The sequence below is a fragment of the Cydia amplana genome, chromosome 19, assembly GCF_948474715.1.
Source record: "Cydia amplana chromosome 19, ilCydAmpl1.1, whole genome shotgun sequence".
NCBI lineage: Eukaryota > Metazoa > Arthropoda > Insecta > Lepidoptera > Tortricidae > Cydia > Cydia amplana.
In genome coordinates, this window is record NC_086087.1 from 11,991,352 (window position 1) to 12,063,440 (window position 72,089).

Here is a 72,089-nt window from a genome sequence, read left to right on the forward strand (position 1 = left end):
ACCAGATATCATGGCCGTAATTTGTTAACACGCACTTAACCTAAACTTTACAGCTATCCGTATTTATCTTACATAAAGATTTTCATTAAAAGCAGGCCAGTCTTATTTTTCCATTCCTTAAAAACAAAAACAACCTCCATCTTTACAATAACTTTGACAACTGACAATAGTGACAATCGTTCCAGAGGGCTTATTTTTACGTTCTAAGTATAATTTGTCAAGCCACGTTTGTCTGTAGCAATGGCGGCAAACTTAAAAATGTATGCGTAAAACCCGGTCTTTCAGAAGTAAAACTTGAATCCCGCGCGATCTGCTAAATTGTATTTTATTTTATTTATTTTTAGAAACTATCCCTTTTATATTTCTAGCAATCTAAACGGACAATATCAACTAATATACTTGTTTTGTTTGCACTTATTGTCAAGCGGCAACTCCATTACTGTTACTATATCTATGTTCGCCATAGATGGTAGAATCCTATAGACGCGCTATACGTGGACGTTCAAAAGAGACAAAACATTCGCAACGCGTCACTATGATTGGTCCTAACACACTACCGCACCGCACCGCGACCTCGGCTTCCGAACTATATTAATAATGTTAATGAATCTGTCAAAATTGAAACTAAATAAATCTAGGTTTTCGGAGAATTTCTAGACTACTAACGACATCTATATTACATAACTAAAAATATCAGAAAGAAGAAAGAAAGAAATCAAACTGTAATTTGACAACAGACGGAATTAGTACTTGATTTTATGACAACGGTTGGAATTTTCTGCTTAAAAATTAATCTGTATTTATCTATGTTCATAAAGTAATGACTGGCAATCTATTTATTTATTTATTCCTATGCTAAACGAAATTGATCGTGTAAACTCACTTTTACAATGGACCGCATACACAATGTGACGAAATGATAACACATGCTCTAACGCACCCGACAATACACCAAACCAACAACACAATATGGTCGTGTTCATTTGTTTACCTGTGATTGAATTTAAATAAATAAAAAACAGCAAAGATTTTGTTGTTTTAATACGTATTTTATATTAATAGACACATTTTACAACTAGAAAATCAGAATATTTGATGAAATCGGAATGATACGGAACGTTCGAAGACATTTGTCTATAGTAACTTTAGTGTCTGTCAATTTTCTAAGTTCCGTTGTATTTCGTACCTCTCTTTGTGTGTTTTCTCTTCAAAACCTTTAAAGAAGACGCTTTAGAAGTTTACGATGGCTAAATTAAATCGCTAAACTAATTTTAAGAACAAAACTATAACGCTAAGAATGTCTGCAAAAGTTTTATATGTTTTCACCTGTAGTGTCATGGCGGAATCCGACAAGCATACTACGAGTCAAATGAAATGGAAAAACAAAATTACCGAATGAACACGTGTTTTCTACTTGTCTCATCAGTTCGACGATGTTTCTTGTGTTAACAAGTGAATTTACAATCTAAAACAAAGGCGGTTTAATGTGTCTAACTACTACCAAAGTGAAAGAAATGTTGTTGAAAGTTTAAAGACCGTTCCTGCAAACAAGGTAAGATTACGTTCTGGTTTCTCCTTTTTTAGACGACTCACTCCTGTGGAGACCCTGTAAAATATACTTAAATATCAGTTAACGGAAAGTAATTTCGGTCGCAATTTGACCTAAGTTTCTATAAATAAACCTACTTTTCTGGCCGATCCTCTGTTCATTACAGACTAACTTTTTATATGGTTTCCATAGTTTGTTATGATTCTACTTATAATGCTTATGACTAATGTATCCTGTTGCCTTATTTTTACTCTTTGTACAGCAATTTAACCACATTTCTTCTTGAAAAACTGAAAGAGATCAAAGTAAAACCCGGTATTTAAAAAAAATGGACGTGTCGATTTTTGTTTATCGCTGTCTATCTAACATTAATAGTCCTTCTCTACACTTATTTATATTGCAATAATAATTACCAACTACGATTGCCTTTTCAGTAAGCTGACAACTACTGAAATGAATCCCGGTGTCCGATATGACATAACCTGTTACCGAAGAACAAGAAGTTGAAATTATGCTGTGGAACCTGCCTTTGCTGGTTTTGACGATTCTTTCCTGACCTTTTAACGTAAGTAAAACAACTCTGTTACCATACAAATACTCTTAGAGTTGTACTTACTGTATTTGGAATTTTCCAATGTCAACGCTCTAGAAAGATGATTTGGCTCAATTGTTTTTCTTAAATAAAAACTCGAACTTGTAAGCGCAATACAATAAAATTGACTAAATATATGAATGCCTCCGCTAAAAATAACCAAGTTTCTTTGCATGTTAATGGCAATTTGTAGTGAATATGTATTTTTCTTAAAAAGGAACCAGCGGTGGTCCGGCAACTTAAATAAAGTATGCCGACCCTACTATCTGCAGAAGACAATTTCCATTCAAAAAAGGCTTTTTATCGTTAATGTCCCTACACACTATATTAGTTACTTACTGACTGTGAACTTACAATGAATCATTTTTTTTTTTTTTTTATGGCTGAAAATATTGAAAACAATTTCCATAAACACATTCTTGACCCGTTCTATCTGTTGCTACAATTATCTGTTGCTACAATCTATTCTTAGTCAACTATGTACAAACTAACGGCTTAACTTTTGAAGTGGTCACAAAATATCATTTTAATGTTATCTATCTATCCAATTGTTTCACTAGTGAAAACTATTCATCTTTTTGCAATAAATTCACCAATATATGCCGAAATTTTCAGCAAACCAAATGGTCAGCTGCCGTCAATGGTACATCAAGTCGAACGGAGCAAACTTCCATCGCTGTCCTTGTGGTTCTTCAGAGTGATTCGACACTACTCTAGTAAGTATAACTACTATGCCACTAGAACGTAATTCTTAGACTAAATCCCACTTAGAAAATAAATAAATTTAATTTTTTTTCAATTGTTCTTCAAAAATCTCTGAATTATTTATTATTTTCCAATTTTTTTTTTACTGTGAAGACCCTACTTGCAGTAAATAATTAACACTTTTGATGAGGCTTATAAATACACCTTACTTTAGCTAACATTTTCACACTTTCAATTCCAGTGTTTTCCCGGAGAACTACCCGTGCCACAGTGTCAACACTGCCTTCACTGTACATCTACTGACTGCTCCCATTTATGAAAGGTATTTGATCTTATTATATAAATACAAAACTTACTATAAGCTAAATAACTCATGGCTTATGTCTGTCACTAATATTCATGGCTGTGCCTGTTGTCTACACAGAACACTACCGAAAAAATGAAACACCATGATTTTCCTTCATGTTAGGTACTAAGAATGCTAACTTAACCTACTGTACACTATTATTTGATAGTAATCAGAACATGATAGCAAAGTGCCGTCAGCAGAACAGTATACTGTAATCCTAAGCCAAGCTATGATAACATGGTACCACTTTGTACTACAAAAATGCTTATGTATGCACACTGTTCGCCCAGGTGCTTAACTCGTTACAAATTCTAATCGATTTTCATGAAATTGATTGAGTAGTTAGTCATTATCAAATGACTGAGGTACACAAGACAGCTCGCAGGAGCCCTTGTAGATAACGGTAAAACAATGAAACAGTAATTATACATATTTCAGTGCTATTCTTATTCCTGACAGACATTGTGACATTTTAGGGTCCCGTACCGTAGAGTATGTAGGTAAATGTTCAAATACAATGTATGTTCTACTAATCCTCTAGTAATAATTGCTGTTTGAGTTGAGGGCAGTGAATGAATGGTCGTGGAGATTCTTGGGGAAGGCCTTAGTCGAGTGGAAATCTTTCGGCTGAGATGAATAATGATACTATTACTGTTTTCTTAAACTAAATATCCTAACAGGTGTGATAGATAACTATTTGTCAGGCGTATCCACTGAAATCCTTGTTCGTACATACATACATGTTTGTGTGTACACAAATACTAACTAGGCTCAGTCCTAGCATGTGTGGTTGTCACTTAGACCCACGCTGTGAGTAGCTACTTATTGTTTATGATATAGAAGGCAAAAGAACAGGCAATTTACCCGGTAGTGAATGATTACTGTTTCAAAACCAGAGAGTTGTAAGTGCGTTGCTGGCTTTTAAGATGGGACGCCCCCTGTTCCTTAGTATTTCCAGAAATTCTACGTGAAATGAACCAATTTACGCCCCCATGATTTCTCAACTTAAGTATATCTTCTTACACAACTAGATATCTTATCTAACCACATCCTAGATTAACTTAGGTAGCCTTATGTCTAGATTATTGGCAACAGCCTCTTAGCCCAATCTATAGCAACCCTGCCTATGAATATTGCCAGACAAAGGCATCTACCCGCGCGTTATGGTTGACATACTTACTTATCCGTACAATGCAATATGCGGAGTATGCAATGCGCCGCCTAGTACCAACAATACAAGCCTTGCCTAGCCCGAGGCCAGGTCGATATGTGAAAGATTGTCCTGACCGATATATTTATTTATTTATTTCATTAATGATACTGGCGATAAAACTAATTTCTTAACGAATCTATGACGCAAGGGGAAATGTCTGATTGTATTCGCTTAAAATAACCGTTGTAAGAGCTAAAATTATACTACATGGCTTTAATTTTGTTACTTTATTTTTCAGATATCAATGACGCAAGAAGATGGACTTAAAATTGATTTTTTTCTGATGGTAATCATCCTAACTCATGAATATAAAAAGGAATCCCTACCAACAGCAAGAATGATGAATGAAAATAATAAAACTTTTTTTATTTTTATTAAACAGTAACTCTTAAGGATTTATTTATTTTATTTTTCAATGCGTAGTGACTATTATATAATAAAGATAATGCTTCATGACTTTTATTTCTACCACAATAAAAGCAGAGTCCAAACTAAGTGTACCCATTCCATAACACGGTCAGCAAAATGTGCCGTAAAGGCTACTTTCTATTATTTATTTTTAGAAACCTCGGTATCCAAAATGAACCTAAAAGGTAAATTTTAGATCCCTTGGTCACGGAACCAAAATGTCACCTCCCACTACCTACCTACTTACTTACTTAACTAACCATAATATAAACACCCTCTTTAGATTTACCCTTAGAATATGGCCATGTGATTTAGTCGTGATCGTCTAGTCTAGCGTTAGGACCCCTCGAAGTGAACCGCGGTACCCTAGGTTCTTTAATGAGTATCAGCTAAATTTTGGACTCTGATTTTATTTACAATTACCTGGACTTTGGGAAAAATATATTATGAAATTGGAAGCACATTTATTATGATGTTAACGAGTAACTTACTAGAATAATTTATTAAAATACAGAAATAGTACTGAAAGTTACCAGAATTTATTATTGTAATGTAAATGTTGTTATATTTTACTTCAAATAATGTTATTTAGGTAAATGCAGCATATATAATAATATGAATATAAAAGAAATATATTTGGTAAAATGAGTTTAAAAAGGGGGTTGGTAGAAGCCTGCCACAATCTATTAAGCCTCCGGGATAACATATGAGTAGCACTCCTGGGGTAAGCCCATTTACACCCTAGCATTTCAAGTTAATATTATTAACTACCAGCTTCTATACGAAATATGCTACCCATACGCTCGATGCAGGATTGGGGGCTCCTAGTCCAATCAGCAAGGTCAATTGGAACTCCTACCCTACTCTTTAGCCAGACGGGCTATGACCAACACTTCGGAACCTATGCGTGCCTAGATGACTATGAAGAGAAGTGTCAAAGTATCCATCAGTCATCAAAATTACTATTCTTTTTTATTTCAAAAACTAGGGATGCGAATCCCATTTCCATTCCCCAGAACTAAAATATAAACTGTATTTCTAGTCTTTTAGAAGTATAAACGAAGTACTAAGTTTATTTGTTAAAAATATACTATATTTTATGAGACTGAAATATCAAGATGAGCATTATTTCACTCAAAATATCCTTTGGATTACTCTTGCCTGCCAAAGGTTCCCTAAAACAGCTAGTCGTCAATTTTCTATCTCCGAATAGACTGTGTTCCTAATCCCAACTTGATATTTAAGATTTAATTGTGTAAATACCTTAGAAACATGATTGTAATACTCAGTACCTCGTCTTTACACCAGAAAACCAGAACTTCATAAATAAAAATAGAGATAAGATTTTACGTTAATTATTTTCCCCAAATAATTTAAATATTGGAAGATCTAAGCAATTCAAACCCTATACCTATTCACGCACAATTTTAGTATAGCGAGACCGTAGTTGAAGTCCCTTAAGAAGAAAATACATCAGTTTTACAGACCAAAACTAAAACGAACCCTAAATTCCGAATAATTAGTGTGTGAATTTACCCTAAACCTACCCTTGTCCCTACTCTAGTATAACCAAAGTACAGTTCGTACTTACCATCGACCTGGTACTTTGGAATATACGCAAGTGTATCCCTACTAAGAAGCTGTAGGAGTTCGGCGAGCGATTCCGAGAATGCAACCTAACAGCTCGTGGTCTTGTCTCCCCCCATGGCGGGTTGCACAAAGGCAGGGTGGCAACATGGGTAAGACAGGGCCCTATTATGTATATAAGTGGTATAAATAAATATATTTAATATACGAAGCCTCCAAATACTGTAGATTTCAAATGGGCCCAGATTACTCCGGATGATGCGCACGTGACATCCCCATTATTCATCTAACAGCTGGACATTGGAGAGCTAAGGAGGGAGACGTTTTTCACCTTCTATGTTGGTAAAGAGAAGGTGCCAAGATAACCCTCATCTTGGAGCAAAAAGACTCCTAGACAGCTCACATTTAACACCGCAAGGGGTGAGCGGTCCAGTCGGACAAACAGTCAGTCCAAACAATGATCTGGTTTTAAACTATATAGCAAAAGACCCCATAGTAAAACACTAAAAATAACTAGGTTCAATTTTTACGAACCAAACTACTCACAAAATCAAACTGACTAAACACAGAAGTGAAATTCCCTTAAACACCGATATCTAAGTTCAGTTTTATGACGATATTGTCCCCACAAAACCAAACACAGACACGCTCTCCAAGCCCCTGTTATGCAACGATATTGTCCCTGCATAACGTGACGGCACTTAGAAAACACAGTGTAGAAAACTTCACTATAACAACACACAGTAGCAAAGAATCCCCGCAATAGCCCAAGTTCAGTTTTACGACGATATTGTCCCCGTAAAACTAAACACAGACACCATTTCCACGTTTAAATTCACCAGGATAATTCCCGGCAAAAACAAACATAGTAACAGTAGTAGAGGAACTTTGCTCACCGAATACTTAAACGCCCGAGAACCAGAGTCACTGCTAGCCGATGGTTGAAGAATGAATGAATACCGGCGGTCCGCTCCTGCCTTTTATACTCTTTTACTGGCGACATAATGGCGACATACTGGCGACATAACGGCGACATACTGGCGACATACTGGCGACATAATGGCGACATAATGGCGACATAATGGCGACATAACGGCGACATAACGGCGACATACTGGCGACACAATGGCGACATACTGGCGACATACTGGCGACATAATGGCGACTGGCGACATACTGGCGACATAATGGCGACTGGCGACATACTGGCGACATACTGGCGACATAACGGCGACATACTGGCGACATAATGGCGACATAATGGCGACATAACGGCGACATAACGGCGACATAATGGCGACATAACGGCGACATAATGGCGACATACTGGCGACATAACGGCGACATACTGGCGACATAACGGCGACATACTGGCGACATAACGGCGACATACTGGCGACATAACGGCGACATAATGGCGACACAATGGCGACATACTGGCGACATAACGGCGACATACTGGCGACATAATGGCGACTGGCGACATACTGGCGACATAATGGCGACATAATGGCGACATAATGGCGACATAATGGCGACATAACGGCGACATAACGGCGACATAACGGCGACATACTGGCGACATAACGGCGACATAATGGCGACACAACGAGACAAACATTAATCAGAAAGTACCAGGATACCATGACTGAGGAAGAGGTCATTTGCCCCGTACCTATTAGCGATATGCAACCGACGACCAGTGATTTATCAAGACAAATGTTTACCAAAAGTACCAGGCTACTATAACCGAGGAAGAGGTCAAAAGTCGTAAAGTTCGATGCTACCAAGATCTATCCCTTTCACGCTTGCGTCTTAGAGAAAGACGGAGATATTCTCAATGACGTCTACGCACACATTCACAGGCAATAGTTGGGTAGCCAGTTTGAGTAGACTAAATTAGAATAAAAAGGAACGCTTTATGGCCCCTCTACACGCACGAACCTGCAAGCATTATTTTACTTTGAGATACTTTTAGTCTCTTTCCGAAAAACACTCCTGTGTGGAAGTATTTTACGTTCACCAGTAGCAAACATACTCAAAACATAGCGGGAAGTTTAAAATCTTAGGCGTTTTGGACTGTTTGTATTGACTCTGTACTAGGAGTTCAGACTCCAATACGACCGAACGTCACGCTGTCAATGTCACTGTCATTCTCAATGCCAAAGTTCACATATTTAGTTTAGTTTCAACTTGAGATGATTACTTTACGCAATTTATTGATTTAAATAGCGAAAATTTTATAGTGTGTTATATATTTAACGAGACCACAAGTGGCAAAATATGAAAAAGTGTGCTTCAAGTTGTAATTGTTACACTATCCATTGGAATCATGTATGAAATATGCGACTGAAAGAGATTTTAGTATACAAAGTATTTCTTTCTAGTTTGTGTGTTTTGTAATGAACACATTAGGTTAATACTAGGTATGTAATAGGCATACGACCAGTCACACAACCTTATTTTAAATGTCATCTCTGACCAATAAGTGAACCGTAGACATGTTTTTTTTTTAATTTCATTTATTCATTCTTTTCCCACCCGTACCTACCCTCCATTTTTGCTACTTCTTGAATTAAAATACTATAATACATGGGGGCCACTTTTCATAATCAGCCTTATTAGTTTCATATCGTCTCACACAGTTCATTAACCTTTTAGTAACAAATGAAATACCAATTGATTTGTAAACGTATATTTTGTTCCATCTTGATGCAATCATTCGCTCAGACAGTCAATCAGCCGCCATTTCATTGTTCTTCGTTTTTTTGTTTAGTACCTTATCTCATTGAGAGCGCTGATAGTCAACTCCAATATCTGAAAACAATATTATTCATTGATAAACTTTCTGGGTTCAGGCCATAGACATATTGAAGTAGACTGCGCTCTCGCTTCCAAAAACGTGTCGGGCGAGATAGCTCGAGGGAGATTTCTGTTATTTCTGTATCCATCAGCAGTATGGTTTCATTTTTATCATCTGTCACTTTCGCGCTTACATAGTTGTTAGGACGTGACAGGTATGTTGACAGGTGATAAAAATAGAGGAGACTAACGTACCTAAGATATGTGGGGTTGTCTTACATTGACGTTGGGAGGCGAAGACACAGCATAAATTAAGGCGTCGACGACGTCTTTTGTGCGCAGTTTGGGCGTGGCGGAGTACGCCTGGTCGGCTATGGGGTCGACGTCCTTTCTCACTAGGCGAGCCATTTCTGTGTCCACCAGGCCAGGGGAGAGACTCTGTAAAAGTATAGTGTTAATGCTGGCTTAATTGTAATACTGATGGATCGGCAAAGTAGAGCCTAGCCAATATGACAATCGCATATCGACAAACGCTAAAAGAACAGAAAAAAAAACGGCCAAGTGCGAGTCGGACTCGCCCATGAAGGGTTCCGTATTCAGGGGATTTACGACGTATTAAAAAAAACTACTTACTAGATCTCGTTCAAACCAATTTTCGGTGGAAGTTTGCATAGTAATGTACATCATATATTTTTTTTAGTTTTATCATTCTCTTATTATAGATGTTACAGGGGGGGGGGGGGGGGGGACATTTTACCACTTTGGAAGTGTCTCTCGCGCAAACTATTCAGTTTAGAAAAAAATGATATTAGAAACCTCAATATCATTTTTGAAGGCCTATCCATAGATACCCCACACGTATGGATTTGATGAAAAAAAATTTTTGAGTTTCAGTTCACAGTATGGGGAACCCCCAAAATTTATTGTTTTTTTTTCTATTTTTGTGTGAACATCTTAATGCGGTTCACAGAATACATGATGTATTATACATCTACTTACCAAGTTTCAACAGTATAGTTCTTATAGTTTCGGAAAAAAGTGGCTGTGACATACGGACGGACAGACAGACGGACAGACGGACAGACAGACAGACAGACAGACAGACAGACAGACAGACAGACATGACGAATCTATAAGGGATCCGTTTTTTGCCATTTGGCTACGGAACCCTAAAAAATGTATCGGGGTGACAGATGCTACGAAAAGTCACGTGACTGTATTTCCATACATTATAAGTTTCGATTGGCGTTTTATATCAGCGATTTTCATCTTGGCTAGGTCCCTTGGGGGCCTTTTAGTGACCTCAGCACAATATAATAATATTATCAATAGCTAGAGCTACACTACCCTACAATTACCCTACACTACAGTACAATTGCCATTGAATTTTATCAGGCGTTTCCGCAAGTACGGAAGCGAGACACAGAAGGATCAGAAGGATGTGACGGTGCCTGCGGGCACAGCATTCCATTTTTATCGTCTGTCACTATGCCCGTCACTTTCTCACTTACATACTTGAACGTGACAGTCATGGTGACAAGCGATAAAAATGCGACCGTGCCGCTGGTCATCTAGAGTATCCACGCCAAGTTTTTATGCCAAATTCTACTGTAAAGTTGAATTTGGCAGTGATTAGAGTGTAGACTCTTGTGTATTGACGATTTGTGTATAGAAACATAATAATATGTTTAGGGAATTACAGATGCCTTAATCTAAGTCTGTACGTGTGTCAGTTTGTCGGTTAACGCGGTGCAAAAGGCGGCAACAGGACTTGTTCGTCACCATCAGGTACAAGTAGGCCACTGTTATCAACCCGAACACATTATGCCGAAGCATTACGGGCGACTTTTCATCTTACCCCTCATAAAACCCCTTTTCAATCTTACCCCAACGCTTATTTGATAAATTAAGGACTTGCTGTGACCTTAATCCGAGTATGTGCGTGCGCCAGGGGCCCATTTCACAAAAGCTTGTAACTTGTAATAAAACTCCCTTTTCACCTCAGCAGCTCGAACAAGGGTACTTTGCTACTTAAAAACAGTGAACAAAATCGCATTTTGCTCACTGAGTGAGACAAATGAGCAAAATGCGATTTTGCTCACTCAGTGAGCAAAATTCGATTTTGCTCACTGTTTTTAAGTAGCAAAGTACCCTTGTTCGAGATGCTGAGGTGAAAATTTAATTGTTGGCATATCTTAAGAAAACATGAGTGAATAGAGGTAAGTGATGAAGAAGGAATACATTTTTTCGGGTTCTCTAATATGTTCTCACTGCTGAGGTGAAAAGTTTTGTGAACTACACGAGATCAAAGTTATTTACATCTCGTGCGCTTTTGAGTCCCTTACTACGCTCAAGATTCTAAATTAGATTCACTCGCTACGCTCGTGAATCTATTATAGAATCTTTCGCTTGCACGGGACTCAAAATAAGCACTCGAAGAAATATCAAACTTTGATCTCTTGTTGTACAAATAACTATTCTAACAAAAGCTGTCAAAAAGTGACATCCGCACATAACACAAATTATAAGTTACAGGCTTTTGAGAATTGGGCCCCAGTTCGTCGTTTAGCGCGGTGCAGAAGGTGGTGATAGCGTTCTTGTTCACGGGGTACAACTTGGCCACTTATCGATCACGTATTAATCGTATTTGATACTTTAAGGAGCACTGTATTTGGTTATCAGGTACCTACATGTTGGCTACTGTTATTGACCGTGTATTTGATACTTGAAAGACTTACTGTGGTCTTAATCCGGGTCTTTGCGTGAGCCAGTTCGTCGTTCAGCGCGGTGCTGAAGGCGGTGATAGCGTGCTTGGTCATGGGGTACAAGTTGGCTACGGCTATGGATGGTACATAGTGCCCTGCTACGCTGAAAAGTAAAGGTAACTTTATAAGTCTCCGCTTTGAGCATAATATCTACAGCCCATTCCCTCTTGTTTGCTAGGATAAAACTGATCTACTAATTAGTTACTGAATAACTATTATTAAAAAAAACCCCTATGCCCTACATCATATTTGAAACTACTGGATCGATTTTTACCAAACATAGCTAAGAACCACCGCAAGGAAACTCGCATTCACGTTTAAAAAATACATGCTTGAGGCCCTCAGAAATACAATGATGGCTGACATGTAGGTACAGATTCCTGCAGCCGATCTGTCTCCACACGTATTGGCTCGCCTTTCCTGTGGGTTAAGACAGTGAAGCCGAGATGGTAATGCAGGTGCTGGGCATTACCCTCTCCTCCTTAATTCCGTCCCAGGCGGTGTAATGTCCGTGGAGAGGTCATTGTCTCTTCGGTATTACACCATAAATCGTCTGCAATAGACGCAAAGGCCAATGATGAGGTAACTAATGCTACCAACCTGTTGATATGAATGATGTGACCTTCCACTCCCCGTTTCGTCATAGAGGCGACGGCGTGGCGTGAGCACAGTACGTAGCCGGTGATGTTCACGTCTATCATTTGCTGGACTTGTGCATTTTGTAGCGGGTTACTGTTTAGGGTGGCCTCTGCAAAATGGAGGGTTGATATTTTAAGACGAAAGTGGAGAACACGTGCGAAAACGCCTTTTCATACAAACGTAGTCCTCATTTTCCTCTCTGGATGGACATTTGATTTTTTTCGAATTTTTAATTAAGTTATGTATGTATTATGTTCATGTGAATCATTAATTCATTCCACTTTAGGTAACTGACCGGTCGACAGCTCTCCATTATATCACGATTGTATAAAATACTATTAAATACAGTGAAATACCCTACTGACCGGTGATATGCCCGCTGGGCAACATCGCCGCATTGTTGACGAGCAGGTCCACGCTCCCGCACTCGTTCTCCACCCGCTCGAACGCCGCCGCGATCTCCTCCTTAGTGATATAATCAAGCTTTTCAAACTCGTACCTTACTTAGGCATCTCAGCAAGCTTCGTGCCTAAACACGGTATTCGACTGAAAAACTCTCCATTGTATAAAATACTATTAAATACAGTGAAATACCCTACTGACCGGTAATATGCCCGCTGGGCAACAACGCCGCATTGTTGACCAGTAAGTCCACGCCCCCGCACTCGCTCTCCACCCGCTCGAACGCCGCCGCGATCTCCCCCGGCTTGCCCACGTCGCACCGCATGCCATAGATCTTGCCGGCGCCAGTCACCTCGGCCTGCAGTTTCTGCAGCATAGTTCCATTTTTAGGGTTCCGTAGCCAAATGGCAAAAAACGGAACCCTTATAGATTCGTCATGTCTGTCTGTCTGTCTGTCTGTCTGTCCGTCTGTCTGTCCGTCCGTATGTCACAGCCACTTTTCTCCGAAACTATAAGAACTATACTGTTGAAACTTGGTAAGTAGATGTATTCTGTGAACCGCATTAAGATTTTCACACAAAAATAGAAAAAAAACAATAAATTTTTGGGGTTCCCCATACTTCGACCTGAAACTCAAAAAATTTTTTTTCATCAAACCCATAAGTGTGGGGTATCTATGGATAGGTCTTCAAAAATGATATTGAGGTTTCTAATATCATTTTTTTCTAAACTGAATAGTTTGCGCGAGAGACACTTCCAAAGTGGTAAAATGTGTGTCCCCCCCCTGTAACTTCTAAAATAAGAGAATGATAAAACTAAAAAAAATATATGATGTACATTACCATGTAAACTTCCACCAAAAATTGGTTTGAATGAGATCTAGTAAGTAGTTTTTTTTTTATACGTCATAAATCGCCTAAATACGGAACCCTTCATGGGCGAGTCCGACTCGCACTTGGCCGCTTTTTATTGCCTGTCACTATGCCCGTCACCAGTGGAGAGACTCCCGACTTTGGGCAAACTCGGCTCCGTTCGGCTCAGCATTGCTCCGAGCGATTATTAGGGTTGACACAACCGTCCGTTTGCGTGCATGACCACAGAAAAGATAATGGCTTGAATTTTGATAACCCTAAATAGCCGAAAGGGATAGTGCTCTAAGTTAGAAAGGGATATCATAATTCGACCCTGAATCGCTGTCATACTTCGGTTTTGTAGTAAGTGTCCTTTCTGAACGGTAGTATCATTATATTACTTATTCTGTGCCGTCACTTTCGCACAGGCTAATTTATGTAAGGTTGTCCTATAACATTTATTAGAAAAAACCGGCCAAGTGCGAGTCGGACTCGCGCACGGAGGGTTCCGCACCATCAACAAAAAAATAGAGCAAAACAAGCAAAAAAACGGTCACCCATCCAAGTACTGACCACGCCCGACGTTGCTTAACTTCGGTCAAAAATCAAGTTTGTTGTATGGGAGCCCCACTTAAATCTTTATTTTATTCTGTTTTGAGTATTTGTTGTTATAGCGGCAACAGAAATACATCATCTGTGAAAATTTCAACTGTCTAGCTATCACGGTTCGTGAGATACAGCCTGGTGACAGACGGACGGACGGACGGACGGACGGACGGACGGACGGACGGACGGACGGACGGACGGACAGCGGAGTCTTAGTAATAGGGTCCCGTTTTTACCCTTTGGGTACGGAACCCTAAAAAGCATTGTGAACTGACCTGAACTAGTCGTTCCCTCCTGGCGAGCCCCACCACGCGCAGCCCTTCGTTGGCAAGCCGGAGGCAGACCGCAGCCCCGATGCCCGTGCTCGCGCCCGTCACCACCGCAGTCTTATATAACATAGTGAACTGACCTGAACTAGTCGTTCCCTCCTGGCGAGCCCCACCACGCGCAGCCCTTCCTTGGCAAGCCGGAGGCAGACCGCAGCCCCGATGCCCGCGCTCGCGCCCGTCACCACCGCAGTCTTATATAACATAGTGAACTGACCTGAACTAGTCGTTCCCTCCTGGCGAGCCCCACCACGCGCAGCCCTTCCTTGGCAAGCCGGAGGCAGACCGCAGCCCCGATGCCCGCGCTCGCGCCCGTCACCACCGCAGTCTTATATAACATAGTGAACTGACCTGAACTAGTCGTTCCCTCCTGGCGAGCCCCACCACGCGCAGACCTTCCTTGGCAAGCCGGAGGCAGACCGCAGCCCCGATGCCCGCGCTCGCGCCCGTCACCACCGCAGTCTTGCCGGCCCAACGCTCCATAATCTATACTTTATTGCCCTACGGTAAATAATTTTGCCAACTTTAATAACAAAATTTCCGTGAGACACCACGTATTTTAAGTCGAAAACGATGAGTCTGCGCGGACCGGCGCACCGTTAACGCAAGCTTCTGATGATGCTACTCGGTACGGAGTGCAACATGTCTAGTCATGTCGTTTTCGACTTAAAATACGTGAGTGACACGTTTTTATAATATATTTAATTTTGCCAACCTTCGGGCAAGGCCGGATTTAAGGGCACTTTTTGTTTGGTACACTGGTTGGTAAACTTTTTGGTACAATGAGCAATCAGTATAACAAAAAGTTTCATAAAATGTATACAATATTTTTTTTATTGGATTAATTCCGATATCGCATAAAGTAGACTTATATCGACCGCGGGATATGAACCGTGATTACCTTTTGTATTGTTTTCGAGCTCCCGATATTTCGATCTATATAGGTCTAGTGAAACTAACCGTGAATCATTCAAAACTGTTAATATCGCATTAAACTTAAAGTAATCATTTTATTGTTTGCACTGACAAATATCAACAATATTGCACTTTTTTTGTATAATTGGAACGTTGACTATCTTACTGATAAACTTTTGTTGATAGACGATGCACCACTCGTCGTTCGCGTGATTAGGTGTATGACCGGTTCGAATAAATACACATGTGTTGATAGTTCGAGTGATTTATTGATACTAACTTATAGATGTAGTGCATAATTATTTTCCATCGTAGGTAAATATTTTCACGGAAACGTACGAACGTGTCTTGCTATTTCAGTCAGTCTTGGTAAAAAAAAGTAGGTACTGAGGTTGACTGAAGTAGCATGAGTGAGTAAAGACGTACCTAATATATATATATATTTATTTATTTATATATTTCGGGGATCTCGGAAACGGCTCTAACAATTTCGATGAAATTTGCTATATGGGGGTTTTCGTGGACAAAAATTCGATCTAGCTAGGTCTTTCTCTGGGAAAACGCGCATTTTTGAGTTTTTATATGTTTTCCGAGCAAAGCTCGGTCTCCCAGATGTTTAATGTTATGTTGCGCCATATATAATTACCAAACATTTTACTAAATTGAAAATCTATTTTCAACTAAATATCCGATAGCTCTCCTTGATTGGCAGCAATTTTTTAATCAAGTTAATGTTTTCTAATGGCATTTTAATGGGATTTAAGAAAAGTGTCTGGCTCGGAGCGGTGTGGCAGGGATTCGTCGAATAGATAATCAATTATGTTAATTATTCGGTGCTGGTTTTAAGATAAACTAATAGAGATATACCATTGGCAAACAGATATGCCAATTATTGGTTTAAAATAGTACTTATTTCTTCATAAAACTAGTAAAAAAGAATTAATACAATTACCCTACGTTAGACAACTCAAAATAAAAAAATCTCCATTCAGTACTACTAGTAAGTGACTTTAAAGGATGCCTCATACTAGCCGGACCGGGGCCGGGCCGGAGCTTCCGGAGCTTCGTTTTCTATGGAAAGCACCACGTTTTTAGATTGCACGCACCCACTTTCGCGTGCGAAGATAAACGTCATATTTTAATTGGTGAAATTTCCACACTTCGCCATTATACATTTTAGGCCATTTGTTAGGCTTGTGCTACTTAGTCCAATGCCCCTTCGTTTGATTTTTTTGGACTTTTTAATTATTATTAGAATTAGGAGCGAAAAACTAATTCCACGCAAATTTTAAATGTTAAATATGAATTAATAGACCCTTCTCTTTCGGCACAGACTCTATTAATTCATATTTAACATTTAAAATTTGCGTGGAATTAGTTTTTCGCTCCTAATTCTAATAATAATTAAAAAGTCCAAAAAATCAAACGAAGGGGCACGATTTTTTTGGACTTTTTAATTATTATTAGAATTAGGAGCGAAAAACTAATTCCACGCAAATTTTAAATGTTAAATATGAATTAATAGAGTCTGTGCCGAAAGAAAAGAGTACTGAAATGTATTGGGCCCCATACATTTCACGACTCTTCTCTTTCCGCACATACTCTATGAGGATGTAATTAATTTATTGAAGCAAATCATAATTAAATTCTTCACCCCGTTTGTGTATATTGCGAAAAGAAAGCACATTTTCTGTACCGTCAACTTTACATGGAAACAATGCCTTTGCAAGAGTTTTATAAAAATAATATGGCTTACAAATTGCGTTTAGTTCAGTATTTTGTTTTGGCGCCCAACGTGGGGCCAAGCGAACGATTCGTTTCAAATCTTTGACATGATTATTAGGCGGGGGAAGAAAAAATTTTGCTTGCATTAATTCGTACAGTTTCGAAAGCTTTTTCTAATCAATATTTAGGGTTTACAGATGCCCACGATACGATTATCTCCAGTACCGTAATTGAGCTCTTCATGAAATTAATGACCCTAGGGTCAATATCTAGAACACTATACAGACTAAGTCATACAGTCGGGATAATGTATCAATTATATGTCTTAAGTTAGTTCATGATTAATAACAAAGAAATCCCGAGAGTTTCCTGTGAGCTGTGTACAGTAAGCTCAATCTATAGTTTTTTTTTAAATAATCGATATAAATGTAACTTAAAAATTCCTACACAATTCGAAAATTTGATGATTAGGTCATAATATTAATCTCAATTGATATGGAAATTTGCACCACTCGGATACCGTGAGATCTATTTATTATGATTTTTTATTTTTTATTTTATGCTTAAAAAATATGTTTATTCATCCTACACTCGAAAATTTTATATTTCTACAATTATCTGTTTATTTAACACGTGTTATCAAAAAAATATTGGAATAATAACAAGTGCTTTGCGAGAAATCAAAATAAATAACAAATAATTTGAGACCAATACTTTTAAAACTGCTACGCTCAAAATAGCTACGTTCAAAAAGCCTAATGACAATACTTTGAAAGTCAATATTAATAAAAAAAACGTCACCTTTCTCACTTGTTTGACCCTGACATATCCCATCCATACAAGTGTCAAGAGTGACGTTCCTTCAAAAACGTCACTTTTGTCACTTGTTTGACACTGCCATAGCCCATCCATACATGTTAAAAGTGACGTTTCTTCAAAAACGTCACTTTTGCCACTTGTTTGACACTGACATAGCCCATCCATACATGTCAAAAGTGACGTTTCTTTAAAAAAAAGTCACTTTTGTCACTTGTTTGACACCGATATATCCCATCCATGCAAGTGTCAATAGTGGCGTTTCATAAAAAACGTCACTTTTGTCACTTGTTTGACACTGACATATCCCATCCATACAAGTGTCAAGAGTGACGTTTCTTCAAAAACGCCACTTTTGTCACTTGTTTGACACTGACATAGCCCATGCATACATCAATAGTGACGTTTCATAAAAAACGTCACTCTTGACACTCTTGACATGTATGGATGGGCTATGGCAGTGTCAAACAAGTGACAAAAGTGACGTTTTTTAGAAACGTCACTCTTGACACTTGTATGGATGGGCTATGTCAGTGTCAAACAAGTGACAAAAGTGACGTTTTTGAAGAAACGTCACTTTTAACATGTATGGATGGGCTATGGCAGTGTCAAACAAGTGACAAAAGTGACGTTTTTGAAGGAACGTCACTCTTGACACTTGTATGGATGGGATATGTCAGGGTCAAACAAGTGAGAAAGGTGACGTTTTTTTTATTAATATTGACTTTCAAAGTATTGTCATTAGGTATACAAGTGTAAAAAACGTCACTCTTGTCACTTGTTTGACACTGACATAGCCCATCCATATATGTCAAAAGTGACGTTTCTTTAAAAAAAGTCACTTTTGAGAGGAACTTTCGGGGGAGGTGTAATGTGGTAAATGTCCACTTTTAGTGTTTAGCAGTAACGCTTTGGTTTACTGCGACATAAACGCATATTGCTTGTGTCAGCGCAACCTAACGTGTATAAAACAATAGGCATTTAGAGAATAAACGTTCAGAATGTTCTTATACTAGCACACATAAGGTGTTTCACTTCCACTAACTCCTCACCCGACTCTGCTCGTCAATATACTTACCATAGAAGAAACTTATAATATCTGATGGCGACCCAGACCAGTGAACCAACAAGGAACTAACACTCAAGAAAGAAGGAAAAATCAAGCAAGAAAAAAAAAAGAAGAACCACTTTTTCAACACCAATCCACGCAGTCAGAACCAACCAGCTTATCAAGAATCAAGAAACAACCTGAGAAGAACCAACCAACATCAAAAAGCGGAAACCGCGTTAAGAAAAGAAATTAAGAAGAGACGAAGAAGGAAGAGAGAAGAGCGTTGTCCAGGGTTATCCCGGCTCGCAAATCAAGAGGTGTCCAGGGTTATCCCGGCCCATTTCAAGAGGAGTCCAGGGTTATCCCGGCCCACTAACATCGTCGTAAGCAGAGCCAGCCATACGAAGCGTCAAGCTCGCCAGGCCACGCCAGCAGCAGCAAGAATGCCGGACGCGAACTCGCACCGGACCGAACGAAGACGAAGCCGAGGACGGCCAGCCACGCAGCAATAGGATGTAAATCCTACATGTAATTTATGATTTTAATTAATTTTCTCTAAAAGCCAGCATTTTTTTTCCAATTCAGTAGCAGTCATATTTAAATCATTCATAATTATTAAAGGTTGTCGCTAAACTCAATTTCGTTTCGAGCATAAATAATTTTCATAAGAAGTCATAATATAATATAAAAATTAAAAGTGTCGAATAGTGTCCTCAATCATGTATGTTGCAATTTGCAGCGCGTGCCATACATTGTGCGCACGTCGACAGAAAACTTAACTAGGCCGCGAGACTTTGCCGCGAGTTAGAATATTTTAATAAGCGATGAATGAAATTTGATACATCGCATAACGATTAAATAATTAACAACTCAATTCAATAAAATTATTTTATTGTTTCTTAGTAATGATTGATACTTTAGCTACGTGTCGGACTGATCACCTGATATACAGCGAAAGTTTGATTTATTACATCATTTTTTTTAATTTTGGAAGTTAAATACTAATGTTTATTTTATAGAAAGCTTACAGTACGGTACAAGTTTGAAAGATTTAAGGAGTTTAGACACATTTATTTATAAAATGTGACCTTATAGCTAGAGCACTAGTCCTTCGTACTTGATCATAGTGTGATATACAGTATCCTCCGTGAAAGTTGTAGGAGACTTATTGTCTTAATGTATTTGTGTCTCTAGGTACAGGCAGAGCCGTACAGCCTGGCCTGATATGCCATTTTATAGAGTTGATAAAGGGTGACCATGCCCTAGGTGTTTATTGAAGAATTGCTATGGATAGCATTGATAGGTGAAGGGTGCGCACAGAGGCGCAACCCAGTTATGTCCTTGATCATAGTCGACCTTATAGGTGTCCGTGAAAGGCTTAACATTTAATACGGCATTAGTTTATTTTATTATCAGAATTATGGGAGATACCGTAACTATAAACAGCGAGAGTGAATATTTTAAAGTTGAATACCAATTGTTTCTAAATGTTTTAAAGTTGAATAGTAAATGTTTTAAAGATGAAGAGTAGGTAAATGTTTTTAAAGAAGGAGATTTATATTTCATGAGAAAAGGAAGTAAATTAATATTTTAACGTTTGAGAGATGACAACATTTTAAGTGATGATATTTTCTTATTAGCACAACGATTTTTTTTCTTTTCCTTAATAGGACTACGACACTTACGACACATAAGAACCTAGCTAAATAAAGATTGCTTGCATTATACCTATATAATTTGTTAATATTTTTTTTTTATTAATTTCAGAAAAAATTGTAAGCAAGTAACATGCGTTTAAATTTTTTCTTCTGCCACCCCGGCGGTGAGAGGAACTTTCGGGGGAGGTGTAATGTGGTAAATGTCCACTTTTAGTGTTTAGCAGTAACGCTTTGGTTTACTGCGACATAAACGCATATTGCTTGTGTCAGCGCAACCTAACGTGTATAAAACAATAGGCATTTAGAGAATAAACGTTCAGAATGTTCTTATACTAGCACACATAAGGTGTTTAACTTCTACTCCCATCACCCGCTCGAAACTATATACATAACAATACTTATCCTGTTATCTGACTTTTGTCACTGACATATCCCATCCATACATGTTAAAAGTGACGTTTCTTCAAAAACGTCACTTTTGTCACTTGTTTGACACTGACATAGCCCATCCATACAAGTATCAAGAGTAACGTTTCTAAAAAAAACGTCACTTTAGTCACTTGTTTGACACTGACATATCCCATCCATACAAGTGTCAAAAGTGACGTTTCTTAAAAACAAACGTCACTTTTCTCACTTGTTTGACCCTGACATATCCCATCCATACAAGTGTCAAGAGTGACGTTTCTTCAAAAACGTCACTTTTGTCACTTGTTTGACACTGACATAGCCCATCCATACATGTCAAAAGTGACGTTTCTTTAAAAAAAGTCACTTTTGTCACTTGTTTGACACTGACATAGCCCATCCATACAAGTGTCAAGAGTGATGTTTCTTGAAAAAAAAAGTCACTTTTGTCACTTGTTTGACACCGATATATCCCATCCATACAAGTGTCAATAGTGGCGTTTCATAAAAAACGTCACTTTTGTCACTTATTTGACACTGACATATCCCATCCATACAAGTGTCAAGAGTGACGTTTCTTCAAAAACGCCACTTTTGTCACTTGTTTGACACTGACATAGCCCATCCATACATGTCAAAAGTGACGTTTCTTTAAAAAAAGTCACTTTTGTCACTTGTTTGACACTGACATATCCCATCCATACATGTAAAAGTGACGTTTCTTTAAAAAAAAAGTCACTTTTGTCACTTGTTTGACACCGATATATCCCATCCATGCAAGTGTCAATAGTGGCGTTTCATAAAAAACGTCACTTTTGTCACTTGTTTGACACTGACATATCCCATCCATACAAGTGTCAAGAGTGACGTTTCTTCAAAAACGCCACTTTTGTCACTTGTTTGACACTGACATAGCCCATCCATACTTGTCAAAAGTGACGTTTCTTTAAAAAAAGTCACTTTTGTCACTTGTTTGACACTGACATATCCCATCCATACAAGTGTCAAGAGTGACGTTTCTTAAAAACACGTCACCTTTCTCACTTGTTTGACCCTGACATATCCCATCCATACAAGTGTCAAGTGACGTTTCTAAAAAAAAACGTCACTTTAGTCACTTGTTTGACACTGACATATCCCATCCATACAAGTGTCAAAAGTGACGTTTTTATTTGAAGAAACGTCACTTTTGACAGTTCATGAACGACCAAAAATCGTGATGTTAAATAAAATTATCAGTTTCGTACGGTAGTCCCCACGCTAGCCCAATGCGGATTGGGGACTTCACATACACCTTTGAATTTCTTCGCGGTACGGTAGACTTTTTAAACTTAGGTCAGCTAAACGTGGGACACATGTCGTTACAAGTTTCGCAATTTATACATTTTAAACTTAGGTCAACTGGACGTAGGAAAAAAGGTCGTTAGTATTTTCGTGCACTAGCAGACATTTAATTGCTGGTGACTGTACGCGTACGCTCGTATAAAACGCTACTCTGTAACCGCCCTAAGATACCTTCATCCTATCCAATCCGTTGCTTTGCGGCCGTGCGGCCTTGAGGTATCGCCATCGCTTCCCCTCCCGCCCCGCGCCGATCATTTAAATAATTTAACGATAGCCATTTTTACAATTGTGACAAAAGCTCATTGTATTAATAGGAGATTCTTTGACGTTGTGATAACATTAATTACAGGCTGTATGGTGCATTAAAAAAATATACTGTAGAATTAATGCGCGTGGGGTAAAATACGTTATAATTGTTAAAAAAAATGGCAAAAATAAAATCCCCTGGTTTTTTATTTTATTAGATTGAGTAGAATAATTGGCGTAACAATATAGTGGAAAATCACCAAGTGTTTAATTAATGTTGTATTGTAATTATTTATTTCAAACATTTTTATTGCTCGTGACGTATGCACCACTAAAAAAGTGGTGCATATTTTACTTACAGTGTAAAATACTTAGTTATGCCTTTTGAACAAAAAATCGCTACTGTAGAATTTGATGTTTACATCTTTTTAAAAACTAAATTTTTTAAATTTTTTTTTCCAAAAATCTCAATATATTTTTTAGAGATTACTTTACACATACATTCACAAAATAGTGTTCTATTATATTCCAAACACAAATATACTGTAGGATATAATGTGATGCTCTCGAACAATTTAAAGTTTAGTAACCGGCCTATATACATTATACATTTTTTATTGTCAAAGCACGATTGTCATAATATTGGCTAATAGGCCAGTAAAGATGGTCGTTTCTGTTGTCAACTCCGAGGTGTTTGGTGTGACGTTGTTTCTGTTCTGGACCCTGGTTAACGTGGCCATCTTGATACTAACCATAGAGCCTTACCACTAGACGCATTGTACAATGAAGTAAGCACTGAATTTTCTATTATTAGGCCTGTATATTAAGGTCTTGAGCATTATAGTATGATTATATGTATGTCACAATTAAGAATTCAAATTCGACGACAAACAGTTCGACGTTCAAATCTCAGACGTAACGAAGATGGATAGGTGCAGTTTTGTACCCTATAATATAATTATTATACTTACTTTTTTTTGCACGAGGTTCACCCATTAGGTCTAATTAAGGACTACATGCGGTCTAGCATGAGTATGTACTTCTCGCGCTTGAAGTCGCGCTAGATGTGTGAAGTCGCACGCAAGTACGCAACTCATGCTAGCCGGTCATGTACGTCAAATATTAACGATAGAGCATTTCTGAGAAGCAACCCTTCGTGGGATTTCAGGGTTTGTCCAATGACTAGGGACACCCTGTGTGTAAAAAGAAATAAACAAGACTTTTTTATTTAAAGCCATTTATGTTATACTTAAGTTATAATTGATATTGTTTATTTTTATTAGCGGCAGAACACTGCGATTCTGCTGGGCCAGCTGACCGTCCACCTGGCCCCGAAGTGCGAGCGTCTGTCCAAGGAGCTGGACCAGTTTACCTAGCAACTCATGCTTGGAAATGCCAAATTCGCCAACCTGGGGGTTTACACCCTGGATCGACAGCTTATGGCGACGGTAATCTATTTAATCTTTTGCCCTTTTAATCTGTCCTGTCCCACGAGCATTGACATAAAATGAAAGTTGCTGTACGTATGGTCGTATCCTTTTTTGACCCAGATATGAGCCGTGAGAGAGGACAGGTTAAGGCGGGCTGTTTCCTTGTTTGCCACCGACGTGTTAAAAAACTGTGGTTTGAAGTTCAATAAATACAGATTGTATCCTGTAAACTGTGAAGCCAACCGGCCAATCAACGTTCGAATCCACCATCTAATCTGTTTGTATTTACCCTGTTTATGTGTGACAAGCGTTGGTAACGACTTTTATAATAAAAAAAGCATTAACTCAATAAAATACATTAGACAATTTTTACAATAATAACAAGTATAGGCTGTATGTACATAATTATTTTTCAAAAAAAATTTTTACCAAAAAAAAGAACTTGATACCACAGGACACTCCATAGCAGATGCTTATTCCCAAGAATCATACGACATCCGTTATCGGTTCAAACTTTCAACTAGCAAAACAACATAAAGGGGCCCACTGATTACCAGTCCGCCGGACGATATCGGCCTGTCAGTTGTTCGGAACTGTCAACTTTTTGTTCTAACTGACAGGCCGATATCGTCCGGCGAACTGTTAATCAGTGGGCCCCTTTATATTTGTAAAAGAAAACTGTCATAGAGACCATCATTCGACGTGACAGGTATTATGGTAATTGAAGTGCGTGACGTAGGTATGGGGGTTTCCAGAAAAAATGGTACCATTTACTTTTTTTCGAAAAACCATCAACTTCTGGGTTATTTAGACTCAGAGGGGCTTTTCGAATAAAAGTAAATGGTACACTTTTGAGTGAAAATGCCCTTGTACAACCAGTATTTTTGTATCGGACTGTACCTCAGCATTAGGTACTGTATACGCCCTACAAGCCCAGTGGACATTAAGTCGTCAGTCGATACAAGCTTCCGCGGTAAATCACTCGTCCGACTTCAGTCTAATCTACACTCAAACACGATACGACGCATCTTTATATGACACTCGTATCGACATAACACTTTTTGAAAACAAGTGTAAAGCCTCTCGTATAATAGGTATTATTATTATGACGTGTAAGAATGAGAAGGGAATTGAGAGTGTAAAAAATAAATGAACATTTGTTATGGTGCATCATGAAATCAACGGCATTTCAGGAGAATGAAAAACATTGTGGTATGGATTTTTTGGTTGATCTTAATGTTTTTAATATAATTAAATATTCACATTTTATTTTATGTGCCTTTGGAATCTTTGGATACGAAATATTGAATACAACCATTCCTAAGCACTCTGTTTCCCAGGTCCTCCTACAGAGTGCTTGGTGGGCGGCGCGCTAGCGCTAGTACTGCGGGTCTCGAGATGCGCAGGAGTGGCCCCGCTGAGCTTCACCGCCGCGGGCGCGGGCTGGCGCATGGCGATGTCACCGCCGCTCGACGTATTTCAGCGCGTATTCATGACTGCTCTTAGTGAGTAATGTTTGAGACTATTTTTGACAAACTGCACAAAATTTAAAGTAATGTTAAACGCCAAAGATTATACCTACTTAGGTCAATTCATTTATTTTAACTTTATTGAACAAAAGAAATACTTAATTAACGAGGTATCTGCGTCCGCGCTAGCTGGCGCGGGTGCACGGAGCGGGCGGACGCACGCGGGATGACTCATGTTAGATTGGTCCGTGTCCGGGCCGGAGCTTCCGGCGCTTACTTTTCTATGATAGGTGATAGGTGATGCTTTCCCTAGAAAACGAAGCGCCGGAAGCTCAGGCTCACATGGCCCGGTCTAACGTGAGTCATCCTTTATACTGCCATTGTAGGCAAAATCCGTCGCACGCGTCCGCGCCTGTTGTTCTACTTGCTCATACAATTTTTCGTTAACCGGCTTGCCCGCTCCGTGCCAGCGACAGCTAATGAACGCTGTTAGTACCTTGTTACTATAAACAGTGTTATTTTCAGATATCGTAGGCCTAGCAGCCCTAATTCTAGACTTCCAAGAAGATAAATTCAAGCGTATCCGCGTCGACGAGACCGCCGTAACGGCTTTTGTATTCGTCGCCGACCTCACCCTGGTGCTGTTCATAGCCAGCCTGGCTGTGTACCGCGGCTCCGCCCGGATGGAGAGGCTCATACGGTTGCTGACGGGGCTACAGAAGGTGCAGCCAGCATAAATATGGGGCATTATCTAAAAAGGGATCTTATTGTCGATGGCGCTTACGCCGCACATCGTCGCGCGGCATTGTATTCTTATCGGAGCATCGTTAACAACATCGACAATAAGGTCCCTTTTCATAGATAACGTCACATATAGCTAGTCAAGCAACTCCTGTCAGTAAAAAAGGCGCGAAATTCAAATTTTCTATGGGACGATATCCTATCGCGCCTACATTTTTCAAATTTGCCGCCTTTTCCTACTGACAAGATCTGCTTGACCAAGTATAGTAACGGGTTAAACTACACGCCAAGTATCTGCCACCCTGGGTCACTTTTCATTGTAGAAAAATGTGCAATACTTACAATAAATTATTCACGGCCGTAGACATTTTCAACACAAACAGAGCACGTTTCCAAAAACAAATCCTTGAAAGTTGCCTAGCTGAGACGACTTAATTTCTGTATAGCTTGTTTGATTGCTATCTAGTCGCTAGTTAAGTTTACTGTAGACTGTAGCATTACCTTACCTATAGGCCTAGGTATAATAATGTATAGTCTGACCAGTAATATATGATAATTGTCAAGAGGGCGCTGTTATTCTCATGTATAGGGTGACAATTCAGTGTAGTATGAAAAAATTAGTTCCAGTGAAATTCCGCAACATGGCGCACCCTCAATAGATCCTGGTTCACCTTTAATATAGTTCTTAGTGAGAGCGTTTTATTAGGATAGGTGCACACCGTGCACATCTTCTGAACTGTATATCGATCGAGTTACGCTAAATTTTCGGAGTTTTGCTTACTTATTTACTTTTTTCAGATCAATGCTGACCTAAATAATACCGGATGCGTAAAGATGGAAAAGATTAGCGTCATCGCAGTGACTAGTATTTTGCTGAGCACCTTAGTGGTCGAGGTGGTTGAGATCTACTTCTGGTTCAAGTTCTGTATTGAAGACGGATTAAACTGTAAGTGGAAACGGTCCTTAATGCAAAATTGATGGGTAACAATTGACTGCATGCCGTTTACGACACTATACTACAGAATACATAAGTAAATAATAGTGTTACGTTATGGTAATAGTTTATGGTTTTAGTCTATGGTTGGATCGGGTATTTGGACTAGAAAATAAATGATGGCTTCCAATAATGTTGTCTTGTAATTTACTAATCTCTAAATTAACAAATAAATAGTACTAGGTGTACAGAAGATTCACCATATGTCGCTCTCCGAAAAAAATGTACGATCGAGTTACTATAAAAAATACACTAATTTCGATTTCTCTTAGATCCCATCATAGATCCTGACCATGACAATGGGGCCAACTTTATTATATTATATAAAGGAGAGTAAACCATTTTGGCTAAATTGTATAAATTTTCACAGGGTCCATAATGATAATGTACATCTCGTACTATGTGGCCAACTATCTGGGTCTGCTGGCAATGCTGCAGTGGAGTTTCAGCGCCTTAGCTCTTTACGGCGCCGCGGCTGCGGTCAACCAGCGCCTACTGAGACTGCACCACGGTAACTAATAGTCTTCTATAGTCGGTAGTTGAGCTTCGTCGGTTTACCTGTTCACGGCGCCGCGGCTGCGGTCAACCAGCGCCTACTGTGACTGCACCACGGTGACTACTCTTCTATAGTCGGTAGTTGAGCTTCGTCGGTTTACCTGTGCACCGCGCCGCGGCTGTGGTCAACCAGCGCCTACTACGTCTGCATCATGGTGACTATACTCTTCTATAGTCGGTAGTTGAGCTTCGTCGGTTTACCTGTGCACCGCGCCGCGGCTGCGGTCAACCAGCGCCTACTGCGACTGCACCATGGTGACTACTCTTCTATAGTCGGTAGTAGAGCTTCGTCGCTTTAGCTCTTCATGGTGCCGCGGCTGCGATCAACCAGCGCCTACTGCGAGTGCACCACTGTGATTATATCTTCTATAGTAGGTAGTTGAGCGTCGTCGGTTTTGCTGTGCACGGCGCCGCGGCTGCGGTCAACCAGCGCCTACTGCAACTGAACCACGGTGACTATACTCTTCTATAGTCGGTAGTTGAGCTTCGTCGGTTTAGCTGTGCACGACACCGCGGCTACGGTCAACCAGCGCCTACTACGACTGCACCACGGTGACTGCTGTGATATTTGGTCGATCGACTCAAACCATTGTAGGTCTGTAGTTATCACCGTATCGAATATAGGGACCGTGCGCGTTGGAGCTGCCATCTTGTGTCCTGAATCCCAAAACATAAAGGTACGTTTTTTTATGCATTGCAGCGGCGGCAGCATGGTTCCATTTTTATCGCCTGTCACTATCCCCGTCACTTTCCCACTTACATACTTGTTAGAACGTGACAGGCATGGTGACAGGCGATAAAAATGCGACCGTGCTACAGGGCCAGGTTCTGTCATCTTGTGGGCTACATTGGAAGCTTAAACTTGACATTTACATTTCGCGCCAATAAACATTGCGCTCCTGTACCGCACCCAACAGTTCATGCACGTTCCCTATTGCATGCGTTCTCGCGCCGTCTAAAATAGTCTGTAATTGACTAACCAACTCTTGACTCCTGCGGGCTCAGCATGGTTCCATTTTTGTCGCCTGTCACTATGCCCGTCACTTTCACACTTACATACCTGTTAGAACGTGACAGGCATGGTGACAAGAATGGTGACATGGTAGAAGACAATGCCACCGTGCTACCGCCGCAGAAGGGCTAAGATGGCCGGCTCTTTATCGTTTGTCACCATGCCTGTCACGTTCTAGCAAGTATGTAAGTGGGAAAGTGACGCATGACATGACAGGTGATAAAAACGCGACCATGATACCGCTGCAGAAGGGCTAAGATGGCCGGCTCTTTATCGTTTGTCACCATGCCTGTCACGTTCTAACAAGTATTTAAATGGGAAAGGGACGTATTACATGACAGGTGATAAAAAGGAGACCATGATACCGCTACCATGATACTTAGTTTATTAATGTTTTTTTTCGTATGTGAAGTGAAGTTGAAGGCCGAAGGAACTGCGATGTTAGAAGTATACCTGAGTCCTCCGAAGCCCGTAGTGGACTGCTTCACAACGAAGCACTATGACATAACTCCTCCAGGTAGGTACAGATGTTTATAACATTATTATACCTGCATAATTAGCATATCCTTTTATCAGTGGTGTTGAAATGATGGCATTTAAAATGAGGATTAGCAATCTGTTTCCTTTTGCAATTTTATTACATAAAAAAAATCCTGTCGTACCAGTATAATTATTATACTTTTCAGAGTTCGCCGCATATCCATTCCAAGTGCAATCCATGGTTCGCCGTCTCGCTTCCTCGTACGGGCACATCGGCGAGCTGATGAGACAGACGAACGAGACCAATGGCATAATCATCATGACCATGCTTATGGCCGCGTTTCTGCATCTTGTGATCACTCCGTACTACTTGTTGCTGAATTTGAGTGAGTTTAGTTATTATAATAGTACCGTAAAACACCCTAATCTCGCCTGTCAAGCCAAACATCGCCTAAATTAAAAATATTAAATTTTCTACTAAAATTGGTATCAAACGTAGTATATTTAACTACCATATCTATTGGGAAATTTATTTGTGGCAACACTGCTGTTACTTTTTGGTGTCTACCTTCAGCTTGTTCACTTTTAGAGTGTCTTAAACAGTGTTAGCTGTGACAAAGATTTTTTTGCTCGTGAATACTTCTGTTTCCAGCGGCACATGTTTAACAGGTGAGTCAACAAAATACTTCAATCTATAATCGAAATTTAATGATCTTTCGCATGAAATAATTAGTTTTCACGTATCCCTCGTAATTAAAAAGTTATCTTGTAATATGTCACCTGAGAGGTCAAAACGCCATGTTCCTTCCAAATTTCGTAGCTGTTGTCCGCGACTTCGTACGCGTGGATTTGTATGTTGGTGGTTATATATTCTACATGAGCATAGAACATTATGCAGCAAAAGATAGCAGTAGGGATGGTTAATCCATCCATGTAATTGAACCTAGTATTTTAACTGGACCAGGCATGGGTTGGGGGAAATGACCGAACGGGATAGTCTTATGTCTTATCTTTCAGTAGGAGTAGCAGCGAAAGCGCTATTATTGTTTGTTCTTGTCACAGTCTCACTTTTTTTAATTCCCCACCATAAATTTGTATGGATTATGATGGGCAACAAATAAATTCGACCGATCATAGTGTCGCATTGCGTATGTTTTGTCCCTCACGGAGGCACGCGTATATCACATCTATAGGATCCTACCTTCTATGCGTTAGACGTTAGAGAAATTAGGGGTGATATTCAAGGAATCGATTAAAATTACTGTCTGTTTTAAGATTCGGACGCGAGTGTGCTGGTGGCGGTGCTGGTGCCTCTCTGTTGGAGCTTCCTGCACATAGCCATTCTTCTGATGACCGTCGAACCTTGCCACTGGGCGCAGGAACAGGTAGGTAATCTGGACGTTCACCTGCAAATAGGTACGTTACTTATTGTTGAGAATATAACAAATTCTATGTACTTTTACTACCTATCAAAAGTATCGCAAAATACACCCACAGGCTTATCCACATCTCATCCGCATCTCATCTCATCGTCTCATCATCATCTTCCTCACGTTGTCCCTGCTTTTTACCACGGCCGAAGGAGCCTGGGCGCTTTTACTGAACTAAGTATGAGTGACGCGCTTTTTGAAGAAAGTGTATTCTGTAACTACTTTTAAGTTATTTCGCTTTTAATGAACTGTGACGCGGTGCGCAAAGTTGTGTTAAAGGTCAAAGTTTTATACTTTTACGGTATTGTATATACAATATTTTGTTTCTTTTATCAGAGAGAAATCACCAAGTGCCTGCTAAGCCGAGTAGCCGTCCGCCTGGCGCCGAAGAGCAAGCTTCTGGCTCGGGAGTTGAATCAGTTCGCAAAACAGACTGTCCTGGCTAATGTCAAGTTTTCACCCCTCGGTGTGGTGACCCTCGGTCGGCCGCTCGTAGCGTCGGTAAGCTGTCCAAAAACATCGCTTTATGCATCTAGCGAGGTTATGATTGCCTAGTCCAGGGGTTCCCAAACTTTTTTAAGGCACGCCCCCCCTGCTGCCTAAAATGAAGTTACCACGCCCCCCTTTTCGCTTCGATGCAAGGAAACGGAGAACTATTAGGTAATCGTGTTAAAATTTCCTGAGGCCCCGCGCCCTCCTTAAAATGTGGCCGCGCCTCCCACTAGTCCTTGGAGCGCCGGTTGGATTTTTATCGCCTGTCACTTTCGTACTTAATTACTTGTTAGGACGTGACGGGCATGGTGACAGAGGCCCTACCGCGAACCACGTCCGACGTGTTTTCTCCCTGTCACACTTACGTACGAATTTACAAGTGCGACAGAGAGGCAACACGTCGAACGTGGTTCGCGGTAGGCACTCAGGCGATAAAAATGCGACCGTGCTACTGCCGCTGTAGGTACAGGTGTTCTATCAGGTGATTGAACTAATAAAATCATCTCACTAGTTTTGAGGAACAAGCAAGTTCCGAGCTTGATAAATTCGCCAAGCCAAATTGTGCTGGCTAACGTAGTTATAGGCTAATTTCCGCCATCCGAATACCTATTATACTCAGCACATTGCAAATAGAGCATAAGGACCTTTAGGCATGGAACGCCACAAATATTAAATGATCTGTGAGCCACAATTATATGAAAGATCTGTTTACTTTGCAGATGTTTGGCGGCGCGGCGACCTACCTTGTCATTCTCATGCAGTTTTATACACTCACCGATGGTCACTAACGATAGGACTTAAGTATTGCCTCAGTTCTACCTAATTTATATATCGAAGCGGCCGGGGTGCACTCTAGCACCTTGACAATAGAGCAGCGGTTCTCAATCTTTTTTTTTGACAAACCCTTTTGGAAAGCGAAATACTTGATGGAACCCTACAATAAAACAATAGTTTTTAGAAATGTATTTTTTTATTAATAAGCATAATAATTATGCTTATTTTATTAGTCTAAATTCTTGCGGAACCCCTGCAGGGGTGTCGCGGAACCCTAGGGTTCCGCGGAACACACTTTGAGAATGGCTGCAATAGAGGATTGTACACAGTGTACAGATAATTGTAAGCATAAAGCAGTAAGCACCTTGTGTAGTTGCGTGAGGTTGGCCGATAAATATATTGGAATTTTTTCATACCTACTGCGACATATTGTTGATAATTTTAACAAACGTTCGCGTTTGGTAGACTTCAAACTTCAAGCTTTCAGCTCTGTGAAGTGGGTTTGCCAAAAAAAAAAACGAAACTTATCTTATTGCACTTATTATATGTAGGTATGATTCATAAGTTGTAAAGCGTATAATTACACAAGATTTATATATTGTAATTACCTAAACATAACATTAAATGTATAATTAACATAGCTAACACTACTTACATGATCATTAAACCTGCTTTAGTGTGACATATTGGTACAACATAAAAATGTGTTATTGAAATGTATGGGAATAATCCGATAAATAAACATGAATAAAACTCTGGATTCTAGTCAGGACAAAAGAATATATTTTCTAACTCATGACATTGTCAACATCAACGAAAGAACATAGACAAAACGCGGGAGGATACATACCAGCTATACTGTGTTATACAATACATTTGATATTCAACGAGTATCGTTATGATATTCTTCCAATTTTCTTTCAGTCAGCAACATCCTCTCGGCTACGTCTTCTGCCGTCAACTGGAACTCTCCAGGAATCGAACCAACGAATGCATCAGATTCATCTGCTTCTAGAAACCAATCAGATCGCTCTTTATTTACATTGGCGTCTTCAAATTTCGACTCTCTCTTAAACACATTAAGTTCAGTTTCCCGTGGACTTATTTCGACGTCGCCATCTAGTGGTGATTCCAGGAAGGTTGTGACGTCGTTCTTCTCAAGGACCTCTGGTTTCACTTTCAGCATGCCGATGATGTGGTTGAATAATGTGGGCAGGTTTTCTAGCGCACTTAGGTATTGCCGTTGTGAAGGCTCCGAGCCTACGAAGGATATTTTATAGATATTAAGGTAAATGTCTTATTGCTCGACATGCACAATAGATGACTCTCTACTGACAATGGAGAGCATTCGGACGTCTACCTCATAGAGGGTATTGGACCGCTTCTACCTATCGATATTGACATTAAGGAAAATATTTGTATAATAGTAGGTAGTTATTTGTAAACAATTTATTGTATAATATCTGGGACAACGAGCTTTGCTCGGAAAACATATAAAAACTAAAAATATGGGAATATAGCAAATTTCGTCGAAATCGTTAGAGCCGTTTCCGAGATCCTCGTAATATGTATATTATACAAGAATTGCTCGTTTAAAGGTATAAGATTAACCATAGCTATGCTCCTATTATAAGAGTTAGGAGCTTCGTATGGAATTTGTTATTCGCTCCTAACATTCATAATAATCGAAAAATCGATAAAAATTAAACGAAGGAGCTACTACGGTCCAATACATAAATATGTAAAAACATTTTCCATAATGTCCAGTATCCAGGGAGGAAAATGGGGACTACTTTTGTAAGCGGTCGTCCACTATATTTTGAAGTGAAAACTTCTTTAGCGGCGCTGTGCACTTTTTGGGGTGGGGAAAAAATGTTAAACTCGAGACAGCATAAGACGATCACGTGACCGTAAGATTTAGATGGCCACTCATTTAGATGGCATTTAAATCAATAAAGATAAACTCAATGACATTACATGGAAAACTGTTACATATGTAATGTAATGTCATTGAGTTTTTCTTTATTGATTTAAATGACATCTAGTGAGTTTCGCTCTAACTGGTATTAATATAACTAGAGTACTAACAGTGATGTGCTTAGGGGTTTCAAGTAATTAACGCTAACGCTAGTTGACGTTAACCTCAATTATACATACTGCATTTTGGACTAGTCATTGAGTTTTCACTTCTGCCGGCACTCCGTGAGTGCAACCCGTTGTCTTTGTTATACATACCTTCTCCACTCACATAAATGACACCAACGATCAAAACAACCACGCCACACCGCAGCATTATGCACGTTTGGTAATTATAGTGTCCCACTAACTTCTGTCACGTAGCGGTGACAGTTTTACATAAACGAGGATAAGATAAGGAACCATGTTTTCGGCTTTTGACATGTGCGTAAATTTAAAAAATTGGGTTGGTTTTGCATAAAGGTCGTAATTGAGAAAAGCGAAGGAATGAATAATGAATAGTAGGTCTAAAATACAGGTAGAAAGGACTAGTATGGTGGACAAATTTGAATAACGCTGATGAAGGTTTGATTTCCATACTTAAGGTAAACGTACTAGTGCTCGACATGCTAATGCCCTATAGATGACACCCTGCTGTCACCTCTATTGACATTGACTTAAGTTTCAAGATCCGCCACCACCGCCGCGTCGAGCACCAGTACGTTTACCTTACTACGAAAGTTATCTTTTGTGGTTTGGAATTGGACTTCGTTATGTAAGAGAATACCTAGCCATCTTGGTCAAACTTTGCAGATATGTATGTAAACCACAGACAAGATGTAAACTTTAAATGTATCCCAGAGTAATAAGAGTATAATATTAAGTACTATAATTAGTTTATTAGTCTCACACTCACACGTAATGACATTTAATTTCTTTCAAAGTAGGTCAAATAATTACAAATTTCCATATAAGCAAGTAGATACTTTTATCTAAGTTGCGTGTGAGCTATCAGCAAATACCTACGTTATTTAATAATAATGCGGTGTAGCTTCAAAGGCCCGAAGAATATAAAAAGAAGATGTCTTTTGGCATTGGTACGAATTCCGAAAATGGCTTCAGCAAGAGTTTGTTTCGCTCTGGTCGTCTGCGTTGGCGGTAAGCAAACCATATATTAATTTCTAATTCTTTCTTTCCCATATCCCAAAGTAAAAAAAACCTGAATGGTTAAGTACCTATGCTTTTTTTACTATTACCTACCTAGTTACCTTAGCGCCACTTGCAACATCCCACTAACCCGAAGTTAAGCGGTTAAATCGTTAACCCAGTGTCAAATTGTACTGGTAGCCATGTTGACCAGGTTTAACCGGTTAACCCCGGGTTAGTGAATGGTACAGGTTACAAGTGGCCCTTTAGAGTCGGACCAAATCAACTTGTCTGCATGTCAGTTGCAATGAAAAAGTGTGGTACTGTCATCATCAACGTCAAATTTGTAATGAAAATATGACGTTTATAATGACACTCCCTCATTATGTTCTATACAAGTCGGTGCAAAGTTAACTTAGTTAGACGGACTCTACCTAAGGTGACATTAGTTATTGGCCACCCCAAAGTAATTGGCCACTCTTAATTGCCTTCTTTATTTTTGTTAACATTGGCCATTACTATGGAGGGCCAGTAATAGTATTTATATAACATACTTATCACCCTTAAAATTATTGTAAATTACCTACAAAAACCCTGTTTCTTTCCAGCAATCCATCTCAACGTGCAGGCCTACCGCCTCGCTCGATCCCCCGACAAGATGGAGGCAGAGTTCCCCGACTACTCCGCCGAGCGAAGCCAGGAGCTAGAAGACCGAGCTGATGATGAGTCAGACTACTGGAGTAGGGAGGGCGTCAAGTATGGGAGCAGAGGGGAGGACGATTATGAGAAGGGGGAGGAACGCAGGTAGAAATTCTTTTTTTTTATGTAGGAGGACATGAAACGCCTAAAATTAAGCGATTACCGTCACCCAAGAACACAAGAGGGGTTCTAATTGCGGTGCCGGCCTTTGAGGTGGGAATACGCTCTTTTCTTGACGGTTTGAAGGTCGTATCGGTCCGTTCTTCCGTACTTCTCGTGTCGAATGATGGTCCTACGACGTGCAGGCCTACCGCCTCGCTCGATCCCCTGACAAGATGGAGGCAGAGTTCCCCGACTACTCTGCCGAGCGAAGCCAGGAGCTGCAAGACCGAGCTGATGATGAGTCAGACTACTGGAATAGGGAGGGCGTCAAGTATGGGAGCAGAGGGGAGGACGATTATGAGAAGGGGGAGGAACGCAGGTAGAAATTCTTCTTTTTTATGTAGGAGGACATGAAACGCCTAAAATTAAGCGATTACCGTCACCCAAGAACACAAGAGGGGTTCTAATTGCGGTGCCGGCCTTCGAGATGGGAATACGTTCTTTTCTTGAAGGTCGTATCGGTCCGTTCTTCCGTACTTCTCGTGTCGAATGATGGTCCTACGACGTGCAGGCCTACCGCCTCGCTCGATCCCCTGATAAGATGGAGGCAGAGTTCCCCGACTACTCTGCCGAGCGAAGCCAGGAGCTAGAAGACCGAGCTGATGATGAGTCAGAATACTGGAATAGGGCGTCAAGTATGGGAGCAGAGGGGAGGACGATTATGAGGAGGGGGAGGAACGCAGGTGAACTGCTGTGGAAATTCTTCTTTTGTACCTTTGCGTCGAATGATGGTTCCTATTCTGTAGTCATACTTAATGCATTAATCTAACACGCTCTTAAATACTTACCAATTCACAATATTACACAATAATTGTGACGTCTTACGGGTAAAGGTACCTTTATAGCGGTTGGCGCTTACGCTATATATTATTAACGCCGCTCCAATACTATTGCGGTGCTATGCGACGTAAGCGCCAGCCGCCGTAAGGTACCTTTTCCCATGGTACGTCACAATATATTCTTTGGTGATATTCAGATTGTTAATTGCCAGGGGTCGGACAAAAAGTGCGGATGACGTAAAAATGACGTAATCTTGCACACAGGATGATGTTTGAGTTTGTATTTAAACTTCCGTGTGACATGTAGTAACAAAGTAGTATTAATGAAGTAACAAAATAATCGTAAATAAATCCATGGAATTAATAATACAGGTGGTAGGGTGATGTAGTGAATAAAATAAATTTCACGAAACTTGCCACAATATTCGAGTAAAGATGACATTTTAGAGCGTTTTCTTATACATTAGTAAATATAAATTTTAGCTAAATATAATCGTGAAGATACAATAGCTAAACAATAACGTCAAAAAAAAGTCAATTTATTGTTCGATTGACAATGTGTCAGTCAAAAACGTACTTACTCATTTCAAGTGGCGATATCGTTTAATAAAGAGGTTGATAAATGATAAGTGATAATTGTTTATGAAAATCAAAAATACTATTTGAAATCATCCTATAAGTGGTTTGACGTCATCCGCACTTTTTGTCCGACCCCTGTTAATTGCTAATATTTTTATTAAACAGAATGAAATGTAAAAGTAGTAATAATAATCTTTTTATTCTATTATGATACAGAGAAAAGAACGAAGAGAAAAACGAAGACAGATATGAAAACGAAAAGGGATATCAGGAGAAACAACAAGAAACTAACGCTGACAACACCGAAGACCGTTACAACGACGACAAGGACGACACTGGTACGTATTACAATACAATAGGTACTCTATATCGATCACCAAAAAAAAAACCTAAAAATTAAAGAACGGGAAAAGTGACTAAATATTCCAGTAGTGGAAGCCGGCGTCTTCATCAGGTATCGCGGCTAACGCCCTCTGGCACAGAATAAATAATAGTACTAGGTACAGAAGACTCACTCTCTAACAAAACGCGTCTGTTACGATCAGCACAGATATGGCCGCTAGGTGGCGACAGCGCCACGCACGGCTTATGGCTAGCCACCAAAATTGGTGTGGAACGGATGTACTTTTAGCTACCTGTAGCAAAGCGACGAAATCGCGGAGTGAGCCACGCCTGCCTCTGGACCAGCCTACCCCGTCACGGCGGTACCCGTCCCAATTTCTCCCCTATAGGTATGCCTTCTTAGCGCCACTTGCACCACCCCACTAACCCTGGGTTAACCGGTTAAACCGTTAACCCGGTGTCAAATTGTACTGGTAAACATGGTAACTCCAGGTTGTCCCGGTTAAGCCCGGGTTAGTGAATGGTGCAAGTGGCCCTTAGAAGACTAAGCGTCTTTGACCATCTCTAAATCTACTAAAAACACAAATCAAAATATACAATACAATACAAATATTCTTTATTGCTCACCAATATGACAAAGAAACACATATAGCAAATATATATTTGCTATAATAATTTGATGTGTTCCCAAAGTTGAACGGTAGACAACTTTCCCAGTGATTTCCACTGGACTACCACTCTGATTTCCTCCAATGAACAGTTGCCAGGCGCCCCGATTAAGTAATAAAGCTAATAGTATAGCAAACTCGTTAACAATTCGTTAGGAATTCTATTTAATTTTATGTATACGTTTTAGCCGGGCGTAGCGTAACTCTTATATTATTATAGACGTTGAGCTAACATATATCACTCTAGTCACGCTTTACATTAATGTAACCTTATTTTTCATCATTATAATTTACCCACGTCCTACACGTATAGGTAAGGTACACGTAAGCGATGCGTAAAACCCAAATTTCGACCTAGGGCTGTAATATACGTCCGAAATTAGGCAGTAAATATTTTTACAGTACATATGGGGCTACTTTTCCGCACTAGTGCGTAAAATAGCACTTTTCGTGCGTATGTCGAAACTTTAAAGTGCCATATGTACTGTAAAACGTTGTTCGATACACGTGCGAATAGGTAATTCGCAACTCGTGTCGATTTAAAACACTCCCTTCGGTCGTGTTTTAATTTATCGCCACTCGTTTCTAATTTCCTCTTTTTCGCACTTGTATCGAAAATAACTATTACAGTACATATGGGGCTACTTTTCCGCACTAGTGCGTAAAATAGCACTTTTCGTGCGTATGTCGAAACTTTAAAGTGCCATATGTACTGTAAAACGTTGTTCGATACACGTGCGAATAGGTAATTCGCAACTCGTGTCGATTTAAAACTATCCCTTCGGTCGTGTTTTAATTTATCGCCACTCGTTTCGAATTTCCTCTTTTTCGCACTTGTATCGAAAAAACTATTTTTCCCTTTTTTCCTTACAAGTGTGATGAAAAACATTGTGTGCCACGAGCGGTACAGGAATTACGAACTCGTATTCTCTCACCTTCGGCTTCGGGCTTCAATTCGCACTCGTGAATTCTTGTTGTACTATTACATTACAGAGGCAGCTCAACAAGCCGGCGAGGACCATTACGGCCGGCAAGAGCAGGACAACAACGGGGAATACTACGAGAGCGAGGGAGAGAAACGCGGGAGCACCGCCGGCAGTGACACGGATGACAACGCGCAGCGGTACGAGGAGAAAGGGACGGAAGATATGGACAAACAGGGAGATAGGGTGGACAATTATGATGTGGAAGGGGATAGTCCGTCGTTCAGTTATGACAATAATTAAGACTTGATTTATGGAATCAGTCTTAAATGACTATATTGGGCAATTAATAAATATAGCGTTTTTTGGTTTTTCTGCAGCAATATGGGCAGTTTTATTTAAAATCCATCCCCTAATGAATGATTGTAGGGGCGGAAGAAATTAAATGTAATCTCACGCTAAACCTGACCGGGGCATGGTCGCAGCTTCTGGCGCCTCGCTTTCTATAGAAAGCACCACGTGATTAACAGATAAAATGCTGTTACCGTCTCATTTGTGGAAATCAAAGCGTCTATATGTTTATGTCACGTAATACATACTATGACGCCATTGTCGGCCGTCTTAGCCTCCTTAGGCCGAAGGTCCTACCTATAGTAACTATTCAGTTGGATGTAATTTAAACCATGTTCAGTTGGAACAGAGTCGCTTTTGCTTTGTTTCATTCAATTTCCAATCAACGCAAAATCAACTCTATTTCCTACAGTTTAGTTGGGTTCAAATTTCAGAGGCAAGCTTTGGGAGGCTAAAGCGAATCCGGATGTGACAATCAAAGATGACGCCATTTTGATCATAAATTAAACTGGTGTCAATTTTATCTAGCGACCACACGTACAAAATTTAATAATTCTGTGGAATCAACCGAATGTCCAGGAATTTAATTATTGCGTCAGCCCAATGTCCTGGAATTTTATTATTGCGTCCGTGCTTCACTAGGTATTAAATTGACAATTTAGTTAGATTGCGCGAAAACTTATCCCGCCGGGATCCCACTTAAAGTACTCAAGGCGAAAGTGAGCGTTCTAGTATACCTAGCTAATTCAGCCTTGATACTTCGAGTCCTTTAGACTCGGCTGAGCACTATGAGCCCTTTCACAGAACTAATTTACATTCGGCGTGAAGGATAACACATATTACTATTCAAAGAACATTTATTCTTATACATATTTACTTATGATTACTGATTATTTTAGTTTTGTAAGCCTTTTCTTGAATTAGAAATGCGGATTCGGTACATTACGCAGATCTTACAGATTGGAGTGATTCCACGCTCACCTATCCACGTAAACCCACGAGTTTGCGCCAATCTAGTATTGATAATATTCGTATAGGTAATACATAGATGAGGCCTGCAGGCGCATCACAATGCGAGCTGATTTTTTCAGTAATTCAGTGCCTGAATCTCTACGGTCTATGGCACCTGTCTATTTGTATGTCAATATCTCTATGGTCACGGAATATCTGAATGTATTAACTGACCATAGATATTCAGGCTTTGAATTACCTACTGAAAGTAATCAGCTCTTGTGATGCGCTTATTCGGGAAAATGCGCTGTCTTTACATTGGTTCCGATTCAATCTTAAAGTTGGTCAGAGATCTTCTGAAACTGGATGATTATCACCAGGTAAGTCGTTACTCCGCCCAAAATCTGCAATAAAAAGAAAACTTTTCAGCCTAGTTTGTCGATTAAAGTCTTGTTGTATTCTTTACTCAAACAAACACAAGTGTATATGTTTACAGCAACCTAAGCCAAGACACTTATACTGTTAGTACATAGTCAGTATTATAAACATATGTAAACAATTTTCGAACTATGTCTAGAAACTCAGCAGAAGATTAGGATTTCGCTCATATAATAAAAATTTATGAATGTAAGTACAATTGCTGATCTAGATTAATATAATTATGCTTCACATGTTCACTGTTCGTGGTTCGATAATGGTCCACTGCAAGTCTCTATTACTATTTATTGTTTTTGTAGGTTTCTCCATCATGAGGCTTGGTATTTCTGGGGGTTTTACCTGTGTCAATTTCAAGAATAACTAGGATTTTATTATACAATACCGTAGCCATGAGCGGGCGTGCTAGCGCGTAGACGCCGAGCGGCATGTACTTGGCGTTGCTGAGTAGGATCTGCTTGGCGAACTGGTCGAGCTCCTTCGAGAGCCGCTCGCTCTTCGGAGCCAGGTGGACGATCAGGTGGGTCAGCAGGACCTGGGTGCGCTCCCTCTGATTGTAACATGATTATCATATTAAATATGAGAATCTATGATTTTAAAATATTTGGATCACAAAAAAAGCGCTGGTGGCCTAGCGGTAAGAGCGTGCGACTTGCAATCCGGAGGTCGCGGGTTCAAACTCCGGCTCGTACCAATGAGTTTTTCGGAACTTATGTACGAAATATCATTAGATATTTACCAGTCGCTTTTCGGTGAAGGAAAACATCGTGAGGAAACCGGACTAATCCCAATAAGGCCTAGTTTACCCTCTGGGTTGGAAGGTCAGATGGCAGTCGCGTTCGTAAAAACTAGTGCCTACGCCAATTCCTGGGATTAGTTGCCAAGCGGACCCCAGGCTCCCATGAGCCGTGGCCAAAATGCCGGGACAACGCGAGAAAGAGAAGACATATTCGGATCACAAATATTTAGCCATTAAAAAACGAATTAAATTTGAGCTTCAATTTTTTTGCTTTTGTAAATAAAAGAAAGATTTCCAATGGCTGTTACATTTAATAAATACTATAGTTTGTCCAGACTATAGTTCGACTTGCGCCTACGCCTGCTCCGAGCAGTATAATAATACAGCGACAATCTCTAGAGAGCAACCTCAAGTGGGTGTAGGCGTTAAGCTTGAATGCGGATTACCTGCTCCTGTGTCCAGTGACAAGGTTCTATCGTCAGGAGAAGCGTGATGACGTGGAACAGACTCCAGTTGATTTGTAGTAGCAACTCGTACAGGATCCTTTCATCATGGTCAACTGCGGGAAATATTGTTACAACCATTATATCCTCCTAAGCCCAGCCATACAAACTAAACATACAAAATTTGCCACTGAAATTTGAACCTAAATGGTAGGAAATAGAGTTGATTTTGCGTTGTTTGAAAATTGAACGAAACAAAGCAAAAACGACTCTGTTCCAATTGCATATGGTTTAAATTACATCGAACTCAATAAGTACTATAGGTGGGACCTTGGGCCTTAGGAGGATATATCAGTGATTTTCAACTGTTTAAAAAAACAATACCTATAGGTTACGGACAGCAGAAAAGTCACAACTTGTTTCATCTCATAGCAACATGACCTTAGTACTCATCGTCTAAACCTAATGTTTAAGACTAGTACTGTTCTTAAGATAGCTTAGCGTAGACAGGTACTTTGATTAAGTTAGGACAGTTCGTCCACAAAAAAAAACCAGATCCCGTCGGTGGCAATGAGCTGTCGTGCCGCACGCTCTAAAGGGGCCCACAGATTACCAGTTCACCGGACGATATCAGCCTGTCAGTTGTTCGGAACTGTCACCTTTTTAACTGACAGGCTGATATGGAAGACCAGCGTCAAGGTACTCATAAGATACCTTGACACCAAGCTGAGTGGAAACCTTTCCAGTGACGTATTAAACCGTTTTTGTAAAATGTTGTTGCATTAACCTTTTGGACGCCAATGACCGATATATACGCACCGCAGGTCCAACGCCAAAGACGTATTAATCGGTCATAGACCACAGAGCAACATAGACCTAGGTGCATATGCATAAAGTTCAATTTCAGTTTTGACACTTCGGTGACGTGGCGTCTGAGAGACAGCTTTTGTGTTTGACACGGCGTCGAAAAGGTTAAGCGTCCTGAATAAATCTTATTCTATTCTATTCTTATTCTATATCGTTTGGTGAACTGGTAATCTGTGGGCCCCTTGAGAGAAAGTTAGACAGCAATATCGTACATCTCTCCAGAAGGTAGTATGGTGTCAGCACCAGCCGAATAAACGTAGACATGAGCACGAACATCAGGAAGACGCCATTGGAGGCGTTCAGCTGTCTCATGAGCTCGCTAATACGCTCGTGGGAGAGAGCGAGACGGCGAATGGTGGCTTGCGCTTGGGACAGGGTCATGGAGTCTCCTGAAAAGGATTGGGTTTTTTTGAGGAATTATATTTGGAGGAAATTGCCACACTAAGGATTTTTTTTTAAACTTGATTATTTTCTAAGGTATTTTTTCCCTTAGGTAACAATAACCTTTGCCTGACTAAGTTCCACGATTACGAATCCAAGTAGAATTAACACATCCTCGAGCACATCGAAAAAGCTACTAAGTTCTGGAGGCCAATTCAAGGTAAATGAATAGGTACTGCTAGATTGGAGTCAAAAGTAAGACGAGCTGGGCAAATCGACCGATTTGATCAGGAAAATAATTGGCGCCAATCTCATCTAGCGTCCACACGTACACAATTTAATTCACCAATTTGCATTCCATAGATACTAACTACGAAAATTGGCATTTTTGAATTTTGTGTCCGCACCTGCTGATTTGATCGGGGAATCAAATTGGCGTTTGCGTCCGCACGGCCTGATTCGATCGGGCAATTTCATCAGATTGGCGAAAAATTGTCTCGTCTGGACTCCACTTTACCTGGAGTCTTCGCTGGCTTTGTGAAGCAGTCGACCAGAGTGTTGCGTTCAGATTTCGGTGGTCTCAACAAGTCGTCCAATGCTGTAGTTTGCTCCAACTCGAACTTAGCTTGAAAATGAGACCGGGCAATTAATTCATATCTTATTAAGTTGTGTATTTTCATGTATTTTCTATGACTTTCTACAAATTGGATGTATAATTTACCAAAGAGACTTATTAAGAGCAACCACGGCCAATATGGCACAGCTCCACTGTAGGTCTGTAGCAGCAATATATAGGGTTGCCATAATTAGTCGGAACTGATAAGGGACAGTGGTATTCTAGAGCGCTATTTTTTTTGTAATAGCCTGTTATGGTGTCCCACTGCTGGGCAAAGGCCTCTCCCCTTGATTTCCACGACTCCCGTTGTTGAGCTTTTCCCGGCCTTTTATTAATGAAGGTGTCTAAGTCGTCCCGCCATCTCCGTCGTAGAGCGCTATTAATAAATAAATCAATATTACAGGACATTTTTACACAAATTGACTAAGCCCCACGGTAAGCTCAAGAACCCGGGACCATCGGTTTCATACTCTTCATAGACAGTGTCACTACCCATTAGGCCAGACTGGTCGACAAAATACGGGAAAGTAATATACGGGACAAAAACGGGACCAGTAAAAATACGGGACGTGATACTTAAATATGGTGACAGTCCCGTATATACGGGACGTATGGCAACCCTAGCAATATAGCCCATAGCCAATAGTTCCCATTCATTGCCTATACCTAGTCAACCGGCAGGTAGGTACTGGCCGCGTAGCCAACATGCCAATCGCTAACGCTCCGTAGCGATCGAAACGCAGCTGTCACTGTCGCAGTAATATGGAAGAGTGATATAAAGACACAAAGCGTTTCGCTGTCGAAGCGATAGCGATTGTCACCTTGGCTAGGCGCAACGTTGCCAGCTCGTCATTAACAGCAACCACGGCCAGCTCCATTGCAGCAGCAATAGTACTTCCATAAAGTTTCCCATGTACAGTCACCACACGGGATAGTTATGCCATTTAGGGTTCTTGCTAAATTGGAAATATTATAGCGTAAGTATTGAACAACCAATTTAGCTAGGACTGTAAATGGTGCAGCCAGTGGCGTATAGCTAGGCGTGGGCGAAGTGGGTCGTCACCCACGGCCTCGCTCCCTAAGAGGGGCCTCGCGCGAAGCCCCTTCGGGCACAGTGAAAGAAAAGGGCCCCGCAGATACGATTTCGCCTACGGCTAGATTAGTTCACGCTACGCCACTGGGCGCAGCAATCGCGGAGCGTGATGGTACATTATATAGTTCGTTTTTTTAGCATTAGAAAGAACTTGAAAGAAGGTAAGCGATTTTGACATGTCTTTTAATTGAAAAACACTTTTTAAAAATCAATAACTATTACTTATGAAAGGAGAAGACTATAAAAGATCGTATTAGATTCATAATTGTCATCATTTGATATTTACCAGTCGCTTTTCGGTGAAGGAAAACATCGTGAGGAAACCGGACTAATCCCAATACGGGCCTAGTTTACCCTTTGGGTTGGAAGGTCAGATGGCAGTCGCTTTCGTAAAACTAGTGCCCACGCCAATTACTGGGATTAGTTGCCAAGCGGACCCCAGGCTCCCATGAGCCGTGGCAAAATGCCGGGACAACGCGAGGAAGATGATTAGATTCATAATTGTTACATATTTACCGTAACTTATTTTTAAAATGTGTTTTTCAATTAAAAGACACATCAAGTTTGTTTATCAAATTTCTAATGCTAAAAAAAACGAAGTATAGTCAACTAGCAGATAGGTACTGACCTCTGCGCAACGTTGCCAGCTCATCATTCACAGCAACCACGGCGGCATGCACGGCCAGCACGGCACAGCTCCATTGCAGAACAACGAGAATTCCCATCAGGTTTCCTACGTAGTACGGTCCGTACATGCACATTATGTACCCTGCGAATTAGTTTCTTCATATCAGTTGTGTGGGTATTGTAATCCTAGGTTACACTACAATTATGAATTCTATAGGTGTAAGTGAAAGTGAAAGTATTTAATCTCTAATTTAGGCATATTACAATGCCTTGAATTATTACCATGTACTTCAGTTTTCTACAGAAAACATCACGTGATCACTCATCAACCGTCATAGAAAATGAAGTGTCGGTCGCCTCGGCCCGGACCCGGACCGTTCTAGCGTGAGTCATCCTCTAGGCTGACATCGACTGCTATACATTGGTTAAGTCAAATGTATGGCCGTTGGCATCAGCGTCGAGCGTGCATCGGAGAGTACATTCCATGGCTCACAGGTAAGAGTACTTACATATTTTGCTGTCCAATAATGGACCCAAAAAACTATAAAAGTCCGCTATCAAGATGGTGGCTGCCCACAAAGATATGCAGACGATTGTAATGCTTTTGATCTTTTCGCTCCTTGCCGATGGATTGATTTTGAGTTCGGTGCTGACCTGAAACAAAAAGCAGCATTTTAAAATAACTATCTACATTCGGGATGACAGATGATACGATTTCCCGTATTGAAAGCGAGGACTTACAGCTATAATTATAGTAGAAATAGGCTGTGACAGACGGACAGACAGACAGACGAGTGATCCTATTAGGGTTCCGTTTTTTCCTTTTGAGGTACGGAACCCTAAAAAAAAATGATACGAAAAGTCACTTGACAATTTTCACAGATTATTTAAGCTTCGATTGTCGTTTTCTATCAACGACTGTCATCTTGGCAAGGCCTGGCGGCCTAGCCAAAGTGACAATCGCTATCGGTTCGCCATCGAATCGTGTCTCTCTATCACTCTTCCATATTAGTGCGACAGTAACAGTTGCGTTTCGATCGCTTCGGAGCGTAAGCGATTGGCACGTTGGCTACGCGGCCTGATACCTGTCGCAACTGATCCATCACGTGAACGAGGTGGTTCATCCTCTTGGGCGCCATGTAGACGGCGACGCTGGCGATCATCATCATCAGCAGCATGTCGGAGCACCAAACAAACATCTTCATCGTCGTCTCCCCGATGCGGATCCTCTGTTCGGGCTCTAGGCAGATGTCCAGGATTAAGGCTGCCAGCATCACCGCGTCTGAAGGCGAGATTGCAAATGAAAAAAGCGGCCAAGTGCGAGTCGGACTCGCCCATGAAGGGTTCCGTATTTAGGCGATTTATGACGTATTAAAAAAAAACTACTTGCTAGATCTCGTTCAAACCAATTTTCGGTGGAAGTTTACATGGTAATGTACATCATATATTTTTTTTAGTTTTATCATTCTCTTATTTTAGAAGTTAGGGGGGGGGGGGACACACATTTTACCACTTTGGAAGTGTCTCTCGCGCAAACTATTCAGTTTAGAAAAAAATGATATTAGGAACCTCAATATCATTTTTGAAGACCTATCCATAGATACCCCACACGTATGGGTTTGATGATAAAAAAAAATTTGAGTTTCAGTTCGAAGTATGGGGAACCCCAAAAATTAATTGTTTTTTTTTCTATTTTTGTGTGAAAATCTTAATGCGGTTCACAGAATACATCTACTTACCAAGTTTCAACAGTATAGTTCTTATAGTTTCGGAGAAAAGTGGCTGTGACATACGGACGGACAGACAGACGGACAGACAGACAGACAGACATGACGAATCTATAAGGGTTCCGTTTTTTGCCATTTGGCTACGGAACCCTAAAAAACAGTTTTGAGGAAATTTATTTTACGCAGTGCAGAGAGGGGTGCGGAGAGTGAGGGGTGCCACTCTTCAAGGGTGTGCGTGAAGCGCAGCCTACGACGCCGGCGTATGTAGACGGCGGATATGACAGGGTACGTAGGTCTGTAGGTAGGTATACTCACTGAAAACAGTAATGATAAGATACTGTGCCGCAGCGTGGGGGTGAAGGGGGAAGGGTGCAAACCATCGAGGGTCTGCGTGAAGACGCCGGCGTATGTTATCGCGCGGAGCAGCAGCGCAAGCGCACCCTATACCACACAAACTGGAGGGGGGTCTGCTGAAATGATAATGAATTAAGATAGGTGAATACTCACTGAAAATAGTCATGATGAGGCGCTGTGCCACGGCGATTGGGGAGGAGGGGGAAGGGTGCAAACCATCGAGGGTCTGCGTGAAGCGTAGCGGGCAGACGTCGGCGTAAGTGGACGCACGGAGCAGCAGCGCAAGCGCACCCTACAAACTGGAGGGCGATCTGCTGAAATGATAATGAATTAAGACAGGTGAATACTCACTGAAAATAGTCATGATGAGGCGCTGTGCCGCGGCGATTGGGGAGGAGGGGGAAGGGTGCCAGCCGTTGAGGGTGCGCGTGAAGCGTAGCGGGCAGATCCGGCGTATGTGGACGCGCTGAGTAGCAGCGCAAGCGCACCCGATACCACACAAACTGGAGGGGGATCTGCTGAAATGATAATGAATTAAGACAGGTGAATACTCACTGAAAATAGTCATGATGAGGCGCTGTGCCGCGGCGATTGGGGAGGAGGGGGAAGGGTGCCAGCCGTTGAGGGCGCGCGTGAAGCGTAGCGGGCAGACGCCGGCGTAAGTGGACGCGCGGAGCAGCAGCGCAAGCGCACCCGATACTACGAATTCTGGAGGGGGATCTGCTGAAATCATAATTAATATTTAATGTTAATAAAATATAGAAAACTCGGTACCTACAAATAATATCTATTAACCACAAAAAAAGATGTAAAGAGAAGTAAACTGCATAATAATGAATCATTTATTATAATACTATAACAGGTACACAGGTAATAACAATAATAAACGAAACATTAAAATTAAAACTAAACTTTAATAAACTTATAAAAAGCGGCCAAGTGCGAGTCGGACTCGCCCATGAAGGGTTCCGTATTTAGGCGATTTATGACGTATAAAAAAAACTACTTACTAGATCTCGTTCAAACCAATTTTCGGTGGAAGTTTACATGGTAATGTATATCATATATTTTTTTTAGTTTTATTATTCTCTTATTTTAGAAGTTACGGGGGGGGGGGGACACACATTTTACCACTTTGGAAGTGTCTCTCGCGCAAACTATTCAGTTTAGAAAAAAATGATATTAGAAACCTCAATATCATTTTTGAAGACCTATCCATAGATACCCCACACGTATGGGTTTGATGAAAGAAAAATTTTTGAGTTTCAGTTCGAAGTATGGGGAACCCCAAAAATTTATTGTTTTTTTTTCTATTTTTGTGTGAAAATCTTAATGCGGTTCACAGAATACATCTACTTACCAAGTTTCAACAGTATAGTTCTTATAGTTTCGGAGAAAAGTGGCTGTGACATACGGACGGACAGACAGACGGACAGACAGACAGACAGACAGACAGACAGACATGACGAATCTATAAGGGTTCCGTTTTTTGCCATTTGGCTACGGAACCCTAAAAAAAATGTTCCATAGGTCATCTTTGTCCGTTATGGTGCCCAGAAGGCTGGCAGCGTTACCGTTTTGGATGGCCAGGCTTATCCTCTGGCCGAGATTGCTGCCAGCCCTCCGGTCACCTGAAGTTTCAGTAAGGCGCTGGGAAATTTCCTTGAAAAAGGTTTTTCGCTAGGCCCCGACGGTCCAAGAGTTTCTACGCCAAACGGCGCAAATATGTAGCCCTCGCCAAGGACAGCATATAATGAATTGAAATCGACTTAGGCGGAGTAGGTCACTTCTTAGGAGGCCACTTTCAAGTTAAGTAACGTCTTGAGCACGTCATGTTTCTCAGCTCAATGATGATGATATTGATGAAGTGTATATTTTACTCGTGTTATGTGTTTCTTACCTCGGTTTTTCGTTATTTGATAATTTACGAAATTATCTCCAGATGACCATTGCACAGGATAACTGAACATTGTTACTATTGTTAGGTTAATTCGTTTGCTATTTTACTTCAAAGTATTTTTCTTATAAGCAGTTCCAAACAGATAGTTTTCAATAAGTGTAGTTAAAAAACAATCTTTCCTTTTTCAATAAGCCCCTTTAGCGCATTTATCTAATCAATATTTGCAAATTTGTGTGATCCAAAGCTCCTGCTTTGAATCCTCCATAAGAACGCGTTATACTTAAATGAAAACAAATTGCTGTTTTGATGTTTTCCTTTCCCGTTTTTGTTTATCCTTATAACTTTGTTAATTATCTCTCCTGCCTGTCTAAATTATAATTTTATTCGGCGTTCAAGCATTTATCAACAGAACTCGAAGGTTTTTCCTGTTTTTCTAAAATCGGATTATTTTGAATGAATTTAATCTTTCGTGGAAACTACCGAGCGCGATCCATCAGACTTGTACAATGTACATGGACTACGCATCGAGTGCCTTATAGGTCGTGGTTAAGCTGTTAAAAAACAGATGTTACTGGAAGTGGTTTCCAATTGTTTCCGATTGAAAGTGTAGGTTATATCAACGTTATAAATATTTATGGTGTTAATTATAAACGGCTGCTAACTTAATCAGTTGATGATCGTCGTTTGTCCCTATCTGTCGTTACCTATGCCATATAGAGGGACAAACGACGATCATCAGCTGATTAACTTAGCAGACGTTTATGAATAACGCTGTTATTCTTTTGTTTTGAAATTAGGTGTGACATCGTGCGGCTGCGGCAGCGGGGAGCGGCGGCCTTAGGTTGGAGCGAGACACAGCGGTCGAACCTTTCGTTCCCTCCCACCTATGGTTGCCGCCGCCGCCACCGCCGGTCGCGCAAAGTCGTGGCCGGGCCGTAAAACGTATTTTTGACTTCGCCTATACCCTGAAAAAATCATAGGCGACGGTTTTGTTTTGATATGCAATGTACGATACGAGGTCTCAGTTTTTAACAGGGGCGTTAAAGAGCTTGTCAATACGAAAATATTAAAACGCAATTTTAAGGAAATTCATATAAGTATGAATAGTTTTATGCGTGTGCTCCAAAATATAAATTGATTATATTCTGCCTCATCCAGTAGTAATACTATAACCAGAGGGCCACTTGTCTCGGCAAAGCTGACCTAAGCCGTCGGTCTGCTATTTGTTTACCTAAAACTGGTGACGTTTCACCTGTCAGTTTACTGCCTTTTACATTGTGGTATGACACATTTATAGACACACAACCCTTATTATTGCAAGTTAAGTAAATCTTGGAATTATTGTTTTAACAGGCAAAGTCAAGTAAACTGTGCTATGTATGGACTATGGGTTATGGATGGATATATATACGTACCTATTACACCTACGTAATTACAATAATATACATTTTTGATAATTTATGTACCTATAAAATGTAAATAATTATAGATAGATTTATAATGTTGACATGTTAAATTGTTAGGTATATGATGTGGCTTTGTCCCTGATTGACATCATACAATACCTTAGAAGACGTAATGTATATAAAGCCGGCTTCCCACGGCCCGTTTTTTCACAGATCTGACCGCGCCTCTACAGGCCGAAGATCGTGGGAACGGTCGCATCCGACGAGGCCTGTCGTCACCCGTCCGATCCGTCGGGAGTCAGTAACTTCAAAGGCGCGTCGCGGCGCGGCGCGACGGTGCCTGTAGGGGCGCGTCTGCGTCGGTTCATTTCACCTGGGACAGCGCACAGGCCTCGTCGGATGCGACCGTTCCCACGATCTGTCGGCCTGTAGAGGCGCGGTCAGACCTGTGAAAAAACGGGCCGTGGGAAGCCGGCTTAATCAACCGCACAGGCATCCACAGGCGTGGCGCGATCCGGCCTGGCCTGTAAAGAACACGGGCCGTGGGAAGCCGGCTTAAGGTATTAAGTATTACATCTGCGGGTTTAGGTTAGTTAGATTATAAAATGAAAGACATTTTTAACAATAAATTGTTTTTATATACTTATTGAGGTATCATAACAGGGGAACATCAATTAGAAATATTTAATCCCTACTTTTTTGTTAAATAGCATTATTTTTGTCATTTATTTCCTAAGTTTTATGATTTCTTTCTTTGAGATAAGCAACACTCAGAATAGTCTAAGAAGCTGTCTAAGGGTAAAAGCAATTTATTTACTTTCACGTCGCAATGTTATTTCAAAAGTTTTGAACTTTTGACACGTCCATTCGTGCATTCTTCCATAGGCTATTATAAAACACCTACCAGAATCTTTCCTAAGTTTTTCACTTTGTTATTTCGTTTTTCACTATCACCCGATCCGTCGGGAGTCAGTAACTTCAAAGGCGCGTCGCGGCGCGGCGCGACGGTGCCTGTAGGGGCGCGTCTGCGTCGGTTCATTTCACCTGGGACAGCGCACAGGCCTCGTCGGATGCGACCGTTCCCACGATCTGTCGGCCTGTAGAGGCGCGGTCAGACCTGTGAAAAAACGGGCCGTGGGAAGCCGGCTTAATCAACCGCACAGGCATCCACAGGCGTGGCGCGATCCGGCCTGGCCTGTAAAGAACACGGGCCGTGGGAAGCCGGCTTAAGGTATTAAGTATTACATCTGCGGGTTTAGGTTAGTTAGATTATAAAATGAAAGACATTTTTAACAATAAATTGTTTTTATATACTTATTGAGGTATCATAACAGGGGAACATCAATTAGAAATATTTAATCCCTACTTTTTTGTTAAATAGCATTATTTTTGTCATTTATTTCCTAAGTTTTATGATTTCTTTCTTTGAGATAAGCAACACTCAGAATAGTCTAAGAAGCTGTCTAAGGGTAAAAGCAATTTATTTACTTTCACGTCGCAATGTTATTTCAAAAGTTTTGAACTTTTGACACGTCCATTCGTGCATTCTTCCATAGGCTATTATAAAACACCTACCAGAATCTTTCCTAAGTTTTTCACTTTGTTATTTCGTTTTTCACTATGTTACCTATTTAGAATAGTTATTTGTACAACAAGTGATCAAAGTTTGATATTTCTTCGAGTGCTTATTTTGAGTCCCGTGCAAGCGAAAGATTCTATAATAGATTCACGAGCGTAGCGAGTGAATCTAATTTAGAATCTTGAGCGTAGTAAGGGACTCAAAAGCGCACGAGATGTAAATAACTTTGATCTCGTGTAGTACACAACATTTTTCACCTCAGCGCAGTGAGAACATACCTATTAGACAACTTGAAAAATGTAATCCTTCTTCATCACTTAATACCTGCACTCATGTTTTCTTAAGATATACAAACAATTAAGTTTAATTACCGCAGTGGAACACAAAAACAAAACGTAATAATAAATTCCAGTGAAATAATATAAAAATAACAAACATTAACTGACACTTCAATCGACAACTTTTTTTTTGTAAAAAAAATCTTTGTAAGATACGGTCCGAATTGTGGATACGTACTATTTGTCAACTATGGTAGAAATTCTTAAAAGTAAAATAATTAATTTTGCGTGATGATCTGTGTATTTTTTGAGTTCGTTATTTTAATTGTACAATAAAATACCTAAAATATAGTATTTTATCAGTTTTTATCAAATCTTAAACTTTATTTTTATTAATTAATTATTAAGAATACATACTCGTACGTGGTTTGGAACGATGCAGTCTGAAGTTTTTCGGGGGTCTATTATAAACCGTGAATATACTGTTGAATGTCGTTTTAACTTTTTTTTGTCTGTTTCTTTTTGCTAACAGTGTGCAAGGGACAGAGATAATAGAACCCAAGTATTTCGAACTTTTATTAGACCCCGTATGTTGAAATGACATTTGACTATAAAGGTCACTTGAATGTCATTTTGTCTCACTCAGTGAGCAAAATCGCATTTTGCTCACTGTTTTTAAGAATCAAAGTACCCTTGTTCGAGCTGCTGAGGTGAAAACCTAATACCTATAATGTTATCTGTCTAATGTTATTGGCTAGCTAGGCCCTTTATTAACATCGTATTTATTTATCAAAAAATATTGAAAACACTGTAGGTAATTATGTGTTCGAAACTTGACCGATGCCTCCAAAAGTTAGCTAGTATTCGTTTGTAAATATTTGTTATAATGTTCATTATTATCTCAGTTTCCTCTACTGAGCAATGTTTGAGGCCGTGTAAGATTATTCAGAGGATTCCTAATTATATCTGCCACTGTGCTTATACCAGGGGTCCTGATAGGCATCACCAGAGCTTGAAACATCCCGAGCACTATCGCAGCATCACCAGATCCTAGTGCTGATCCTATGGGGTTTAGTAACCCAGGAATTACTGATCCTAAAGATCCAAGACCAGATACAATTTGTCTTTTATGTCTCTCTTTTTCTTTATCGTCTTCATCTTTTATGTGCCTTTGTGTTTTTACAATTATTTTATTTTCTTTGTCCATTTCAACCGTATCAGGTATACTAGTTATGGAACCGAAATTAATACCATTTAATGGATTCAATTTGTCACCATTATCGTTTTTGTTTGTAAATATATTGTTAGGGTAGGAAGGTCGGTAGCCAACAAAAGGTATACCGCTATTAGTTAATCCATGACTAGAACCGTACCTTTTATTTTTCTTTGATGAATCAGGTATATATGAGCGTATGTCAGGGAATCCATTACTAGTGTTAGATCCATTTCTTTTGGAATCGGTTACATTCGCGTTACCGGAGTTTGTTTTATTCTTTTTGCCGAAAAATCCCGGTATAGTTGATCTAAAATCCGGTATTCCTCCAATACCATTTTCTGGATTTCTTTTATTATTTCCAAATATATTGGTAATACCGGATATCGAACTGTAACCGGGTATTCCATTATTACCGGTTTTGTTAGGGAATATTTTATTAGGAATACCTGATATTAAAGATCCGAAGTTTCCGCCATTTTTTGAGCTGGATCCAGTGTCAGATCCCGTCTTGTTTTTTTCTAATATATTTTGAGTGAATCTCGGTATTATATCACCATAATTCCCCATAGTCGTAGTTGTTCTTGTGGTATCATTCTTCGAACCAAATCCTGGTAAAACTGGTATTTTATTTGGAGTGTCTAAGATAATGTTGTTTATCCCTAATATATTGCCCGGGCCATTGCTAGCGAGGGCACAGGCAAGTGTTAAGAATAAAAATACGCATTTATAACTGAAGTACATTTTCTTACTGAAACTTGAGAGCGTCTAGATTAAAACAATCGATTTGGATTATAAATAGGTAGGTACACTGCGTTATATTTTTACGCATTTTTGCTTGACTTAATTCGCTATTGAAGCGATAAATACTTAATCCGTATAATTTATATTCTGTTTTCACGCGTTACTTAAAGATGACTTGTCTATTAGATGGAGCATATAATATAATTATTTAATTAACACGTTGACCCTTCCATAGTAACTTAATTGTACAACGGGGGCCAGATTATCAGTTCGCCGGACGATATATAAGCCTGTCAGTTGTTCGGAACTGTCACATTTTGCGTTTAACTGACAGGCTGATATCGTCCGGCGAACTGGTAATCTGTGGGCCCCTTAAGAGATCTTTCAGTTGTGGTCATGTAAATTATAGAGGTGACATTTGGATGACAACTACAACGATTACTCAAACGTGCACCGTGCACCTGCGCAAGACAGCGGAGTCACTAAAATGTTTTCTTGTAGCACATCGCGTAGTCTATTAGAGGTGGTCTATGGCGTATAGTTATGTGAGAACGAGCAATAAAAGGCAGTTAAAAATCCTAATTAATAGGTTAAGGTGAACATCTATTACTCTATTTAGTTTTATTTTTTACATGATACTTAAACAATTTTCCAAACGCAAAGGAAACGTTTATGAGAGTTATTGAGAGAGACATACCGCGGTATTCGGAAAACAAGATTCGTTCTAGAGAAGAGAACGATACGATATGTACTAGATACCAACTAGTTTAGATTTCAACTAGATATCTTTTGAAGCTCAATTCGGGCAACCAATGTCACTTTTACGTTAAATTATCGTTTTAAGATCGTTTCAAAATCGTTTTGAGATCTAAAAATACATAACGAGACGTTTTAGACATTGTGAAAATCGTTCACGAGTATCTGCAGAATCGCGGAAATGTCAAATTTGACAGGTTATATCTTAAAAATATCGTTATCGTATCTTGGTGATGTCTAAAAGACATCTAGTAAATGTCTATTTCAAAATCAGAATCGGGCCCTTAGGGCCAGTTGCACCAACCACATTTGACAGACTGATCAACGTCAGCCGGCGCGCCCCGGCGCTTTACTATGAAACTTTCCATACATAAAAATTTAGCGAACTCTTTAACGATACGAACAGTTTGGTGCAACCGACCCTTAGTACAACGAAAGTGTCATTTAGTTTACAGGAAATTTATCACCATAATATTTATTTATCAAACAAATATTGAAAACACTGAACACTGTGGGTAATTAAGAGTTCGTAACCTAACTGATGCCTGAAAAAGCCTCCATTAAGGATGACTCACGCTAGTCCGGGCCGGGGCCGGGCCGGAGCTTCCGGCGCTTCGTTTTCTATGGAAAGCACCACGTAATCACCGACATATAGAGGACGCCTCGGCCGGCCCGGGCCCGGTCAAGCGTGAGTTATCCTTTAGTATTAGTTTGTAAAAACCTATAACTTATTTGTCATTTGTAATAAATGTTCATTATTTTCTCACTTTCCGCCATTGAGCAATGTTTGAGGTTGCGTAAGAATATTCTGAGGATTCTTGATGAGGTCAGAAACTCCGGCTTGAGGATTCTTTATTATATCTGTCACTGTGTTTAAACTAGGCGTCTTTACAGGCTTCACTAGCACTTGGAACATTCCTAGCACTAACGTAGCGTCACCAGAGTCTGCAGATCCTAGTGCTGATCCTATGGAGCTTAGGTTAGATCCTCCAGGAATCAAAGATCCCAAAGATCCGAGACCAGATCCAGTTTGTCTTTTGTCTCTCTCTTTTTCTTCGTTGTGTTCATGTTCTTCCTTGTGCTCGTGGCAATGTCTTTTTACAATTGTTTTATTTTCTTTGTGATTTCCAAATACTTTATCAGGTATACTAGATATGGAACCGAAATTAACTCCTGTTGACGGATTTGAGTTGTCACTAGTATCGTTTTTATTTGCAATTTGTCTTTTGTCTCTCTCTTTTTCTTCGTCGTGTTCATGTTCTTCCTTGTGCTCGTGGCAATGTCTTTTTACAATTGTTTTATTTTCTTTGTCAATTCCATCAGGTATAGTTATGGAACCTAAATTAACTCCTGTTGACGTATTTGATGTTTCACTAGTATCGTTTTTATTTGCACCGAATATGTTGTTAGGGTAGGGTGGTCGGTAACCAACAAAAGGTATACCGCTATTAGGTGATCCATTATTCGAACCACATGTTTTATTTTTCTTCATCAAACCAGGTATGTATGAGCATATGTCAGGGAATCCATTCCCATTTTCTAAACCGGTTTCATGTACGTTACCGGGGTTTGTTATATTCTTATTTCCGAAATATCCTGGTATAATTGATCCAAAATCCGGAATTTCATCAGTATTATTATTCCCAAGTATATTGGGAATACCGGGTATCCCATTATTACCGGTTTTGTTAGGGAATATTTTATTAGGAATACCTGATATGAAAGATCCAAAGTTTCCACCATTATTTGAGCTGGTTCCAGTGTCTGATCCCGTCTTGTTCGTCTCTAATACATTTTGAGTTAGTCCCAGTATTACATCACCATAGTTGCCCATCACCGTAGTTGTTCCTCCGGTATTGGAACCAAATCCTGTTTTTTTATTAGGAATATCTATTATGTTGTTGATCCCTATCATATTACTTGGGTCATTGCTAGCAAGGACACAAGTAAATGTTAACAAAAATACGCGTTTGTAACTGAAGTACATTTTCATACAAAGACTTTGGAGCGTATACCGGAAAACCATCGATTCGGAATATAAATACGCTGTGTTATCTTTTTAGGCATTTTTGCTTGACTTAATCCGCTTTGTATCGAAGAATTCTTTATTCGTGTAATTTGCATTCTGCTTTTATTATTCAATGATTACTTGTCTATTAGATGGCATATTATTTATCATAATAACTTGACCCTTCTAATACTAACTTAATATGTAGTACAAGGGCAACTTGCACCCTTCCACTAAGCCGGGGTTAAGCGGTTAAATCGTAAACCCAATGTCAAATTGTACTGGTATCCATGGTAACTCCAGGTTTAATCGGTTAACCCCGGGTTAGTGGAATGGTGCAAGTGGCGCTAAGAGATCAATCCTCATTTCGGATGTGTTCATGTAAATTATACCTACAGGTGGCATCCGGATGTAAACTGCAACTGCATTACTATTGCGGCGTCGTTGTTGCCGCCGCTGTATTTGTCAATTGACTTGATAAAGTGACGGAATAAACGTCAAAATCGCGGCGGTAATGCGGTGTCACTCATTTTATCAAGGAAATTGACAGATACATCGGCGGCAACAACGACGCCGCAACAGTAATGCAGCTGCAGTTGACATCCGAACGTCACTTTGTAACGTACTGCTGGAGCGTTGACGCGGCCTGTCACTGACAGTTGCCTTGCTGTCGTTGCCGCATTACTGCAGTTTTTAGAATTCGATATCAACAAACATGGGTAAAATGGGGTTTTGTAGTAGGCGCTTAATGTGGAGTCTGTGAGAGATGGTCTAGACCGTTTATAGTTACCTATAGTTACCTATAGTTAAGTGCGGACGAGTAATTAAAAGATAGTTAAAACTATTTACGTATGTACCTATGTATTTGAATGTATTTAAACCGGGGGTCTCCAAACTTTTTGCTCAGAGGATCAAGGTCAGCTATTATAAATATTTACAAATTGCTTGCCAGGATTTGAACCCGGGCCCTCCTGCTTCATAGGTAGTACCTAGCCAGCGTAAGGGATGACTCACGTTAGACCGGGTCGTGTCCGGGCCGGAACTACTGGCGCTTACTTAACTATGACAGAGACTGGTGATCACATGACGCTTTCCATAGAAAACGAAGCTCCGGAAGCTCCGGCCCGGACACGGCCCGGTCTAACGTGAGTCAGTACAGTGTATACCTTCATGCAAATCTACCGGATCCAAAAACATCACGGGAAATTTGTACTTAACACACCACAACTAGTAAACGATATGAACCTTTTTGTGATCATATTTGCTGTCTAGCTGACCGCCATATTTGTCGTCAACCTGACGTCGACTAACTACGAATACTTACCTAATCTTTTTGTTTGTCTCAAATTGTTGTTTTTCATATCGATGACTACTGGACTGGAATAGGTGTCGTGCCGATAATTCGTTGTCGCTGAAAAACTAATACCTACCTACATAGATGTACGACTTGTGGATTGATGAATAAAATTATACACAGATTAGAAATCAATAATCTCTCTCATTAATAATGCTATTTCAGTACGTACCTCATTCTTGTTTCGTCACTAAAACTTAAAACTTTATTAATTAGTTCATAACTCATTATCAGTCAGCACTGTGGAATACATTGACATATATCTAAAGACGGGCCTTACGGGCAATGGAATCAAGAATGGTGCTAGTTCAGCGGTGTGATGCGAACTCATCAACATAACATCAACCAATCGCATTGTGGTGTTAAGCCGTATCCAGACGAGCTGGGCAAATCGACCGATATGACCAGGAAAATAATTGGCGCCAATCTCATCTAGCGTCCACACGTACACAATTTAATCACAAATTTGCATTCCATTACATACCTACTAACTTCGAAAATTGCCATTTTTATATCCGCACCTGCTGAGCTGATCGGGGAATCAAATTGGCGTTTGCGTCCGCACGGCCTGATTCGATCGGACAATTTCATCAGATTGGCGAAAAATTGTCTCGTCTGGACTCCATTTTAGACTGCACGATTGGCTCGAATTCCTGTGCGTGACACCACTGTACTGGCCCCATTCTTATTGCCCGTGAGGCCCAGCCTGTCTTTAGATATATGTCAGTACTTCCCGACGATTTGTAAATACACTTCTTGCTTTTTAGAGCCAGTAAAAATGTAGCGATTGTCATCCGTCACGTCCATGTCATAAAATCGAATAAAACAAGGACCCTAAGCTTCAAACACAATTAAATCAGCTCTCTCTTCAGTCGGGTAAAAACAGAATAGAGTCGGACCAAAAAAAGTCTGCAGCGGATTTGATAGCCCACGCAGTGCAAGTGTTGTTTATACGTCATAATTTCATAGAAGTTTGACGTTTAAAATAACACTTGCACTGCGTGAGCTATCAAATCCGCTGCAGACTTTTCTTGGTCTGACTCTAGGCACTTGGGTGGCAACGTCAATTGGGTGGGTACTTCCATGCTCTGACAAATTATGCGGGAAATTTGTCGACCGTAGACTTTCTTTACCGGTATTCTTGTCATTTTAATATTAAAGATGGCAGTTATTTGAGTTATTTGTCTAAACAAGTTGATTTCATTAGTGACTTCCAAAATAAACGAAGATGTTACTTGTTTTTCTTTCAATGTTGGAAGGATTTTATGAATTTAAGGCTGTCAAGAAATTGTTTTGGTTTTTATATAACGTTTTTCGAAGTTTTATCTACCAATTACGAGTAGGTACCTATGTAGCAACTTAGCAAGCCACGTAAATACTTTTTACAGTACATAATAATGGTGCTACTTTACCGCCCTAGTACGGTAATTAATTAGGTACCACAATACGTGCCTATGTCGAAAATTTAAAGGGCCATATGTACTGTAAAACGTTGGAAATACACGTGTGAAAAGGTAATTCGCAAAGAGTGCACGACCGAAGGGGTGTTTTAATTTATCGACACTCATTGTGAATTTCCTACTTTTCGCACTTTTATCGTAATGTACTATTATTATACCTTCTTGCAGGTACTTTTTTTCAAGTTTATTATGATTGACTATCCTCCCAGTATAGCAATGGCGGCTACACACAAAATTGATACGTTCGCTAGATCCTTGATTACACATAATACATGCAGAAGGTGCACGCAAAGTGCATATCACTCGCGCGGGTGCATGTGCAGAGTTGCACTTTCAGTTTAATTGGATTTTGAGTTGTTTAAATGAGTGAGTTTAGTAAGTAATTGCAGAAAAAATAACCAATTGATTAAAAATACTGTTTTCACGTGTGACATTGTGTCTAATAATTATAATATAATGGAAAATACGGAAAAATGCTTGGTGTATATTTTTATTACCTTAAAATATAACCTATAATTTATATAAGAAAAAATGAATATTACATACCTACCAATGAATAAAAAATTAGATTACCTACTTGGAAGTTGGTAAAAGACAAAATGGCCTTCGGCAAATCAAGTGATAAGAACAGTGTACGTACCGGAAAACTACACCACGCCTGTAGAATGCTGCCTATCAGCCACACGTTCATTCAAGTGAATGGAGTCAATAAGATCTTCATTGAAAGTAAGTGGTTTTGTGTGTGTCCAAAACATTGGAAAACCCTCAATTAGACATATCATCATCATCATCATATTAGCCTTTTATCACCCACTGCTGAGCATAGGCCTCTCTTCGAGTACGCCACTTATCCCGGTCCTGAGCCAATCTCATCCAGAAGTGACCCGCAATCTTCCGAATATCGTCCACCCAACGAGCCAACGGACGCCAGGCATTCCTTTCGTCTGAAGCGGCCACCACTCCGTTAACATTTTGGCCCACCATCACTCTGCCTGGCAACATGTCCCGCTCAATAAGGCCATGATAACTGGGAATCTAGGAATAACCCCTTCCCATAACCTTAATGAAATCAGATGAGTCTCACGGCGAACTAACTCCCTATCCCGACCTGAATCTGCATATGGCAGTGGAACAGCAATTTCATTAAATACATTTGCAATCAAGAACTTCGTTTGTCATTGCTTAGCGAGCTAAGGCAAAAGTAACAAATTGACACGAGTACTTAGGCATTGTCCATTTTCCTCTGCGGCAAGGCTGCATCAGCTTAGCTGCAGTGCAGTGGCGGATTTGCCCTAAGGCCGAGTAGGCCCGGGCCTAGGACGGCAGTCTATATGATAGACCAGGTCACAGAATAAATAATAGTACTAAGTACAGAAGACTCACTCTCTAACAAAACGCGTCTGTAACGATCAGCACAGATATGGCCGCTAGGTGGCGACAGCGCCACGCGCGGCTTATGGCTTTCCCCAAAATTGGGGCGGAACGGATGTACTTTTAGCTACCTGTAGCAAAGCGACGAAATCGCGGAGTGAGCCACGCCTGACCAGATGCTGAGAAAAGGGCAGCTAGTGCTTACTACAGGGCCTGGGGCCTGGGGCGGCAAAGACAGTAAATCCGTCACTATGCAGTAGTAATGATGCTGCAGTGGTAATCCAAATATAACCTTAAAATTGCTCTGTAAATTGAGTGCAAATATATGACTCAAAAATGTGTACATGATGCTAAATAAGCTCAGTCGAAAGGTATCTGTATCTTTCGGGGAAAACATCTTTTTTAGCCAAGATATAGGACAAGTTATCCGTTTAACATACGACCTTTTAAATATAGAAATACTTCGGATGCATAATAGATGAACATTAAATTTCGTTGATAAATATGAATTATGTTTATAAGGAAAAAAACATGTTATTTCATCCTTTTCAATTCAAGTTCTACCGAAAGGGATGAAAATAAAGGTGTTTTTTTTCTAATAGGTAAATATTCAACATTCTACATAAATATGTATTCAAATATTCTAAGTTCCGTTCAGAGATAGTATCAACTATTTTATTGACAAAACATTTTGCTCAAGCTTGAGTTCGTTTTTATCATAACTTGATCCAAGGCCAAGTAAAAAATAGAGCAGCTCAGAGGTCTAACTTAAGCTGGAATTGTGTCGGTTTGCTCTGTAATCATGAAGAAGAATTCGGCCTTAAGCTTGCCTTGATTGTATTCTATACGAAGTGATTGGAAGATGAGCAGCTTTACTAGATCGATTGAGCAAGAGATTGAATTTAAACTCATTAAGAACCAAGAAGAAACAGTAAAGGTATCGGCAGGTGAATTTTGCACACACAGCTGCATAGTGTACTAATAGGTAAAATGAATGAATTAGTGAATGTGACTTCAGCGCACGATATTAAGCCGAAAAAACCTTGAAGAATCTTTTTGGTCCATCTTGCAGTAGGTGGCTCAACTTACTATATCGGTACGAAAATAATAAGGTACGTATTTAACCGGTCAACTAATTAATTGAATTTGGGTAGTTTAAAAAAATACAAATGGCTACTAAAAGTTTAGTACTAGTTTGACAACAAAAACGGAGCCTTACAATATATCAATATGAGTTGTATTTTAATGCCGTTACAGCTTTTGATTATTTTTAGGCAGGTACCAAGTATTTATTTGGCAACTGAATTAATATATTGGAGACCATTAATGAAGCACATTTTAAAAAGAAAACGGGTATCTATTAATTAAAAAATGAAGTTCTTTTAATAGTTATTTGTACAACAAGAGATCAAAGTTTGATATTTCTTCGAGTGCTTATTTTGAGTCCCGTGCAAGCGAAAGATTCTATAATAGATTCACGAGCGTAGCGAGTGAATCTAATTTAGAATCTTGAGCGTAGTAAGGGACTCAAAAGCGCACGAGATGTAAATAACTTTGATCTCGTGTAGTACACAACATTTTTCACCTCAGCAGTGAGAACATATTAGAGAACCCGAAAAATGTATTCCTTCTTCATCACTTACCTCTATTCACTCATGTTTTCTTAAGATATACCAACAATTAAATTTTCACCTCAGCAGCTCAAACAAGGGTACTTTGCTACTTAAAAACAGTGAGCAAAATCACATTTTGCTCACTGAGTGAGAAAAATCGCATTTTGCTCATTTTGTCTCACTCAGTGAGCAAAATGCGATTTTGCTCACTGTTTTTAAGTAGCAAAGTACCCTTGTTCGAGCTGCTGAGGTGAAAAATATTTTGTTTGGTAATTACACGATCAACCTAACACGCTCCTCCTCGCTTCGCATCTATCTGTTGACTCTAGCAGAACACATGGTAACTATTGAAATTAGTAATTAAAAATTTAAAGATCTAATGGTATAATGAATTAATGACCATTAGGCGTTTCATGATTAGAAATTTCGACTATAAGTATACTGACCATTGCGTATTGGTAAATTAATTTGAGGTGTTTTGTGTAAAAAGTGACCAATATTCATTAAATTTAACTGCTTTCGTGTTAAAATACTACATAGCTGATACGATATGCTCAGTTATGATTAGTTGATTACTTAGGTGTGAACAACTAGATGACAACTAAATTTTATGATCGCTTTACAATATTATAATTGCCAATTTATTATTTTAGACGCCAACTTATCACTTTAAGTTCCCTATAATTTTATTGGGTGGCTTGATTTTGCTGCCAGTTTTTTAAATCATATGATGCTTATATTTGAGGCTAAAATATTTTTTTGGCGCTATGAAAGTTCCTGTTTAATATTTTAGTTGCCCGGTTAATAATAAGCCCAAGAATAATAACTTCCAAATCTCTCGTCATTACCTAGTTTTGTTGTTGTGCACGTGACTTCAACCCTATATATAATTATATTCTAGTCATAAAGTCAAGTCGACAAGTTCAAAATGGTGAAAAGTAGAGATACTATACAGGGTGATTCAGGAGACGTGAGCAGGACTAACACTACGCATTTCGTAAATTATAAGCAATGTTTCATATCAGTATTAGTGAGGTTAACGTTAATTTTCTAGTCGTGTTGAAAAAAAAATATTAATTTATTTACGACATGCATGGTCACCCTACAATTAGAATACTAAACTACCGATATTCTGTGTCAAATTGAATGTCATCACTGCCATCACGGTCTGGTTACTTTTGAAAACTTGTATCTCACTCAAGTTTGACAGTTTATTTTCTTCATAATCAAAATGCTGTCATTACGGTTAAAGAGGTTTTATGTTTATTAATTAGGCCTTGTAGGGTGACATGATTGTAGAGAATTAAATTTGGCCTCACCAATAAGTTAAAAATAGGAAAAAGTGTGGTTGTTTCACCTACATACGACGGTGATCAATCAATTATCAGTTACTGAGTGTGCAGGATTAGTCCTGCTCACGTCTCATGAATCACCCTGTATACTCCTAAAAATACTGATACCTCATTGGATAATGATGAATGATGTATAGAAAAAGAAATGTATTCGAAGCGTGCTAATAGCACATAAAAAAATCAAAAGATATAGACAAAACGAAGATATTCCTTTTATCGCCAATATCTGTATGTCTTTGTAGTTTTACATGTATAGCCTGACCAGTAATATATGATAATTGTCAAGAGGGCGCTGTTATTCTCATGTATAGGGTGACAATTCAGTGTAGTATGAAAAAATTAGTTCCAGTGAAATTCCGCAACATGGCGCACCCTCAATAGATCCTGGTTCACCTATATGTATAGAGTCAGACCAAGAAAAGTCTGCAGCGGATTTGATAGCCCACGCAGTGCAAGTGTTATTTTCACGTCATAATTTAATAGAAGTTTGACGTTTAAAATAACACTGGCACTGCGAGGGCTGTCAAACCCGCTGCAGACTTTTCTTGGTCTGACTCTAGGTGAACCAGGATCTATTGAGGGTGCGCCATGTTACGGAAATTTGTTGGTACTAATTTCTAGCAATGGCAACAATTTTAATAATAGACAACATCTACCCTCTATGATAGTTGTCAATATTGACAATGTAAACATTGCTTTGTCTAGTTTCGTGTGAATTATTATTAGACTGCAATAATCATGCCGGAAGTTTTAGATTTTACAGAGAAAAAAGTTGTAAATAGTGTATATAGTTATTTATTGGAAGAAAAACGTGCGGGAGAGAAATTTCTTCCATTAGAAAACATAACAAAATTAGCACCTGAATTGACGGGTAAATTTCAAACTTATGGACAAATGTCACTATAGTCAGGTCGTCACGATTTGGTTGATGTCTTGTAATAATTTGATTTGTGTATTAGGTGTCTTGCATGCATCGGTATCACGGATTGCTAGCGAAGGGCGTAAGGGCGGAATTAAACGACCAAACCTAAAAAAAAGAAAACAAAAAAAGAAAATAGATTTGGATGATATTCACGCTATTCATTTTATCTAAATCGAGTCAGGCATTTAAGCGTAAAAACTGAAGAAATATCCAAACATCAAACTTCGCACTTGTTAAAGTTGTCGGAATAAAACAAAAATCATCTGCCAATTTCCATTGTCCCCACTATACAAATTGTTGCTATATAAAATTCAAAACGAGCGCCCTCTTGACAATACTCCCAAAGTTCTGGTTTACCTATAAAACGTATAATTATTGGTGCAATAAAGAATATTTACTTACTTACTTCACAAAAAGTATAATAATAAAGAAATTTTAACAGAAAATGATTAAAGGAGGAAACTTCGAATAAGAAAAAGTCCTGAAGTTTTAGTTAGGTACCAAAATGAATGGGAAATGAGCACGAAAAGAGCACCTTTTGATCGATTTAAGCCTTTTCACGAGGATCAGTAGGTACAGTCAGCATCCAAAAGTATCTCTTTCTCTACATGTCGAATAATTAGACTATAGAAAATAATTTAAACGAGAACTGTAGAGATATACCTACATATCTCTGTTTAGAAAAGTGTTAGAGGGTGGCAGATAGGTACTTTTAGTGCGTCGTTTCATCCGCTATATTGATGCTGAGTGTACAAGTAAGTAGAACACTCAATGGAAATTTATATCTATTAGAGTCTTAGTCAAACTCCAATATGGCGCTTTAGCCCTTTCTCAGTGACGTTATACGATATGCTCGACTTGGCAGGGGCACTGCCGTGCCCCCAGATTACACTTTATAGTGCTTTTAGATTCAAAGTAACGATCATTGTACAATATGCTACATAGAGATGATACTAAGATAGGAATTTGCTTGTATTTAAGTTTAAAGTTTGATTTTATATCAAAATTTTAGTATCAACCTTCAGCGTTTTACTCGTAGTTGTAGTTTTATGCTACGTTAAAATTGGTTTACCTACAATATAGACAATAGAATTTATCAGTTACTCTGAAAGAGTTATCAAACAATTTGTATGGAAATTATGTAGGTACATTACCATTTTTCCTGACTATGTAATTTGAATACGAAATTAAGTAAAAGCCTCGTTAATGACCTGTCTATAAGTGCGAGACTCGAGTAACATTAAGTGTTGATAATACGCACATAATAAACTTTAACAACCTACTTATTTGAAGATCAACATGATTTGAAACTAACCCTAATAGGATCAGCAAATGCAACGTGATTTTTCCTAGAGCCGTCATACACTGGTGCTTTGATTGGGTGTTTAAGCTGCCCAGTTTTTAAAGACCGCGCATTGTATGTCGGGTGGGGTGGAAGTAGCGACAGGGTGCTATGTGTGCCGAAGCTCTCTCTTGGTGATTGTTAGTATACGCGCCGCCCGCCCAGGATACGCTACGTGATTTCTGCTTTCCTGGTAGTTACGTGGAAGAGTTTAAAATGTTGACTGTGAAAAACGTGACTATTTAAAATGGGTGAGTAGAAAATTTTAAACGTGCAAAGTAGGCTTAAAAGCTTAAGTTAAAAATCGACATAACTGGTAAAGATCCCTAATTCTAATACCTAGGTATGTTAAAATGAGTCACATTGCCATACCTAAAGTCTATTTTTTTATTCGGTAGACTAAAATGACATTTCATAGTATGAAATGACACATGATCTTCATACTATGAAACTAATGTCATTTTAGTCTACGGAATAAAAAAAATAGACTTTACCTTACGCGATCAACACAAACTAAACAATCGTCATTAAATAGGAAATTAATACCATGATGAACGTAATATATGTTGACCGGAACTTTTGGTGCTGGACTTGGCTGGCACTAAGAGCTAAGCACAAGACATGTTAAATGAGCCTAAATTTTACACTCAAATGTAGGTACAACTTTTTATTATATGAGTAGGTACTCATATATAAGTATAGGTATACCTAGGTACCCCTATAATGAAAACAAATATCAGCAATCATTATTTAAAACGCTGTACTTGGGTATTAAATACAGCGAAAAAACTTAACTAATGTGTTTACTTTCAGTCATCTTATATTAGGACACAGCTTCATCTTTGTCCATTAATGACGTCAAATTTGTTTACCAAAGTGAAGAAATATCGCCAAAATACTGTCTCGGGACATAATCCAATTATCTCCACGATCACTTCAAGCGTTTATCGCTTCTACGTCTTTCGTAAAAGCGAGAATTAAAAAAGCGGCCAAGTGCGAGTCGGACTCGCGCATGAAGGGTTCCGTATTTAGGGGATTTATGACGTATTAAAAAAAAACTACTTACTAGATCTCGTTCAAACCAATTTTCGGTGGAAGTTTGTATGGTAATGTAACATCATATATTTTTTTTAGTTTTATCATTCTCTTATTTTAGAAGTTACAGGGTCGCGCAAACTATTCAGTTTAGAAAAAAATGATATTAGAAACCTCAATATCATTTTTGAAGGCCTATCCATAGACAGATGAAAAAAAATTTTTTGAGTTTCAGTTCAAGTATGGGGAACCCCCAAAATGTATTGTTTTTTTTTTCTATTTTTGTGTGAAAGTCTTAATGCGGTTCACAGAATACATCTACTTACCAAGTTTCAACAGTATAGTTCTTATAGTTTCGGAAAAAAGTGGCTGTGACATACGGACGGACAGACAACAGACAGACAGACAGACAGACATGACGATAAGGGTTCCGTTTTTTGCCATTTGGCTACGGAACCCTAAAAACTCTTTTATGACAACCGCTCGTATATGATTAATTGATATTTAATAATAAATTGTATCTTGTACCTATTGTGAACGGGTTCTACATGAGGGTTCCGGGTTCCCCAGCAGGCGTTCTACAACTACATGACATTAAAGCTCTCCAAAGTAGAGGCCTTGGGTCTATATCCCCACGCAAGCCTGTCAAAAGACCGGGATTTATAGGCCCGTGAATTCCAAAAAATGTATTTATTAATAAATACTTATTGGGAATTGTACACAACCTTGTTCAACACCCACAGTAATTTCAAAAAGCCTGGTATAAACAAAATCTTAGTAATTTGAGCTTACTGTGGGACTAGGTTGATTTGTTTAAGGTTGTCCCATAATTTTATTTATTCATTAGGTATACGAGCTCAACTATACTTATTGACTCACTGCTGAGCTAAAGTTTGTCAAAGGACTGTCTCATTTCAAACATAGACAGAGAGAATCATACTACCTTTGTCATACACTAGTACTAGCACCCAAAAGAAAAGGATGAGTATATATAGTTTGTTTTGTTCTTATTTACTGACAATTTGGTTTGTCTAACTATATTATCATTCATAATTTCTCCATGCAACCATTGCAATCTCGCAGCTAACTGTACAACATGTATATCATTATTAATTCATAATCAGCGTACCTGACAATCACTCGAAAGTTATCAGAAGCCGATCTTTAATTCAACGGCTTCCCTTTGTACAGTTACAATACAATATTTTGTAGTACGAGCGTCGACTACAGAACAATCGGTATTTAGTATTTACTTCTAAACAGAACAATGGTTCTCATTTATTTGCCATCGATATCATTACAGTTTTAGGTACCTATCCTCAACTTGGAACAAAAGGTATATTAAGTATGAACTCACATTTATAGATGGTCTATCGCGAAATTTATTTTATAACCTTTATTTACCTACCGACGTTTCGGTACAGGCTTCACTGGTCGTGGTCGCGGCTAACTGATGTCCCAGCAACAGAAGATTTGTGTAGCTACCCGAGGAAAAGTGTATGAAAAAGTTTTGGGTAGACATCACATTTTCACAAAATGTTAATTATTGTCAATAGTCCGACACGCAACACTCACAATGTCCACGCACACATCCGAAGATGGATCATTTAGCTTTCACTCCTGTATCACTGGTTCCCAAGTTGGCGATAGATAGACCAATCTATACATGTGAGATAATATGTCAAATATGTGTTCAAAACGCGAATGTTTTAAATATTTAAAAAAAGTTAACATGTTGAGTCTCCTTGGAGCTCAAGAGGCCTTATTATTTTGCTTAGTTATTTTTTTTAAAGAGGTCAAAGGCTATGTCTATATAGTCGAATTAAAAATTCATACTGTCTTTGACTTTCGTGATGGGTACGTGTAATATCACTACTCGTAAACAGAGCTAGAGCATGTTAATAATCAAATGCAATCGGTGCTGTAAAACTGCACTCAAACGGTTTATTGAACAAAATAAAACTAATAAATAGATTGTGCTAATAAAGTTGATAGATATTAGGTAGCTACGTACGTACAGATGTAGTGCATAATACCTATATTCAATCGTTTTTTCACGGAAACGCACGAACTTGTCTTGCTATTTTAGTCACTGCCGTATTCGAACTTCAAGATATTCACAAGAGACGACACGTACTAGATCCATTCTAGATACGTTATAGTTTAGATTTCAACTAGTTCTCTTTTGCAGCTCAATTCGGGCAACCAATGTCACTTTTACATTAGATAGTGTTAGATATCTATTAGATGTGAATTGGATCTCTAAGCCATATCTCGTGGAAATCGTTCAAGAGTATCTCCAGAATCGCGCAAATGTCAAATTTGACAGGTTAGATCTTAAACATATCGTTATCGTATCTTGGCGATGTTTAAAATATATCTAACAGATGTCTATTTCATAATCCGAATCGGGCCCTCAGTCTCGGTACAAAAAGTACCTACTTACCTACTGAGGTTGACTGAAGTAGTATGACAAATACGAACGTTTCCGAGAAAATACGATGGAATACAATTATGCACTACATCTGTAGTGTCTGTAGTTATTGGCATAGAGAAAAAAAATACATAGATTGCTCACTCCATACATCAGTTTTAGTACCAAAAAGACTATTAGCATCTAGCATCGAGTAGCAGAACTATCAGTACTGCTACTTGACAATAGATGTAGCACCGACCGGAAAGTCTTATGCTGTTGAGATAAGAATTTCCGGTTGGTGCTACATCTATTGTCAAGTAGCAGTACTGATAGTTCCGCTACTCGATGCTAGATGTAGACACTGAAATTAATAGTCTAACTGATGTATGGAGTGAGCACTCTTGTCTATGGTTTTGGTTATTTTCCTCCTACCCTAGACTGATAGTGACCCTGCTTGCGAAGTAGTGCGAAGCAGAAGGTCCCGAATTCCAATCCTGGTAAGGGCATTTATTTCACAGATGTTTGTTAAGTACTACAATTCAATCATAATTCCGCTATAAATTATAAGGGCGTATTAAACATTTAGGAATTGAAATAAGTTTTAGTTCATAATAAAAAAAATGAAAGGCCAAGGACGGGTGGCAAAGATACTGTTAAAATTGTATACATTTTTTTTTTCTTTTTAATTAGGTATTTTTACGCCGCTCTTATTATTTTGAATTGAACGGATATCTATTTCTTGGTAAAAAATATTATTTTAATATTCAACTTGGACATAGTTGGGCACTAACGGTGGAGTTAGAGTTCCCTGTGGTAGATACCTTTGACTACCCTGATTTTAAATGAATTTCTCTCTTTCTAAAGATAAAGATAAGATAAGATAAAAGATAGTTTATTCAAGTAGGCATAATTACAATGCGCTTATGAACGTCAAATAAAGCTAGGTAGACCGGCTCCAACCCTACACCTCCGACCCTCCGAAACGAAAGACCGATGTGCAATATTTATCGCCGGGTCCATGTCGCGTCGCGTTTGTCATTTGTCGCTTCGTGACATGACTTCGCTAATACTACGAGTCACGCGGTCAGCAATAGTTAACATTCATAAATTATTCATAACCAGGATGCTCTGACATGAAATAATAGCCGATATTAGTTATAAAGCAAGG

At 39.5% G+C, this 72,089-nt stretch overlaps 5 protein-coding genes across 5 annotated transcripts; 2 read left to right on the forward strand and 3 right to left on the reverse strand.

Annotated features, from left to right (window-relative positions):
* Positions 1-9,142: 9,142 nt before the first annotated feature.
* LOC134656966 (farnesol dehydrogenase-like) lies at positions 9,143-13,069 on the reverse strand. Its single transcript, XM_063512529.1, has 5 exons — positions 12,975-13,069; positions 12,571-12,718; positions 11,944-12,073; positions 9,485-9,643; positions 9,143-9,220 (listed from the first exon to the last, which is right to left on the reverse strand). The coding sequence occupies exons 1-5, from the start codon at positions 12,997-12,999 to the stop codon at positions 9,176-9,178; spliced, it is 507 nt and encodes a 168-aa protein (XP_063368599.1). The 5' UTR covers positions 13,000-13,069; the 3' UTR covers positions 9,143-9,175.
* A 135-nt stretch (positions 13,070-13,204) lies between these two features.
* LOC134657174 (farnesol dehydrogenase-like) lies at positions 13,205-15,277 on the reverse strand. The gene is made up of 2 exons (XM_063512728.1): positions 15,146-15,277; positions 13,205-13,378 (listed from the first exon to the last, which is right to left on the reverse strand). Exons 1-2 carry the CDS (start codon positions 15,275-15,277, stop codon positions 13,205-13,207), a joined length of 306 nt encoding a protein of 101 aa, XP_063368798.1.
* A 9,971-nt stretch (positions 15,278-25,248) lies between these two features.
* On the forward strand, positions 25,249-30,311 carry LOC134657175 (uncharacterized). Its single transcript, XM_063512729.1, has 8 exons — positions 25,249-25,360; positions 25,728-25,892; positions 26,382-26,578; positions 27,396-27,543; positions 27,962-28,102; positions 29,571-29,675; positions 29,845-30,050; positions 30,291-30,311. The coding sequence occupies exons 1-8, from the start codon at positions 25,249-25,251 to the stop codon at positions 30,309-30,311; spliced, it is 1,095 nt and encodes a 364-aa protein (XP_063368799.1).
* A 6,127-nt stretch (positions 30,312-36,438) lies between these two features.
* LOC134656969 (glutamic acid-rich protein-like) lies at positions 36,439-39,891 on the forward strand. The gene is made up of 3 exons (XM_063512534.1): positions 36,439-36,616; positions 37,872-37,993; positions 39,659-39,891. Exons 1-3 carry the CDS (start codon positions 36,471-36,473, stop codon positions 39,889-39,891), a joined length of 501 nt encoding a protein of 166 aa, XP_063368604.1. The 5' UTR covers positions 36,439-36,470.
* Positions 39,892-41,204: 1,313 nt separating this feature from the next.
* On the reverse strand, positions 41,205-47,370 carry LOC134656765 (gustatory receptor for sugar taste 43a-like). Its single transcript, XM_063512287.1, has 8 exons — positions 47,177-47,370; positions 46,601-46,745; positions 46,093-46,233; positions 44,273-44,380; positions 43,587-43,763; positions 42,511-42,623; positions 41,711-41,875; positions 41,205-41,294 (listed from the first exon to the last, which is right to left on the reverse strand). Exons 1-8 carry the CDS (start codon positions 47,363-47,365, stop codon positions 41,226-41,228), a joined length of 1,107 nt encoding a protein of 368 aa, XP_063368357.1. The 5' UTR covers positions 47,366-47,370; the 3' UTR covers positions 41,205-41,225.
* Positions 47,371-72,089: the final 24,719 nt, after the last annotated feature.

Bases quoted from the DNA above. Each gene is read 5' to 3' on its own strand.
- LOC134656966 (XM_063512529.1), bottom strand. From the start codon at position 12,999: ATGTTGCCCAGCGGGCATATCACCG. The intron at 9,644-11,943 runs GTAAGTCTTTCA...ATACTTTTACAG, and splicing joins AGACCCGGATTAAGACCACA to AGTCTCTCCCCTGGCCTGGT. The intron at 9,221-9,484 runs GTAAGACAACCC...TATTGTTTTCAG, and splicing joins CTTCGCCTCCCAACGTCAAT to ATATTGGAGTTGACTATCAG.
- LOC134657174 (XM_063512728.1), bottom strand. From the start codon at position 15,277: ATGGAGCGTTGGGCCGGCAAGACTGCGGTGGTGACGGGCGCGAGCGCG. The intron at 13,379-15,145 runs GTCAGTTCACTA...ACTATGCTGCAG, and splicing joins GGAGGGAACGACTAGTTCAG to AAACTGCAGGCCGAGGTGAC.
- LOC134657175 (XM_063512729.1), top strand. From the start codon at position 25,249: ATGCCCTTGTACAACCAGTATTTTTGTATCGGACTGTACCTCAGCATT. The intron at 25,361-25,727 runs GTAAATCACTCG...TCTGTTTCCCAG, and splicing joins AGTCGATACAAGCTTCCGCG to GTCCTCCTACAGAGTGCTTG. The intron at 30,051-30,290 runs GTAAAACACCCT...TTCTGTTTCCAG, and splicing joins TTAGTTATTATAATAGTACC to CGGCACATGTTTAACAGGTG.
- LOC134656969 (XM_063512534.1), top strand. From the start codon at position 36,471: ATGGAGGCAGAGTTCCCCGACTACTCTGCCGAGCGAAGCCAGGAGCTG. The intron at 36,617-37,871 runs GTAGAAATTCTT...ATTATGATACAG, and splicing joins GAGAAGGGGGAGGAACGCAG to AGAAAAGAACGAAGAGAAAA. The intron at 37,994-39,658 runs GTACGTATTACA...ATTACATTACAG, and splicing joins CGACGACAAGGACGACACTG to AGGCAGCTCAACAAGCCGGC.
- LOC134656765 (XM_063512287.1), bottom strand. From the start codon at position 47,365: ATGCTGGCAGCCTTAATCCTGGACATCTGCCTAGAGCCCGAACAGAGG. The intron at 46,234-46,600 runs GTAAGTACTCTT...ACTAATTCGCAG, and splicing joins ATTATTGGACAGCAAAATAT to GGTACATAATGTGCATGTAC. The intron at 44,381-46,092 runs GTCAGTACCTAT...CTCATTTTCAAG, and splicing joins GCTGGCAACGTTGCGCAGAG to CTAAGTTCGAGTTGGAGCAA.